General features: G+C 39.0%; 1 protein-coding gene across 3 annotated transcripts; it reads left to right on the top strand.

Moving 5' to 3' along the window:
* Positions 1-35,090: 35,090 nt before the first annotated feature.
* On the top strand, positions 35,091-67,665 carry LOC149185671 (disease resistance protein RUN1-like). Of its 3 annotated transcripts, XM_089410765.1 has the most exons (9): positions 35,091-35,659; positions 35,758-35,865; positions 35,994-36,310; positions 64,682-64,839; positions 64,925-65,922; positions 66,009-66,272; positions 66,401-66,816; positions 66,937-67,073; positions 67,136-67,665. In XM_089410765.1, exons 1-9 carry the CDS (start codon positions 35,333-35,335, stop codon positions 67,210-67,212), a joined length of 2,802 nt encoding a protein of 933 aa, XP_089266891.1. In that variant the 5' UTR covers positions 35,091-35,332; the 3' UTR covers positions 67,213-67,665. The 3 variants fall into 3 exon arrangements, with proteins under 3 accessions (XP_089266891.1, XP_089266889.1, XP_089266890.1); XM_089410763.1 differs by having other exon boundaries at positions 35,092-35,659; positions 66,401-67,073; XM_089410764.1 differs by having other exon boundaries at positions 35,093-35,659; positions 66,401-67,665.
* Positions 67,666-72,089: the final 4,424 nt, after the last annotated feature.

The raw sequence follows: 72,089 nt of genomic DNA, 5'->3' as shown, positions 1-72,089 counted from the left end.
GAGCACTGAATAAAATAACGATACAAAATCGTTATCCTCTTCCTGGCATTGATGATCTATTAGATCAGCTGAAAGAAGCAGTTTACTTTTCCAAGTTGGACTTGCGTAGTGGCTATCATCAGGTCAAAGTTGCAGAACAAGATGCATGGAAGACTGCTTTCAAAACAAAGCAAGGGATGTATGAATGGCTGGTTATGCCTTTTGGCTTAACTAATGCTCTTGCCACTTTCATGAGAGTTATGAATGATGTACTCCGGCCTTTTATTGATGATTTTGTAATTGTATACTTAGATGACATTCTTGTTTTCAGTAAAACATGGGAAGAACATTTGAAATATGTAAAGCAGACTTTAAATGTTTTGAAAAGAGAAAATCTCTATGTGAAGTTATCAAAATGTGAATTTGGCAAAACATCTTTAAATTATTTGGGTCATATTGTAGGGGGTGGTGAATTGAAGATGAATCCCTCTAAGGTTGAAGTCATTGTGAACTGGCCTAAACCCAAATCTGCTACAGAAGTTAGGATTTTCCTAGGAGCAACACAATATTGGAGAAAGTTTATTGCTAAATTTTCCTTGATTGCAGCTCCCTTATGTGCTTTAACAGGATTGAATAAGGTGTTTCAGGGGGGAGGCAAACAACAGAAAGCCTTCGACACCTTAAAAGAAAAAATTAGTACAACACCAGTACTAGCACTGCCATATCTTCAACGACCATTTGAGATTGAAACATATGCCAGTGACTATGCCATGGGAGCAGTGTTGATGAAACATGGTAAACCCATATGCTATCATTCTGAGACATTTAATTCTGCAATAGTTAATTATCCCACATATGATAAAGAATTGTATGCATTAGTGCAGAGTGTGAAAAAGTGGAAACATTACCTATTGGGCAAAGAAACAATTATACATACAGATCATCAACCACTTCAATATTTGCACTCACAAACTAAATTGCAACAATCAAGACATTATAGGTGGATGGGTTTCCTACAACAATTTCATCTTGTCATCAGATATAAGAAAGGCATACACAATAAGGTTGTAGATATGCTATCAAGACCAATCATAAATGCATCTACTATACTTAAGCATAACTCAGTAATGCATGAAAGCTACATTGAACAATATGCTCAAGATGTAGATTTTAAAGATGTATATGCAACCTTAAGTCATGGAAAACAAGTAGAAGAATTGGATTATTATGTTAAGGACCAACTCTTGTATCATTTGGGAAAGTTATGCATTCCACAAACTGAAAGAGTTAACATAATCCAAGAAGCACATACTTCTCTTATATCATGTCATTTTGGTGTAAGTAAAACAGTTGCACAGCTGCAAAGGTTCTGTTATTGGCCAAGAATGCATGAAACAGTTTCTAGATATGTTAAAGGGTGTACCATGTGTGCTAAAAGCAAGCCCAGCAATAGAAAAATAGGCTTGTACACTCCACTTCTAGTTCCTTCTCGTCCTTGGGAAAGTGTTTCCATGGACTTTGTTGGGGGATTGCCAAAATCTAGAAAAGGTCATGATTATTTATATGTTATTATGGATAGGTTCAACAAAATGTGTATTTTAATACCTTGTAACAAGCATATTACAGCTGAACAAACAACGAAGTTGTTCTTTCAACATGTATGGATTCATTTTGGTTTACCCACTTCCATTGTATCTAATCGAGATTCCTGATTTGTTGGGAATTTTTGGTCAAGTCTGTGGAAATTGATGGACACCATATTGAAGAAGAGCATAACATTTCATCCACAAACAGAGGTGGTCAACAGGACAGTGATCCAGTTGCTCAGGGGCTATTGCAGCAAGCATCCCAAGCTTTGGGATGAACATTTGTGTTATGTGCAACATGCTTACAACCGTGCCAAGCACTCTTCTACTCAGAGATCTCCTTTTGAGACTTGCTTTGGTTTTACACCAAAGTGTCCCTTGGATTTTGTCTTTGGTAAAGACATAGCAGTTGATGGGCACAATGATGTGGACAAAGCAACCAATTTCATTGAGCATATCCAAGAAATTCACCAGGCAGTGTAGGAACAGCTGGAAAGAAGCCAGGCCAAGTACAAGGCAAGGCATGACAAGCATCGAATTGAGCATAGCTTCCAAGTTGGTGATCAAGTCTGGCTATACATCAGCAAAGACAGAATGCAAGGTGAAGGTAAGAAGATGAAGCCAATAAGGTATGGGCCTTTCAAGATACTTGAGAAAATTGGTGAAAACGATTTTCACCTTGATTTTCCAATTTATATGCACATCTATTCAGTCGTTAATGTAGAGAACTTGAGATTGTTTGAACCTTCATTGATTGAAGATCCCAAAGAGCAAAGTCAATTGCCTTCTATTGATGATTTGTTTCCTGAATATCTCGATGAGTTGCAGGAAGACACAGTTCTGGACAGGAAGGTGAGAACTACGCGCAGAGGGGATGTTGAGTACCTGAGAATCGAACTCAAAGGTTCAAAACCAAGTAGTGCACGATGGATAGACATTGAACAAGTGAGGAAGTTGTATCCTCACTTGATCGATGCTTAAAAACCAACTTTTGGTGGTCCAAAAGCATTTTCAGTGGGAAGGTGTGATCCAAAATGGATCCTAAAAACCCTCTAAGTCTTCAAAAATAAAAAACTATCGCATGAGAAAAACCTTTAAAAAAGGTGAATTACACTATCGCAAAGGAAAAAGACATGAAAAATGGCCAAAAACAGAGTCTATAGGATGCTTGAACAACTTTGCACAGGAGCCACTGGATCTGGCCGATCAACGATCCAGATCTGATCGGCATATCGCAATCAGTGATGGTAGGCAGAGTCTATTAGAGGCGGATTTATGGGAAGTGCGATAGCGATCAGCGCGATTAAACGAGGACCATCGATCAAGCACGCAGATCAACAGTCCAGATTCAACCGCATTATTGCATCGCTAAAATATATATATATATATATATATATATATATATATATATATATATATATATATATATATATATATATATATATATATATATATATATATATATATATATATATATATATATATATATATATAATGATTTAACCACAACCCTAAGGATTAGCGATATGCGATTGTGATATCGCAATATCGTATCGCAGCATTATAAGGGGTGATGCCAAGGAGGCCAGCAACCATGCGATGCGCCGATAACCGATAAGGTCAATAGGTGCATCGACGATCGGAAGCCAAAGGAATTATGCGACATGCGATATAAAAGCGGACCTGATGGATTTTAGGGCAGAGTTAATGATATTTCAGGTCCGATAAATGACAGTTTGGTGGATTTTCCCATGTTTTTGTGTATTTCTCTGTGTAAATAGAGAATGGCTATTTTTGGGATTTCAAAGGCATCGATGGTCCCTTCCATTACAAGATAGGTGGACACCATCACTGAAGACGTTTAACAGTGATTGTTTAACGATCAGAGGGGATTTGAGCGGACAGAGGCTGGGAGCCAGAGAGCTCGAGGGGGAAACAAACAGACAAACGTCGATTGGCTTAAAAGCCACTAAATGACAGAGACAGAAGCAAGTAGTGCTGAGACAGAGTGAACACAGAGACATAGAGTGAGAGGGAGAGTCTGCGTACTCAGAGAGACTTGAGGGATTCAAGTAAACTCCTGTTGTTTTGTATCTGTTGTGTTGAGACTCAATTTGAGCTCACATTTTGTAAAACTCTGCTCTTGAAGACATAATAGAGAGGTCACCACTGAAGGCTGGACCAGGAGACGTAGCCCAGGAGTTTTGGGTGAACTCCTTGATTATTTGGCTGTGTTATGTGTGTATGTCTATTATGTTTCTTTAACTACTCATTGTCTATATTATTCGCAATATTTTCGATCCGTTGCACTAAGTGATATAGGAAAATCCATGCACATGAGTCTGTAATACCTTAAAGGTAATCTAAGATCTCATTTTCAGATCAGGGCCATCGATTTTGTTGGACCCATCAACCCACCTTCCCATCAGAAGGTTCACATCCTAGTCTGTACTAATTATGTGACTAAGTGGGTGGAAGCCAGAGCGGTTGCGAAAGCAACAGAACAGGTGGTGGCAGACTTTCTTTTTGAAGATATTTTTGCCCAATATGGTACCCTGAGAGAAATTGTTTCAGATGGAGGAGCACAGTTCACATCCCACATGATAGAGAGGCTTATGCAGAAATATGGGGTCAAACACAGAGTGACAACTCCTTACCATCCCCAAGCGAATGGACAGGTAGAAAGTACAAACAACATATTGGAGAATATCTTGACAAAAACTGTAGAAAGTCATTGTTGGGATTGGTCACAGAAACTCCCAAAAGCTCTTTAGGCGTATAGGATGACATGGCGAAATACAACTAGGTTTTCACCATTTGAGCTAGTCTACGGGAAATCTCCCTTGTTTCCAGTTGAATTCGAGATCAGTACGCTCATAACAGCTTTGGAAGTGGGATTAAACTTATCAGAGGCCTAGAAACACTGGCTGGAACAACTCAACGAGTTAGACGAGATTCGTTTAGTAGTTGTCCAGAGAATTACTGTTGTCCAACAACAGAGAACAAAATGGCACAATAAATTTATCAAGAATAAGGTGTTTCATATAGGGGACTGGGCATTGTTATATGAATCCCAGTTCAAAGATTTTAAAGGAAAGCTTCTCACTCGTTGGATGGGACCCTATGAAGTGGACGCTATATTCACCAATGGCATAGTCAGATGAATCGTACTTCCTTCCTAGTGAACAGACACTGTCTGAAAGTATACCACCGTCCAACTTCTAAACTTCTAAAGATGCCTTCATAAAACATCTTTTAGAATGCTCCTTCTACCTTGATCTAATATATATATATATATATATATATATATATATATATAATAACAATAATAATATGTTGTTACTACTTACTTGTTTGTCTTTTTGCATGAATAAGAACTGAATTATGACAAGGAGAAACGAAGAAATTTTTAAAGTAACAGTCATTGTTGTTACTCCACTGTTGTTGTTACTCCACTGGTTGATGTTACTCCGTCGGTGCTATTACTCCACTGTTGTTGTTACTACGCCGGTGTTGTTACTCCACTATTGCTATTACTCCACCAGTGCTATTACTCCATTGTTGTTGTTACTCTGCCAGTGTTGTTACTCCACTGTTGTTGTTACTCCACTAGTTGTTGTTACTCCGCCGGTGCTGTTACTCCACTGTTGCTATTACTCCGTCGGTGCTGTTACTCCGCCGGTGCTGTTACTCCACTGTTGTTGTTACTCCGTCGGTGTTGTTACTCTATCGTTGCTGTTACTCCGTTGTTGTTGTTAATCCATCGGTGCTGCTACTCCGTCGTTGCTGTTACTCCGCTGTTGTTGTTACTCCATCGGTGTTGTTACTCCGTGGTTGTTGTTACTCCGCCGTGCTTTTACTCCACCAATGATGTTACTCCGTCAACGCTATTACTCCGATATTGTCGTTACTTTGTCGATTATCTTTGCTGCTACTCCACCACCAGGTAGGTCACCAGGTACGCTTTCATTGACTCTTACGGATTTAATTAAAATATTCCAAAAAAGAGACTAGTATGTGCCTCAGACGGTCGCATTTAAGTTGGGGGCATCCCGTCATAAAGAAATGACGGCGTATCTAAAATTGTAATCATGTCACATCATTACCAAATCCAATGAAAATGGAAACCAAAAAAAATTGTGTGATTTTGTAATCATGATTCCCACGCATTGGAATTTGAAATCATATGCCAGGAAATTTACCAGTCATTTCCCCAGTATTTTGTATTCAATTTCCATAATCGTTCACCTATACTACCACACCTTGCCATTAATTGTTGTGTTTTTCGAGGCGTACTAGTCATTATTATCATCCTTTCACCCCGTGGCCACCATGCTAATAATATTGTCATCGTCAGTTGGGTTGCTGTTACTCTCCCCCTACTAGCCGACTGTACCCATCGTGTTGATCCAGTTCTTACAGTGATGGGTGGGCTGGTTGTGTGCCATGAGCCAGAGGGCATGATAATGGTTAGAAACAATCCAGAAGTATGGCAGGTCTTCGAAAATGCAAGGTGGAACGTCTATTTCGATAGGTTGCAAGGATTTAACGAGGCAATTGCAATTGAATTCGCACTCAATTTAGAGGAAGAGATCTCTCGGGTCTAGGGGATAGAAATCCCTGTTATAGAAGAAACCATTGCAGATGTCAACGGGCTACCCCAATAGGGGCAGAAATGGAGTTCACGAAGAACCGCCCTTCCGGAGCTCCCCGAAGCATTCTTGCAGACTGGAGAAAATGTTGTTCAGAAAGGCCGACGGTACGACCGAAATTCATTACCATACCCATGGGGTGAAGTAGCAGGTTTTGTAATGAGATACATAACCTGCGAGGGGAGGTATACCACCATGTTTAAATACCATTTCAGAATATTGGCTCACCTTGGGCTCCCACAGGTGGAAACCTTCTTATTGAATATACTTTTCTTCCTGTTAAGAAGTCTCCAGCTAATGGTGCACTCTGCTCGACATTTGCGAAAAGCGGGAGTAGTCATTACCAATCATGGCCTGGTCCGGCTGCTAGTCATGCATGCAATTGGTCATCTTCAAATCCCATGGGAAACATTCCGGGATTCTACAGAGGAAGAAATAACGACTATTAGAGCTGCTAGAGAGGAAGATCCAGAAGTGATGGAGGAAGGAACTGGAGCAGAGGATGAATACATAGATCAAGAGGAACCAAAGGAAATGGAGATGGAACTTGAAGAGTGGGAACAAAATCAAGAGCATGAACCAGGGAGGACAATCAAGGCTGCTCCACAAGAACAAGCCTCAACCTTGGAACCAATGGAAGAAGAAGTGTTGCAGCAAGGGGCCAATATAGAAAATGACATTAGCACCACGACCCAGGTTGTCCTTCAAGAATCAGCCTCAACTACAGAGCCAGTAGAGCAAATCACCAGCACTATAATAAACGAAGAGGGACCACATCAAGCTGAGGTGGAGGAATTCATTAATATTGCGACCGGGGGTGTCCCATAAGAACCACCCTCGACCGTAGAACCAATGGAGGAAGACGAACCAGAATGGGAAGGGCCTGAAGCTGAAAGAACTGTGGGGCCAACAGAAGAAGAGGATAAGGGTTTAATTGATGGAATTGATGTGATTATGCAAAAATCCATCTGGATCATTATCGTGCTGGAAGAAACAGTGTTAGCATCATCTGTTCAAGAAATTCTGGACATGGAAGGTGGTGTCTCACAAGAACCACCATCAACCTGTCCGACTCTAGAGACCACAGAGGAATTAAATGTTGGGATTGATGTTGTTCCACAAGAACCAGCATCAACCTCAAAACAAGGCACTACACAGGCAGGGGTTTTAACCCAGAGTGGAGACGCTATAGACAGAGGGAAAGAGCCCGAGACCACAATTGGGGCCAAGATAGATCAGGTAGTAGAATTCTTTCAATTTTCCTCTTACTTCTCTATTCTGAAAGGGGCAAGGGTGTCTCGCTCTGCCCAACATAAAGAAGAGGATGTGGCCGTTCCGCCGATTTTGAAGTATGATGGGTTGAAGAAGGGACCAACTTCCATTGGCTTGTTGGCCACAGATCCCCACAGAGACCTCTATCAAGAACCCAGAACAAAGGAAGAGGCAGATGTTTTTGAAACGAGGGAACCTGGAAGGGAAAGTTTGGTTGAACCAACGATGGACATTCACCGAGTGAGCCCACCACTTGTCGAGATAGCTTCACAACAGGGCGAGGTAGGAGACAGTAAGGAAATGGTTGCTCCCCAGGAAGTGAAACCAAGCAAAGTAGCCCTATTGAGAAACCCTGTGGATACTCCCTCGGGTAAATCACCACTTGTCGAACCAGCTGCAGTACCAGATGAGGTGGTGGTTAAACAAGAATGGGTGGAGTTGTGTGAACAATGAAGGCTGCCTATGAAGTAGAAATATCAACTTCAGTTTAAAGAAATGATGCGACTCAAAACAGAGGTTAAGAGGCTGAGGAAACAGATGCACCAGTTGAAGAACCAAGTGAAGAAATACAAGTGGTGGGCTGAGAAGCCCAAAACCATGATGACTGAAGCATGGACACAGGTAGATGAAGTGGCAACAACTTTTGTTTCCACTCAGACAGACCCGATATAATATTTTTTTGAAGGCGGTGAGTTTTCTTTAACGGCTGAGGTACAGACCTGGAAATCCATAGCGACGCGATATCGGAATGAAGCTAAGAAAGCCAAAGAGCGAGCATCCACGACTATCTTTGAATATGTAGAGTGCATTGATATAATGTGACTGAGGCATGCAAAGTATCAATTCAAGGTGGAGCAGTTGGAAAGGCAAGTAGCAGAGTTAAAACCCGATAAAGAGTATATGCTCCATTTAGCACAGGAAATGATGGCACGTCGCCCTCCTGCTTCCTGTTACTCTTTATTTTTGCATGAGTGCTTTCTTTTCTTTTGTTTGGAAAGCATCTAGAAAGAAATTAGTCACGAGATTGAGGATGGTGTATAGTTCCTCCAGATATGAGAGCCCATGATGTGTCAACTCAGAACCTAATGTGCGAGCTTTATATGCATAGGTATCTCTTGCGTGTTGAGAGAGAATTTGATCCGGTTCCATATGTGGGCGACATTCATTTAAGGGCCCTCACCTATTACACTTTTAATCAAATAAGTTGGCAGAAGGCTTCTGACACGTTCGAGTCAAATCAGGCCACGAAGCCTTTTATGGTAAGAAGAGAACCTAAGGGATTAGTGACTGTATAATAAGCACACTACATTTTTGGAAATTATGGGAAACAAGGAACGGATGTTGAGGACACCAAAGTGTTGCATCGATCTCTACGTCAAGCAATTGGTCATGTTTCAAGCTGAGGCCCTAGATAGTTGTTAGAAAAGGTGGATGATGTCACCCACATCTGTCCGGAACAGAGAACCGTTTGGAGCACCAAATTTTGCATGGGCACTTAGCAGGGTGCCAAGATATGTGGCATGCATCCAAACATGTGGGGTCCGATGGATGGGAATTCGATTCCAGTACCCTGTTCTATGGTTTCCAGCAGAACACTACACCCCAGCCTATAATGTACCAAATGATTGGTGGAAGGAAGTTCTCCTCTCATAAGGGTTCAAGGTTCCAGGAATAGAAATGGCCGAGGAATATGATCTCGCCCAGCTTCAGGAAGCACACAGCCTATCCAACCCAGACTTGCAGAGACAGCGAGCTACACGAGGGCATGTAGAAGGCTAGTTGGGGGGAGATGTTGGGCACCAAATTGGCCTATCTTTTCCCTACATTTCCACTCCTCTTTTCATCCTTTTTGCATTCATTCGCATATATTTACTGTGTAACATTATGAGGTAATTCCCCTTTATCATCTCTTGGGATATTTAATTAATGAAGTAGAGTCATGAAGGTTTCTACCTACACAAACCACTAAAACTTGTGATGACCACAGATTATGGAACGTAGGTGTTGGCCGTGCAGCATATCGCAGCAGTTCCACGATTCATAGTAGCTGACCAACCACGACGAAGCAGCATAACTGATTGTAGCTGCTCTCAACCCGTTTTTGACCATTCCTGTTCTTGCTCTCTTGGCACTAGTGCTGCGATAGAACTGATGTATATCTTTGGGCATATAGTTGCCAAGTTTTGGGGAGAATTATTCTCCTTTGTATTGTATAAAAGACGGGTCATTCCTGTATCAAGGGGAGACCCTGTATGGTATTGTAACAACATTATTTGGATTAATAATATATAAACCCTTTTGCTGATCTATCGCTTGTTGTGAGTAATGTAGCCCTGATTAGAGAGCTGGGCCCGCTCTTCTGATCAGGTGTTGCGTGTTTCCTTGTGTTGTGTGTATTTTCTATTGCTGTGTTTATTTCTTGTCACTGTTACAGATCTCTTAGATAACTGTGAATACCTTTTTACGTTCTGCAGTTGAGTTTTTACTTCTGTTTCAACAATGTTTTGATTGTCAATCACGAACCCTTGGTTGAGGACAGATCGTAACCTTGCCCCTGCATATACCTTGCGTGTTGCCTTGAAAAGAATACGCACCCGGATTGATACATTAATGTAGGAAAAGGAGTGGATAATTTGTTCATACCTGGACACCAACAACAATGACACCATTTATGATGTTGTAGTAATTTCTTGTATTATCTCCTAGAGGTATCCTCGACTACAAGAGCCACCCATGCATCTTATAACTTTGTTATAATTTCAACTTAGCCTTAAATCCTACTGTCTAGAGGACAATAGTTAAGTTTTTAAGTATGTGCTTGAATTTACTCTCAAGGGTAAAGTAATTCAGCTTTGGATCTCTTAAGAATAGAGGAATCTAGTAAACCATGGTCTTGATTGAAAATTTCTAAGTAAACAAGGTTAAATATCTTTTCAATACCTTTAAACACGGGGCATTAATCCATCATATATCAGATATCTTATTGTTTTCATGAAAGTATTAAGAATTTCCAGAATACAAATGAAAATAAGCAAGGCACAAATGTGTTGCCGTTTTGGTGTTTTGGTGTTCACGTTGTGATAATTTATTCAGTTTGTGCACTCAATTTTGGGGTTTCATGTATTATACTGCTTTGTATGTGATAATGGTTATTGTCACTTATTTTAATATTGACATGGATAGTGTGTAGTCTTTAATTTTATGGTTGGCATACTTTCTCATGAAGACATCAGTCAAGCCTTAGGTGGAAAAGCCAATTAGTGTAACATCTTCTATAAAATGCTCATATTGTCCTAGATCTCTAGTCTTATCTAGATCTTTCAAGGTGGTCCGTTGGAATTGTGGTCGGATCTGGTGGTGCATTCCAGTTTGTTGGTGATGTTGCTGTTGCTAATTGGCCTGGCTACGATCTTGTTGAGATTGTTTGGGCGACGTTTTTCTTTTCAGGTTGATATGGTACTAGTTTGCAGTTGATGTCATGTGGTTATGTTGGCATATTTTTTTTAGTGAGTTAGAGTTTCTATTTTTTGTGATGGAGGGTATGGAGGGTATGGAGGCTACATGTTATAAGTAGTTTGGATTATGATTGGTACTTGATTGGATTATAATTATGTTACCAGTGTAATTGACAGTATAATAATTTTTGTTAGCAGTTGTTGGAAATATAATACATTTAAACTATTAGCAGTTGTCAGCGATATAATACATTTAAATTGTTAGCAGTTGTTACCAGTAAAATGTTGTTATCTTGTTTGTTTGTTTGTTAGATTTAAATTTAAAAATTGCCTGAATACGTGCAATTTTCTTCACTGTCTTTAGTCCCTCCCTCCCTCTTTTCAATTTGGGTAATTTTGTCCCTCTCCTAATGGTTTAAATGTTTGTATTGTGAGTTGTATATTTGTGGTGCTAGAGAAAGGTTTGGAAGTCTCTCTATTTTTTCATGGCCCAAAAATTATGTGACAAGGAGATACACCACCATATGTGATTGCAACAAAGAAAATTGCTTGCAAATTCATCAGAGAAGGTGCTTAGAATTATCTTTAGGGATTTATATTTTAGTATTTTACCTTATTTTCCCATAAAGGTAAACTTATTTCATCCACACATGCTTGTATGTTGTTGTATGGAACTAGGTGATTCAAACTAGAAAATTTAGTTAGCAATAAGATGCCTAAAAATGTTGTTGTTACTGACTCCTGACAAAACCATAAACTAAAGCTTCCAAGGAAAACATTAAACTAAATTATTCATTGCTTTAGAGCTAGTGATTTTCTCTAAATAAAAGAGAAGATTTTGATGATTGAAAAAACATAAAATTCTCACATCGAAATAAAAATAATTTTCAGATTAGAATTCAAATTCAAATTCAACGGAGTTTAGATTCGTAAATTTAGTTTATCTAAATTTGATCAAATTATCCCAACATAGATCAATTATCTACATATCATATTATCCCAACAAAGTTCAAATTCTTGAATTCAGTTCATCTACCTTTGTTCCTTGATCATCACAATGACCTATTGGACATTAGATAAACCAACGCTCCCTGTGTGTTTCACGACATGAACTAACCGCCTATCATGGATCCTCATCTCTGGCAATGCGATAATTGACTAACACCTACGGGTTTTGGTCTAACAGAAATCGCGATTCCCAACAAGTGGTATCAGAGCATAGGTCACGAGTTTGATACACACCCAGCTTGCATTGGCGGCGAGATTGTTGGACATTGGATAAACCAATGCTCCTGGTGTGTTTCGCGAAATGGACTAACCGCCTCTTGTGGATCCTTATCTTTGGCGATGCGATACTTGACTAACACATATGGGTTTTGGTCTAACAACAATTGTGATTCCCAACATGACCATTAACAAACATTCTCAAATCAAGTAAAACTACATGTAATTGTGTAGAAGAGAATGGTATTTTTATCATTTGCAATCCTCAATCTAATGAACTCGATAATCCTTAAATGTGTAGAATTGTAGCTTCTATTATTAAACCAATCAACATATTGCATCCTTACAAAATTTACATTGTGATGTGGTTAAAAAAATTATGTCATGCTACCCCTATGTTTGATGGCCTCCATTTCCTGCATTGCCCAAAATTGTTGAGTTGCCTACCTGACCCAAGTATGGTGGAATACCCAAGATTGGTTGATTAGGATGTGCATGAATGTTTCCATATGCTTGACTCAAATTTACTCCTTGTAGCCATGGAGGGACTAAGTAGCCCAAGTGTCCAGTTGTGTTACTAACCCCGACACTAAGTACAGGTGTCATATAAACATAGTTAGGATTTAAACCTACACTGGTAGGGGCATAAGAGGTGGGCATAACCCTTGGCTGATAGTGAGGGACTTGGATGTTAATCATGTATTAGTATGATGGTGTGTGCTCTACAATGCGGTCCAACATGTTGGACATCATCTTATTTGCCTCAAATTGGCTTGGACCATAGTCTTCCCTGCTTGTCACCCCTCCTCCCTTTTCCAACACCTGTTGAACCTTTATTGCCTCCCTCTCTTGCCTTGCTATTTTTTTGTGTGTTCCTTATCTTCCCTTGATTTTTGTCTTTCCAACCTTTCCTTTGCTCAAGCTTATGCTATTGCAATCCTTGCAACTCTCTTTTCCTTGGCCAACTCCTTCTTTCTCTTTTTAGATTCTTGAATTTCATTTTTTTTATGTTCAGACTCAAACAATAAATTCATATAATCTTCAGATGTGAGCAACTGTGAACTCCTCCCAAAATGAAGACAATATGATGTTGAGTGCCTTGATGAGGCCTTCACTCTCTCTACTGGTAGCTTTAGGAATGCACCAAGTATTCTTTGCTTTGATGTCCCATGCTCCTCAGGACCTAACACTTGGCTTTCAACCTCTGGGATAACTTATTGGCCCCCATTTTTGTCTTCTTCAGGTACTTCATGCTGAATAGGCTCATCTTCCAGTGATCCATTATACAAAAAATAATGAACAATTTTGGTGTTCTACTCTGATGGTTGTGAAGGCATGTCCATGCTTTCGTCATTGGTGTTAGACACATTATGTGTGTTGATATTCATCATGGCCTCTGCCAACCATGATGATGGGCTCACTTGGGTTGGCATGCTTAATTTCTCATTGTTTAATCATGTTGCATTATCATTTGAGATCAAGTTTGCATTTTCATTCACTTGATCAACTGCCTCATATGGAATATCATGAAAAATTGGTCAATGGTTCAATGGGTGTGGCAACCTCCATGATATTTACAATTGGTTCATGATTAAACTATGTCTCACTCACATGTTCATCATCATCACCATAGAAGTTCCCTTCAAAAAAGGACATTATACCTTCAGCAACATCAACATATTTTTTACCATCAACATGGTCTTGTAAGTTCTCTGCTTCTTGACCTTCCACATCAAATGCTTGTCTATAACCAGTATCATGCATAAGAGCATCAACATTAATTGGCCATATACTAGTCCTCCTAAATCCAGCCTTGATATTAGAAGGTGTGAGAGCCCTTTTAAGTTCTTTACTTGTAGGCTCAGTTAGCTTAAACCTCTTTAATTTCACCCCTGGATTCTTTTCCATCCACGAAGCTCGCTCGGCCCTGAAATAGTTCTTGAAAGGCCCAAACACATTGTGAATCAATGGATTGCAATCTCTAAGTGGTATGAGCCGACAATGTTAACAGGTCAATGCCCAAATTTTTGGCCTCCTCAATTGTCTACACAACCATGTGGCTTCCATGGCCATCTAAAATCTGTAGGTGTTTGTTTTCAGGCGAGACACCACCTGGTACAAATGCAGCAAAGTGACAAAGCCAATTTAGGAATAGTTCCTCTGTGATACATGCATGGGGATGTGCAGCCATGCATGCACCTCGTTCACAGTTATGTATATAGTTTTTAGTTGTGTTTTACCTTTGAATAGATAAAATCCTAGGATTGAAGAACCAACTGCATTGACACAAAATTTAATAGTGATCCACTCCCTGCTCTTAGGAAAAATCTTAGGTACATTTCTGGTCCCTCTCTTGGCAATTACTTGCATACCACAATTCCTTCCTTCCTGTAAGCATGTTTAATCATAGTTCCATATATGGTCTGGGGCATAAGAGTGTTGCTTATATGCAACAAAAGAATGTTATCGAACTTGGACACAATTGTCAGGCATAGATTTAAAGCCCTGTCTTTGTCAAGGCCCTCAACTATTCGTAGCACAAGGTCTGGATGCCTTTTTTTAAACCCAATCCACCATGATTTACCAGGAAACCCATCTTTGAAGGGGCTTGGCCTCCCCTAACAGATTTGAGCTACGATGGATTTAAGTTGTATAAGCTCTAACCCATGTCCCAATTGGGCCATGTCCTTACACCACTCAACCACCTTGTCCTCCTCCTCTTTAGTCATAATTGTAACAGGCCCTCTACATTTTGTATTAGTCAACCCATTTATCCAATAATGTATGTTAGAGGCAGCAATACCATGTTGTTTTGCAGAGGCATGGATTGAATATCCCTTAAACCCAGTGTCATCAGTTGCAGCTAGCATGTCTTGCTTTGTCCAGCATATGATGTCACTGATTTTCTTCGTTGAACTTGATGTTGAAATTTCTAAGTCTGACACATTAGAAATCCCTACTGCATTATCTACTTTATTATCTCCTACTTGTTCTCTCCATTAACAAGTTATTTATAAATATAAATATAGAAATAAACACAAATTCAGCCTCAACACATATACAGATCAGCAACTGAAATAACTCAGAGAATCACACAAGGGATACCATTATTTTTGGACAATCGTCCCTAGAAAAACCCAATGCAGGAAAACTGGTGCAACAAATATGAGGGTTTTATTATTATACAGTTTCTAAATACAACTATGGTGCCAGAAATGGCTCACCCTTCAGAGAATTTCCTTGGCATGAGTACCTCTCCTTGGAGACAGATATTCTAGTTGATCAACAATCAGATGATTGATCCCACAACAACTTCGACAATTCCTTAGCTGAACAACGAAATATAATCCAAGCTTCTCTCTAGAACTGCATCACCCTCCAAGGACTCCATCACCCTTTTTCTGCTCTGCATCTGCCTCTCAGCTCCCAGCCTACCCCACGAAAACTCCCTCAGCGCTGCCTCTTCAACCCAGTGTCAGCTCCGCTAGCCATTGTGCAGCCTCTACTACCTCTGCGTCAGCCTCTTGGCCCTCTATGTCTTCTGTGCTGGCCCACTTAGCCTCTGCATTAGTCCTGGTTGCCTCTACGTCAGCCTTCCAAGGCTCTGCGCTGTCTCTCCGACACTTTTTCTACCTCTTTGATATGTATTTTCGGTCTTCTGCCGAACTACCCTTGCTGCAACAGATCACTAACTCAATTTCTTAGCAAACCCTATCCCAGAAAATCAAATTCTTGATCAACTTGGTGTATCTCCAACTAACCCTCAAGCCTCATCTTATACTTTTCCTGTTGACGATTCAATGGTCGAGATTAAGTCCATAATCAACAACTAATATTAGATTTGGCTTGATCCTCATTATTTATAACTTTATCACCCATATTATATTAATACACATTAATATTTTAATTTTCCTAAGTTTGGACTTAGGGTCACATTAAAAATATTAATTATTTTAATATCTCTCTATCCGGGTGGAATTTCCCCAAACGATTTCTGGGTCTTGGAGATCTCATGTGCCTTAGAATTTCCACCAATTTTAATGGCTATAGAACATCCTATGCTACCAAAAATCAACACTCCCTCTTAGCGAGGAATGCGCTCTTGCAATGCTTCACTGTAGAAACATCATCCCGATCTTCCGCATTAGTACATGTGCCGATGCTTGGCCTGTTGCCTCACATCCTTTGCACTGCTTCTCCCTGTACTGTTTCCCATGACACTGCCACTTTCACTGCTACATATGTACTACAACTCCCTCTCAATATGCTACCCATGCTTCCCCTAGCACTGCCACTGCTAACTACTGCACTACAACTTAGTTACCGAGAAATAGGTAACTAACTTCCCCCAAATACTGACATCCCAATTAGTCTGGAAGCCTCCTGATGTTGAAGCTACCTCTACTGCTAACCCGTGCTCCCTTTGCTACCACTGCGCTGTTGCAAACACGTTTGTGTCTCTCGCACTACTACAACCTCTACTGTGTTGCTACATACTTCTGCACTCTAGCCTTGCCTTGTTGCTCCACCACACTTTGTGCCACCCAACATCTATCATCATGCTAATATCATTAAGGGATCTCGTAGCCGAATGTGATCCAATATTTTGGGCACCTCAAGGATCCTATCCCTAGTATGTAGTCCTCCTTACTACAACTCAGTATCACCTCACCTCTTCTCTAGAGGTGCATGAGCACCAATGGCACAATCGTCATTAGTCTCGACCTCTTTTTCAGCCTTAGCTGGAGCTGCCTTTGAATCATAAGCCTCTCCCTTGTTTTTCTTCCTAGGACACTGAGATGCATAACGTCTAAGCTTCCCACAATGGAAGCACTTAACCTTGGAGATGTCCTTCTTCTTCCTCTTTCATTGTTGTCCTACAAATGCTATTGGCACACCCTCCTCCTCCTCTTTCTTGATTCGACCACCCTTACCACTACTCCCTGCCTTGGTCATCCTCCTTATCTCTTCCTAGTGAAGAGATGCCCACATCTCCTCCCAACCAGGAAGAGTATCCCTGCCCAAAATACTTTGGACAAATGTCTCCCACTCCTCGGAGACTACATTCAGGGCAGTCCTGACCATAAATTATGGATTCGATTTAGACCCCACAGAAGTAAGATGGTCACGAATCTCCTGCAACCTGAGAAGGAATGGATCTATCTACTCTCCCTTTTGCATCTGATATGACCGTAGTTGATTCTCTAATAGCATCTTCCGCTCCATGGAAGAGCCTTGGTATAAGGTGGTCAGGGTGTCCCACATCTCTTTTTATGTGTTCTTTTTAGTAATATGTGGTATGATATGATCTTTTACCCCGTCTAGGATCATGCACTTCGCCCTTGCCATTGCATCCTCATAATTTTCATTCTCAATTGGGTCAATTGGGATAGCCATGGTTTTCAAGGCATAGTCCTTGATGCGATGTCAATCCAGGACTGCCAAGATCCTGGCCTTCCAGATGACAAAGTTGGAGGCCCCATCCAACCTATCCTGATCCCTTAGTTCATTCATTGCCATTTCAACTCCTCTTCTAGACTCCCTCTAATTCTTGATTTCAATTTTGGAAATCCTCTAGCCAACTGTCAAATTGCTCCTCTCCAATCCTCCTTGCAACTACAACTCGAATCTGGATTCCTTGGCTAGAAATCCATCAAGGTAGTGACTCCCTCTACCTTTGGTCCCGCCTCCTTAGACATTGTTCTTCTTCGACAGAAATAGTGTCCCATTAGCTCCTCAGATCACAATCTGCCCACAGCTCCCCAAGCCCTAACAACTGAATAAATTGAGACTTTCAAGCTCTACACAATCCTAGAAAAGATTGAATCTACTCCTCCTGGCCAAAACGTTGATCCTTCCCAGCTGAGAAAGATGACTGGGCACTGCATAGGTCTAATCTTCCCCTCTTTGCCTCTACGATGGCCTTTCTCCTAGCTTGAAATGATGACGCAGGCTCTACGTCATTTCTTCTCTCGTTGCTTCTGCTTTAGAGCAGCGATGTCTCTTGGGACAACTTCTACTACTGTAAATTTCAAATTTCTGCTGGTGCCTTCAGTCCTCCTATGATTTGCAGTGCTCTAATACCATGTTGAAATTTCTAAGTCTGACACATCATAAATCCCTACTGCATTATCTGGTTTATTATCTCCTACTTGTTCTCTCCATTAACAAGTTATTTATAAATACAAATACCAAAATAAACACAAATGCAACCTCAACACATATACATGTCAGCAACCGAAATAACTGAGACAATCACACAAGGGGCACCATTATTTTTGGACAATCGTCCACAGAAAAACCCAGTGTGGGAAAACCAATGCAATAGATATGAGGGTTTTATTATTATGTAGTTTCTGAATACAACTAGGGTGCTAGAAATGGCTCACCCTTTAGAGAATTTCCTTGGCAGAATTACCTCTCCGCGGAGACAGATATTCTGGCTGATCAGCAACTGGATGACTAATTCCACAGCAACTTCGACAATTCCTTAGCTAGATAGCGAAAGCTGATTCAAGCTTCTCTCTGGAATTGTGTCACCCTCTAGGGACTGCATCACCATTTTTCTGCTCTGCATCTGCCTCTCAACTCCCAGTCTTCCACATGAAAAATCCCTCAATGCTGCCTCTTCACCCCAGCATCATCTCTGCTAGCCTCTACTGCCTTTGTGTCAGCCTCTTAGCCTTATACGTCAGCCTCTTGGCCCTCTGCGTCTTCTGCGCTGGCCCACTTAGCCTCTGTGTCAGTCCTGGTTGCCTCTGCATCAACCTTCCAAGGCTCTGTGCTATCTCTCTGGCATTTTCTTTGCCTCTCTGATATGTATTTTCAACCTTCTCCCGAACTTCCCTTCACTGCAACAGATCACTAACTCGATTTCTCAGCAAACCCTGCACCAGAAAATCGAATTCTTGATCAACTTGGTGTATCTCCAACTGACCCTCAAGCCTCCTCTTGTACTTTCCCTGTTGACGATTCAACGATCGAGATTAAGTCCCTAATCAATGACTAATATTAGATTTGGATTGATCCTCGTTATTTACAGCTTTCTCACCCATATTATATTAATACACATTAATACTTTAATTTTCCTAAGTTTAGACTTAGGGTCACATTAAAAATATTAATTATTTTACTATCTCTCCATATGGGTGGAATTTCCATAAATGATTTTTGGGTCTTCGAGATCTCATGTGCCTTAGACTCTCCACCAATTTGCATGGCTAGAGCACATACGATGCTACTAAAAATCAACACTTTCACCTTGCACTATGGTTGAAGGTGGCTCTATGGTTGATGGTGGGATAGCATGATCTACCACCATAGTGTCCTTTTCAATGACATTACTGGGCACATTGGGAGCATTCACATCACCCCCCCATCCTCATATGATGAACTGGATTGCAGTTGGCCCCTCCCACCCCTCAACTCATCTTGTCCCTTGTACGATCTGCAATAGAAACTTTTCGCATGGCTGCAACAACCTGCAGAGTTACCACAAAATTCTGATTTAAAAAAACTGTATTAGAAAACAAGGCAATTCATTGGCCTTTGCAATCAATGAGCAACAACAATCAGTGCTTTATCTATATATTGTAACTTCAATCTTACATTTCCTTAACGTGAGCCTTACGAGTGACTAAATACATCTCGGATCTGAAACTCATAATTGGAAGGGTTTTCACACATAAAATTTCATATTACAAGAGGCTTGGAATAATTAAATTCACACAAAGAAACAAGAAATCTAGAAAGAAACAGTGAGGATTCACACATAAAATTTCTTTCTAGATTTCTCTTGCATGGTTGTGGGATTTATTTGATTGATTTGTCTAGGCTGTGAGGATCTTCTAAGGTCTGTTGCATGTTATTGATGATTGGAGTGTATTTTTTCAATCACTTGTAAGCTTACTTCTCCTCAACAGTGACCTATTGTAGATTGTCAAAAAATATCAAGTATGAAGCATTACTATTATAGTAGTTTGATATTGGATTGCAAGGGTTGGATTTGAGGTTATAGTGGCATTGACCCTTTCTTGCATTTTAACTTCTTTATTGATTCTTAGATGATTTTTTTTGTTATCCAAACATTTAATCAATGTCTTAATCTGCTTGCAATCAATGTTAATATTTGACTTTCCTTTTCAGCTTTAAACCATGACTTTGGTTTTTTTTCGTCCTTTTTCTTTTTGTAACAACTTTTCCATAACATAGTTTCTTCAACCCAATTATTTTTCTGTGTCCTCAAATCATTGTTCTTGGTATTCATTTTATCTTTTTCAATATTTTTATTTTGGTATTGAAATTGGTTACTAAATTGGGTTTATTTGATTGATCTATCTAGGTTGTGAGGATCTTCTAAGGCTTGATGCATGTTATTGATGATTGGAGTGTATTTTTTCAATCATTTGTAAGCTTACTTCTCCTCAACAGTGACCTGTTGCAGATTGTCGAAAAATATTAGGTTTGAAGCATTGCTATTATAGTATTTTCATATTGAATTGCAGGGGTCGGATTTGAGGTTACATTGACATTGAAATTGGTTACTAAACTCAGTTGTTGGGAAGCTCGGGGTTTCTGACTAGTATTAACATTCCGAGTGTTCTTGGGCTGCTCCACTTATTTCAGTTCTTCTCTAATTATAATTCGCTAGTCTTTTCAATCCACACATAAAAATTCTTTCTTGATTTCTCTTGCATGGTTGTGGGCTTTATTTGATTGACCTATCTAGGCTATGAGGATCTTCTAAGGTCTGGTGCATGTTATTGATGATTAGAGTGTATTGTTTCAATCACTTGTAAACTTAGTTCTCCTCAACAGTGACCTATTGTAGACTATAGAAAAATATAAGTTCTGAAGCATTGTTATTATAGTAGTCTGATATTGAATTGCAGGGGTCGGATTTGAGGTTACAGTGGCATTGAAATTCATTACTAAATAGTGTTGTTGGGAAGCTGGGGGTTTCTAACTAATATTAGCATTCCGAGCGTTGTCGAGCTACTCCACTTATTTCAGTTCTTCTCTAATTTGTATAGCTAGTCTTTTCAATTCACAAATAAAAATTCTTTCTAGATTTCTCTTGCATGGTTGTGGTCTTTATTTGATTGACATGTCTAGGTTGTGAGGATCTTCTAAGGTCCGCTACATGTTATTGATGATTGGAGTGTATTGTTTCAATCACTTGTAAATTTACTTCTCCTCAACGGTGACCTATTGCAGACTGTCGAAAAATATAAGGTTTAAAGCATTGCTATTATAGTAGCCTTATATTGCATTGCAGGGGTCAGATTTGAGGTTACAGTGGCATTGAAATTGGTTACTAAACTGGGCTGCTCCACTTATTTTAGTTCTTCTCTAATTGGAATAGCTAGTCTTTTCAAAGCATATACCTTTAGTGCTACCTCTCCTCTATAAGTTTGTTCTACCTCCTTAGATGCATCCCTTCTTGCATTTCCAAGTCCCCTTGCTGCCTTTTCCCTTCTCAAATTTGGTGCATTCAATCTTTGTCGTAGCTCATATTTATTTCACATCCGCCATGATATTATTAGACACAATTCTGAGCTAGGTAGGTGACAGGTTAAAGGGATGGTCATCATTTAAGTACACTTCCTCCTCCTACACTTCTTCTTCCTCCCCCAACATGAGCAGACCCGTGGAATCAAGGGAAATAAATTCATCTGCTACCTCTACATTATCATCATGATTAAATAGCATTTTAATGTCTATGGGTCGGTCTGTAGGATCTTAAACACCTTGCTCTTAATATTCCTCATAACGAAATAAGTGATTATTTGTTGCATCTCATTTTTCTAATTCCTTGTAGTTTTGCTCTTGCAATTTTGTAGTTATCTCGTCATAATTTGATAATCTAATAATTAAAAGAGAATTTCTAATAAACATATACAAGTGATAAATAGACATTGGTATCATTATTCATTTTTAAAAAGCTTCTTTAATCGGATCTTGTGATATGTTTAACAAGTAATATTGGCTATAATGGCTTTAATTTACCCTTGTTTCTCAACAAAAATAAAATTATTCAACAAAAATTATAACATTATTCAACAAAAATAGAGCATTAAGTCTCTAGCAACTAATGGATAGAATGAATGTAACATTGTGCACACACTATTTGTATGTCTCCAGCAACTGATGAATAGAATGAATCTAACAGTGTGCACACACTCTGTTTGCATGTCTCAAACAACTGATGAATAGAATGAATGTAACAGTGTTTGAACGCTCTGATTGTATGTCTCCAACAACTGATGAGTAGAATGAATGTTTCAAATGAAAGTCAATAAGAGTTGATTCTTTATAGTTTTTTGATCTAGAATTTGATTGGTAGGGAGGATTGGCGTGGATTTCCATCTCCCAAATTCAAATGTATATTCTAGATTGATTTGTACATGATCAAATGGCTGATAATCTTTAATGGTTGATCCTTGTGCTTTCTTGTGTTTAATTCCTGAATTGAAAATGTTGGTGTGTTTAATGCTTGAATTGAAAGGGTTAGAGTCATTTATTGCATCCTCTGAACTAATTCCTGAATTGAATGTTGTCATTTATTGTCTTCAATAGGTTGAATGGTTAAACATACATCTAAATATTGCTAACACACATTTCACCTATTCTTGTGCAGGTATTACTGAGCAATGGGATGTGTTTCTCTAGTGGAAATCAGTGGGTGGTTGTTTGATGGGATAGGTGCACTCCTAGATAGAATTCAATGGAATGTTTTGTAGTGCATTTTGACTTAATCGGTAATTCAGAGCTGGAGGTACTTGGGACATTATGTCTTGTCAACTTGCGATGCTAAGGTTTGTTGTTTGACAGTTGTTGGAATAAATATTTTCATAAGATTGTTATTTTTTATTATTTACAATATGATTTTAATATATAAATAATTTTAACACTAAAACAATTTCATGACAACAAAATTATGCAATTTACAAAGTTAAAGCTTACTTTTCAAAAAATCCCCAAAAAATAACCTAAATATATACTAAAAGGTCAAAAAAGTGGTTTTGAAATTACATTGTCTACCAAAGGCACACCTTAGTTGAAGGTCCCGCAACAAAGCATTAAAAAAGTCATACGAGCCCACTCTACACGCCACAAAGTCATCTTGATGGTAGATTTTTTGTCAGACTCTCGGAAAAAAATTCAAAAAATCAAAATGTTGGAGGGTTTGAATCGGTTTTGATGGTGAAAATAGATTCAGCACCATTAAGAACTTGGGGCACCCAAAACCCTAAAATTTGACAACTCTAACACATATTTTCAAACTTTTCTACCGGATTTTATCGTAATCTTGCAGAAATTTCCATTATTTTCTAAGCTAATTTGTGAATTCTTTAAACTAAGTTATTCCAATTTATTTCCCACTCTAAAGAATCCGACGAACAAAAGATAAGCACATGAATAACACTTCACAACTTCTACTCCATGTGAAAAGTGGGCCTGACTTGTCACTATTAAAAGTCCAGGAACAAAGCATTGCATGCGTTGAATTCTTTTGAATATCAATGGATCCACCTTACCAATTGTTTTGAAAATCTACTCTTTTATTTTTCATCATCTTTTTTACCTGTGGTATCTAGGTGTCCAAAACCCACCACAGTTGAAAAACCAAGTATTGAATTCTTATGTCTGCACTCCCCCATTCCCACTTGAGCATTTCCCCCAAAATCCGACAATAGTGACATCACCATGAGAAAATGGAAATTAGGTTGTCTTCCACCATGAGAAAATGTCGTATAAATGTGAAAGAAAGCTGGCGATCAACAACCACTTTTTTATTAAAATATAAAATAGAGGTTATCCTTCACAATCAATCTGATATGATGTTTACGTATGACAAGGAGAGTCGACGTGACAAGACGATGCTATTCGATTCATCATATTTCTTTGGTAGTGGAAGACCAACCTGGTCCTACCATCATGACATTTCCACTTTCTTTTTTCTTTAATGAGAGAGTTGATAGCATGCAACAAAGTTTTGTAAAATTCTCACTTTCTTTCATTTCATGAATTCACCATGATTTCCCTTTTAAATGTTTTTCCGTACATCCACAAGATTCCTTTTAAATGTTTTTCCGTACATCCACAAGATTTCTTCACATGGTAGAATCCTTATCCACAACTTTTTATAATTGTAGATGTCTACCTACTTTCTTGTTCACCATCACCGAGCAGCATATCTCTTTTTCTACATCTCCTTTTTCTTGGCCTTTCAATTATTTTTTCCAATAGTTTACTTTCTTTTTCACTAAAATATTTCAATATTTATTTTAAATAAAATCTCTATATCAATTATATTAAAAGTAATCATAATTAAAAAAATTCATATTTCTTAAAAATTATATGCTTTTATTATTATTTAATATTAAAGGGTTTATAACATATATATAGATAGATAACACAAAAATCATAATATCCACATTTAAAATAAAAAATAGAACTCTTTACTTATAAAAAAAAATAAATGTAAAAATTTCTTTGTGTAACTCTTTATTAAATAGATTTATCAAGAGTAAATAGGGATCAAGTCTTACAAAGTGCAAACTTTTTTGAATTGAAAAAACTAGACATGGAGAGGCTAGCTATAGTCCCTTGAGATACTAGAAAAGGTGGGAGATGACAACTATAAACCATATCTACCACCATACATGCACATATACTTAGTGGTGAATGTAGAGAATCTGAAAATCTATGAGCCTTTCATGTTGGATCAAGAAGAGGAACAAGTCAACCTTCTGTAAAGGATGTGGCACCCAAATGCTCAAGGATAGTTGACAAAGAATAACAAAAATATAGTTTTGAAAAAAAGGTCTAGGACTACAAGATAGGGGTAGCATGACCTTTTGTGGCAATTGCATTGAAAAGTCAACTTCTAGGCAAGCCTAAAAGGTACAATTGGGATAAGGTAGAGGAAATGTTCCTCGCATCATTCAATAAAAACTTTTGGGGACCAAAATCCACCCAAACTAGGGAGGTGTGATCCGGATTTGACCATTATATTATTTGACATCAATCTTGAGGCTTTGATGAACAACAAATTCTCGAGGTGCTTCATTTCAACCCCTAATGGCTCAAATCTCCTAAGCCTGTGGGTTATGGACCCACAAAAACTCGGCTCTCCTCAATAAAATTTGCAGCACGAACTCATAAATTTCCGCTAAACCCCAAATTTGATGTTCACCTTTGCCCAAAACCACTTATAGGCCCTCTTTCGCAAACAAATAACCACAAGAGGTCGAAGTCAGGTTTTCATTTTTTAATCACAGTTGGTCTTGATTGGAGCATGGTCCGACCCCCTGAATGGGCCCCACCTGAATCGGTGATTGGGCATGTCAAACTCCTTCACTTTTACATGCTGAGGTTTGTTGGCTCAACTATCTTCTCTCCAAACTCCTGACTTTGATTCCGACCAACTGGCAAATAAATGCTTTGCCTTGAATGAATGATTGACGCCAAAATCAAGGCTTTGACTTCTCCTACATTCTTGTCCCTAGATCAAAAACATGGCAACCAATTTTACCAATACAAAAAGGAAAACACAAATAAACGAGATCTGGGGACACGAATTAACACAGACATATTTAAAATGCTAGAACTTAGATTACAAAAACCAAATTTGTACATACCACGACCCCTTTAGGCCTCCTCTTGACATCGTAGGCTTCCCATATAAAGAAAGAAAAATAAGCCTTAACAAAAACATAGAATATAGCCACGTTGGGACTTTCTAGAGGCTTGCAAATAATTTGAAATTATAATAAAATCGAGGAAAATTGTGTCTGGTATCTCTAGCTGCTACACTGCCCTTCTTCTAGAAGCATCTGGAATCGAATCTAGTTGGGGTGGGTTCGATACTCCTACATCAAATTCCCTCACTTGAAAAATTTCATGATCCGCTGATCATGAATTTCATTGTTGCATCTTGTTCATTACTATCTCCTTCGGTCTTCAGTCTCTGCATGTATCTCTGAGTGAGCTACAACCTTAGCCTCCACTAACACCTCACCGACTCTACTCCTCTGGCTCATACTTTTGGCATCAGAAGTTCACCTCCTTTGGAACCTTCTTGAGCTTCCTCGCTCCTCTTCATTTGTTGCACCTCTACTCATCTCCTAAGAATTGCTCTTGTTCTCTTGTAGAAAAATCCTCTCTTCCTTCCTACACTCTAATACCACTTGACGATTATTGATTCTAGGGGGTTATTCATTTCGTCCCATTGTGGCTCAAATCTCTTAAGCCTATGGGTTATGGGCCCACAAAATCTCAACTCTCCTCAATAAAATTTGTAGCACGAACTCATAACTTTTCGCTAAACCCCGACTTTGATTTCCACCTTTTCCTAAAACCATATATAGGCCCTCTTCCACAAAAAGTTCACCACAGGAGGTTGGTATCAGGTTTTCATTTTTTCTTCACAGTTGGTCTTGATTAGAGCAGGGCAAGACCACCCAACTAAGCCCTACCTGAGTTGGGGGTCGGGTAAGCCAAACTCCTCCTTCACTTTTGCAAGTTCGTCGTTCCAACTACATTCTCTCCAAGCTCGTGACTATGATTTCGGGAAACAAAAAAATAAACATAATGCCCTGAACAAACAACTGATGCCAAAATTGGGGCTTAGAGTGGGTAGATTCTCATCCCTAGATTAGAAAAGTGGCAACCAATCTTAGAGATACAAAAAGGGAAACACAAATAAAACCAGATATGGGGACATGAGTTAATGCACAGAGATTTAAAATGCTGGAACTTAGATTAGAGAAAAAAAAATTGTTACAGACCATGGCCACTCTGGGCTTAATGACCTCTTGGCTTGGTTTTTCGTGATATTGGTCGCCTATTGACATTGCAGGTTGTCCATATAAAGAAACAAAAATAGATCGTAACAAAGACAAAGAATATAACCACGTTGGGCCTTTCTAGAGGCTTGTAATTAATTCGAAATTACAATAAAATAAAGTAAAATTGTGTCCTCTATCTTTGGCTGCCATGGAGCCCTTCTTCTAGAAGCATCTAGAATCAAATTTGGTTGGGGTGGGGTCAATGCTCCAACATCATACTTTAGAGTGGAAAAGGTAGGTCCTAGTTTGACAAATTGGGGTATGGAACATTTCAGAAATAGTTTGAAGCATTAAATGGCACTTTTTTCGGGGGTAAACTTTTCTACTTATACATTACAACCCTAGTGCTTTACACTTAGATATCTTTCCAACGGTGCAAGAAAGGTCTCAAATGGAGCTTGTATGAAAATGTTATGTCACATGCAAGTTGACCATCCTAGTTTTTTCACAAATATTGAAGGATATGTCATGTCAACCCATTATTCATGGAAAATGGGCTAGCCACATGATCATGATGAAGAAAACTCTATAAAAATCAATATTTTAACTCTAGTTAAGAGTTGAAGGAGTTAAATTTAACCATTAGTAGCCTATTGTGCTGTGTTATAACCAAATGACAAGGAGGAAAGGGGTTTCATTGTATTTAAGTGCATTTTGTTCCATACATGAGTAAAGTAGTCAAGAGTGGATAGAGAGAGAGAAAACAAATATAGTTTGTGCATTATATAATCCCATGGGCCACGAGTCTCACTCCTTTGTACTTGCATCCATTTCTATTTGGAGAGAGAGAGAGCAATGCAGAGAGGAACACAACCTCACCTTCCAACTAGGTTATCTCATGTACGGGTTTCCCATATCATACCTTGTGCTCATTTTGGTTTGTGAGTTTTATTTTTTTGTGCTCTACTTTTCATATTTTATCTATTGCATGCATAAGCATAACACAATAATTAAGGAATCTACATAGCTAAGGAGAAATTAACCCTCATAGTGTTGATTTCATATTTTGATCAATATGTTAGTCACTCAGATATATAATATTTTCATGTTGTAAATCTAGATCGACATTAGATTTGTCTACTAGTCACTCAGATTTGCAAGATTTGCTTGTTCTATACCTAGATCTGCAATATATATGTCTATTGGAAACTCATATATGCAAGATTTGCCTACTGTAAATCTAGATATGAAGTTGCAACCTTAGATCTACTGTAGTAACCTCCATATGTGTTGTAGTAACCTTCATATATGTGAAGTTGCCAATTTTGTTATAAGGGCTTTTGTCCTAATCTAAGATCTAGTATTCCCAGGTAAGATGATTGCTACAGACTATAGGTAGATAACAAAATGGACTTTACCATAGATAAATTCTTATACATGAAATGTAAAAATGATCCAAGTGGATCCTTGAATGCCCAAAAATTTACTATCTCAAAATTCCTTGTAAATGGTTCCATTATGTAGAGCTCGAAATTTTGAATCCAACACAACTTGAATGGGCTCAAACCGAGTTCATATGTGAAATTTATTGCAAGTCAAACTTCAAGGTTGACTGGAAAAAAGTCAAAGGGAATGTTTGACTTCATGTGGCAGTCTGTACTGCTAACGTCAGCATGACATCAACATGGTGGTGTGGCATCATGAGAGGTTGCCATGTGTCAATCATTTTTGGAATTTTTGGACTACTAAATGGACCAATAAATTTGGCCATGTGGCATTCGTACGGATGACGTGGCACTATATAGACGTGACATGTGTCTGATAACGTCAACATTAACTAGACAGGGTTGATCAATCAGTGGACGAAAAGTGGAAATATGGTATTGATGTGGCAGATGGTTGAGTTGTATGTCTAGGCTAGTGGTTCGATCGCGGGAAGCCATGTGGTGCTGACATCATCAAGTGACTAGGTGTATGGTTTTCACATGGGCCAATTAAGGGTGCCACGTGGCCCTATGAGAGGTCACCAAGTCGTCCATCAGACTAGACCAAAATTTATGAGACCAACCTCGACAGGGATTGATTGCTTGGCCTCTCGTATAACAATCCATTGACATACTATTACACCATACCATGGTTCTTAACATACAAAGGGTGAAAACAAAATTTATTATTTAACGACTCGTTGTTTAGGAGTAGTGGGTGGGTCGACGAGCGCACCTAACTAGCCTAGCCCACAACTATATTACATGTAATGTGACCAGGAAGAATAGAGGTAGGGGTGTTGAGTGGGCCGTGACGCCCAGTCCCATAACTGCGCGTGGGAACCAAGGGTGAGGGACAATGACCCGATTAATTTTTTTTTAATATATATTCAAAACCAACAAAACTACTAATGGGTGGGGAGGATCAAACCCCCGACTTGCAGTATAAAATCCCACACACCCAAACAGTTGAGCTATGCCCATTTTGCTGAATGGGATGTGAGACCAGAGGCTTTTGTATCACAGTTTAAAGTGCCTTTTGGAAAATTGAGGATAACTTGGTCATCCTAAGGCCTTTTTAGGACAATAAGAGCATATACAGGGGTTTTTGGCTCTTCTGAACATGATGGTAGAGTAATTTTTGTAGTTTGAGGCTCATAGATGAATGTTTTGAGCAAGTCATCCATAGAGACATAATGGTGTCTAACAATTAACTTGTTCATCCTCCAGTGAAAAAGATGAAGGAGTTGTTGTACAAAGTCAAAAAGGGTTTCCATTTTATGTAAAGTTTGTAATCAATGGATTTGTACCTTTGCACGTAGGGTTAGAAGTTTTTCCATTGTACTTTCTACACATGCCTTTTGAGACAAGAATTCCAAAGAGACGGCCTAAAGGGCTTGAGCAAAACATAGTCGAGTATATACTCAAAAGACTCGAAATTTTGCAAGGAATTCATCTATGGATGTCTTTTTTCTCATTTGAGTGATCAATTTCCAGTTTATCTTCAAATGGTGCAAGTCGAGATAAGGCATTAGTAACATTTCATTGGAAAGTGTTCATGTATATAGTTTTTTATCTCAGATTCATGAGATGATGTTGAGTATATTTTGAATCCGAGCAGGATATTCATGGACCTGATGCTATTTTTGTGAGTGTGCTCAGTTTATGTTTATTTGTCTCATTGTAGAAATGACTCTAACTAAAAGTCCTTTGTAGGAGGACATCTTTCTGTAGGAGAGACATCACCACTCATCAAGAGAGTGCTTTATTTTTTTGACAAAGATATATATATATATATATATATATATATATATATATATATATATATATATATATATATATATATATATATATATATATATATATATTATTCACTCAATAAAGTGGCCTCATGATCATTGGAGCAGGGCTTGGAGACATAGTCCATCATGGACGAACTTCGTTATCATATGGTTGTACTAATGTGTTTTTTCTTTTCTCTTACATCTCATCAGTTTGGTTTTGAGTATCACATGCTTCATGTATATTGTTCAGTTCATTTTCATTTACCTATTCATGCTTGAACACTTTTGAATAAAGACAATTTATAGGACCCATTTTTGTATAGCTTGCAAAGTATCAAAGTTCAATCCTATTTTTAGATCACGTGGTATCAGAGCCAAGTTTGACCAAGTTTCAAGCATGGGAGATAAATTGAAGCATGAAAGACTCCAAGAGTTGGAGGAGATTAACTTATCTATTCAAATGGAGAATGTTGAGCTTAGAACATTGTTCAAAGCAACAGAGAAGGAAAAAAGGCAAATAAGTCTACAGTTGCAGAATATTGTGTAAGAACAGACTGGCCAATGTTCCATCCTGGAAGCAACAAAGAGACCTTTAAAGATGAAACCAGTTTGTGGGCATGGTTAGTAGACAAGATATGAATCTTGTAATTAGAATGATGCTTGTGATTTTTTCTAGCATCTAAAATATTCTCCCCATGTTCTAGATGGTAAAAGTGGTTAGTTGGAGATATCATCCACTTCGTCATCAATAACTGGAACAAAAAAGATGGTTTTTTGGTCAAAGGACGTAATTAGTATTTCCAATTCTATTCCTTCAGTTAATGTTAAAGACACATTTTTTGTGTCTTTTGAAAACCATACCAAGGGAATTGGTATGAAGCTCTTAAGTCAGATGGGTTATGATGGAAGGAGCCTTGGAGTCAATAACCAATATATGGTCAATCCTATCAAAGTGAAGGAACGACCATGGTATGAAGGATTGGGTTATGGCCATGAAGAAATTGGAGAGTGCTCCAAAATTGTTGAGGAAGCGAAATCCTCAAGTATGTAGCTCATGCCAAAGGGCTCCTACGAAGTGATGGTATGTCACACCATGATGGTAGTGATAGTGAAAAGTTGTCTTCACAGAGAGATGAACGTTCCAAAGGACATGCCAGGTCTGATTCTCCTCATCGGAGTCACATATTAAAACAAAAGTATAAGCATTCTAGTACTTTCTTTTCTCATGATCATTTATGGAAAATGGTTCCCTGTAAATTTTGTCATGCATCTAAGCATTGTGTGGCTGAGTGTGAACAACGGAAGGTATTGGTAAAAAAACTGACCAGATCATTGGGAAGAGACATGAGGAACCTCTCTGAAGTTTGAAATCTTTCTTGCCAAGGAATTTGTTCAAGATTTTTGCACCCACTGTGATATAAGTGGGAATTGGATTAAGAAGTGTTTGAAACTCCCCGGAATTCATCTTAAGAAGGACAAGGATGTTATACAATCCCCTGTGAGGGGAGTGACAAATGACAAAAAGGAAGTTGATGCAATTCCCTAAGCAGCCTTTGAAGCAACGAAGGTGCACAAAGAGAATCCATAGGCCTAGTTAGGCAAAGAATGGGTAGACTAAATGTACAACCATTTTGATTTAAGAACTTTAATTACTTGTTCTATATACCTGGTTGGGTAATTTGAAAAGTGATGTCATGTATAAATCACTTATATGCAACAATAATTTGGCATTTTATGCCTTTTCTGGCTTGTTGTTGGGTCAATGTGTATGAAAATTTGAGAGTTAAAGTCTATTTCATGATGTAAAAACTTTTGGAGTCCAAAAGTTCTTTTTGTTTGAAGGCGTGATCCGGGTCGATCCTTGCACACCCAAAAGTGGATTGTCTTAAAATTCCTTGTAAATGGATCCATTGTGTATAGCTTGAAATCCTAAATCCAATGCAACTTGAACATGATCAAACTGAGTCTGTATGCGAAAGTTATTGTAGGTCAAAATTTAGGGTTGACTGGAAAAAAGTTAAAGGGAAATTTTGACTTCATGTGGTAGTACATATTGTTGACGTCAACATGGTGATGTGGTAGCATAAGAGGCTGCCATGTGTCACTCGTTTATGGCATTTTTAGATTGCTAAATGGACAAATAAAATTTGGCCACATGCATTCGTACGGATGACGTGGCACTGTACAAGCGTGACATGTGTCTATTGATGTCAGCATTGACTGGACAGGGTTGACCTACCAACGGATGACATGTGGTAGTATGGTATTGACGTGGAAAATGATTGGGTTGTACGTGTAGGAAGGCAAACCAATCGCGGTAAGCCATGTGGCACTGACGTCATCAGGGGATTAGGCGTATGGTTTTGACATGGGCCAATCACAGGCCACTAGATGGGCCAATCAAACGACGCCGCATAGCCCTATGAGAGACCTCAGCAGGGATCAATTTCTTGACCTCTCGCGTAACAATCCGTCGACTTACGCTTACACCATGCCATGAATCTTAACATATAAAGGGCACAAACCATATTTATTGTTTAATGACTTGGTGGTTAAGAGTAGTGGGTGGGATGATAGGCGCACCTGACCAGTGCGACCCACAATTATATTACATGTAATGTGATCCAACGGAATGGAGAAGGGGGCGTCGGGTGGGCCATGACTCCCGGTCCCATAATTGCGGGCAGGAACCAAGGGCGAGGACCAATGACCTAATTAATTTTTTTTAATATATATTAAAAACCATCGCAACTACTAGCAGGTAGGGAATATCAAACTCTGACTTACGATATAATAGCCCACACGCCCAACCAGTCGGGCTATGCCATTTTGTTGAATGGGATGTGAGACCAGAGGTTTTTGCAGCACAATTTACAGTGCGCTTTCGAAAAATGAGGATAACTTGGTCATCCTAAGGCCTTTTTGAGCACAAGAAGAGCCTAGACAGGGGTTTTTGACTCTCTTGAACATGATGGTAGAGTAATTTTTGCAGTTTAAGGCTCATAGATGGATGTTTTGAGTAATTCATCCTGAGAGTCATAATGGTGTCTAACCATTAACATGTTCATCCTCCAGTGAAAAAGATGAAGGAGTTGTTTTAAAAGGGTATAGAGGGTTTCCATTTTATGCAAAGTTTGTAATCAGTGGATTTGTACCCTTGCACTCAGAGTTATAAGTTTTTCCATTGTACTCTTTTGCATGTGCCTTTTGAGATGAGAATTCCAGAGTGAGGGCCTGGAGGGCTTAAGCAAAAGATAGTCGAGTATATACTCAAAAGATTCAAAATTTCACAAGGAATTCACCTATGGATGTTTGTTTTCTCGTTTGAGTGACCAATTTTCAGTTGATCTTCAGATGGTGCAAGTCAAGATAAGACAATATTGACACTTCATTGGAAAGTGTTCATGTATATAGTTTTTGATCTCAGATTCATGAGATGACGACGATGATGTTAAGTATGTTTTGAATCCAAGCAGTGGATTCATGGACCTAATGTTATGTTTTAGGGTGTCCAATTTATGTTTCTTTGTCTTGTTGTAGAGATGACTCTTAGTAAGGGTTATTTGTAGGAGAGACATTGATACTCATCAAGAAAGTTATTTCTTGTTTATATATATATATATATATATATATATATATTATTCAATTGTTGCACTCAATAAAGCGACCTCATCATCATTGGAGCAGGGCCCAAAGACGTATTCCATATTGGACGAACTTCATTCTCATCTGGTTGTACTGATGTGTTTTTGCTTGCTCTTACATATCATCAGTTTGATTTTTAGTATCACGTGCTTCATGTATATCGTTTAGTTCATTTTCATTTACCTGTTCATGCTTGAACACTTTTGAACGAAGATAATTTACAGGACCCATTCTCTTATAACTTGTAAAGTGTCAAAGTTCGATCCTACATTTAGATCCAAAAGGAAGGAGAAGGAACATAGATTGTTCTCACAATTTAATGTGGATACAAGTAAGCTAATACAATCCAATTCTAATTTCAAATTGACTTTAGAGTTAGTCTTGGCTTTATCTACATATAAAAGATACAAATAAACCCTTTCTCCAACATGTACATATCAAATGAATAAAAATAAAAAGTTATTCACCTCAATTACTTTCAGGTGAAGCAATTCGTAGCCAATTCATAGATCTAAATGAAATTCATAAAAGAAATAACAATGAACTAGAGGGAGGAAAGAAGATAAATATATATTAATTTATAAATATAATTTGTACACCAACTAAGAAAAACATACCTAATCTAGTTGTTATACCTCCATTTTTTGGAATCTATGATCCTCCTACCTTAACTACTTGTATACGAGATCTTCAACAATATATGGATCTTTTTTTAACACTCTGAGAGATGGAATATTATAGATCCAAAAAGCGCTATCAAGGCAACATCACTAATAAAAAATGAAGGCAATAATCTTCATAAGTAGAAACCACATGACCCAAAACTAAATCAATGAGAAGCTAGACTAATTCCAGAAACATAAAAATGTTATCTTACCTAATCTATCTCCACCACACCAAGAACCTTTCTTTTATAGGAAAAATGCAAGCTCACAATAGTTGGCGAGCGAGATCATGCCCGTAAACCTATATGGTTCAAGATCTAATTTGAGAGTTGCACTTTCATAGTTTTTAAACCACTTTTAGGAATATTTTTGCAAATAAAGTTATTTTAAAGGTGTCTCAAGTCTAATTAAATAAGTTGATTAAATAAGTTGAAGGACTAATTTTGAGACCAACACTACAAATTTAACAATACCCATCCAGATATAAAGTATGTTAGGGTTTTAAAATCAAAGTTCCAAACCTATATTTCTCCCACGCAATCATATGCACCTACCTCACTTTTTAGGTGACCAATAGCTTGCATCAATAAGACTGATAAAATCATATCACAATATATACATAAACCTTATCTTGTTCTAGCAACAATGACCTAAGAGAAGTAGCTGCTGCGGCTCCTGTTTTTCTTGTTTTTTCTGGGAGGAACACCCCTTCTCCCTCTGCCCCGCCAGATGCTTCTGCTGCAGCTGTTGATCCAAACGCTCCTCCGACAGAAATCGCAGCGCCCCGCCAGATGCTTCTGCTGCAGCTGTTGATCCAAACGCTCCGCCGACAGAAATCGCAGCAACAGGACATCATCCCCAAACCCCTCCATCAACGTCCACCATGTGGTGCCTCCTCCTCTTCTTCCTGCCTTCCAACGGTGGTCATCGCTACAGAGGATATTGATCACTCCCAACAATCGGTTGCCTCCTCCTCTACTCAACCTGGAGAAGCCCACTCCTCTGCCCTTCAAGGGACGATGCCGTCCTCCTCTGCTGCTGGGCTTGAAGGAGACATTGTGGACGTGGATCTGGATGCCCTTATTGACCACATATCCCAACGATTGCAACTCATCAAGGTAAAGCGTTTCGCTATTGATATTGTGTGATTTTATATGGACATGACCTGCAGATTTAGAAAACAGCATGAATGAAATTCCGTTTGCTTTTGTTCCAGGAAAGGAAAAAACCGCCGCAAACAAAAGGGGCTCAACAATATTGGCCCACTACCTCCAAAAGATTCTTCAAATTAAAGGAGCTGCTATCAGAGGGAATCAATGTCGTTGTGCGTAATAAACTTGGACCTTCATCATTTGACAATGTTTTATTTACAAACCCTTTTATTCATGTGCTGAAATTCTTCTTGTTTATGTTGTCCATCCCCTAAATTCTTCTTCTTTATGTTTGTTTCAGAAAGATGTTATTCCCGGTCACACGATCAAGACAGCTGTTAAAGGTCTCCTCCACGGTATGGGAACGGCACACTTGGTTACTGCAGGTCTTCTTGTGGTAGCAAATATCTTGGAGAGGTTTGAAGAAGTTGAAGCCAATAAAGCTGAGTGCCTACGTCTTCTGAAGGAAATGATTTTTCTGGCCAAAGTTGTCAAACAATTTAAAGAACGCCCTCAGTTGAATGAAGGAATGCACGATATAATCAAAGAGGCAACCGAATTGATAGTTGAAGGCTCCACCATGTGCTGTTATCAGATTGACTCGTCAAAATATTCCAAGTGAGTAAATCAACATTCTAATCTATTTATTTGTGTGACGGTTTATTTATTGATATGCACATATAGCAGAGGCCCCCTGATGAAAGCCCCACAACTTTGTTATAAAAGCAAACAATCAAATACTCCAGAACCTGCAAATTAACTAAAACAAAGAACTCGATGTGAATATGCTATCTTCTGGGAAAGCAAATCTGTTACAGTCTTTTACAAACATACACATAAACAAGAGCCTGCAGCTGTAATAGATAGTCTAAAAGTGGAAATGGAGAAGGTACAACAGCTCTTAAAAGAGGCTTTCTTACCTAATTCATACATCACATCTAATAAATTAAAGAGACAAGGAGCAAAGAAACACTTCTAACAAGTTTTTCTCAGTAGGAGTCTAACTAAAGTATCATTCAACCCACATCATAAGAATCGTTTATTCAATTCAGATAAGGTATTAGATACAACACAAAAGGAAACGGAGCCTTTTTCTGTTCAGAAACAGAGTCTCTCTCTGTTTTTTCTCTCTTGAAATCAGTTATTCACCTTCGCTGTCATCTTCCCAACTGTTCACGAGTCAAATCTTTGATCTCAAATTTTAAATAAGCTTAATAATTTATTTTTTTAAGGGGGGTAAGCAGGGTAATATTTGTATATTTTCAAAAATTTACATAAAATACAATCATGGAGGTTTGGAATAGTTTGTACCCTTAAGTTGTTTGTAGGCAGAAAACATGTATATAATGAGGAGAAAATAAGGGAGAGGATCAGCTAGAGAGGGAAACCAGATGGTCTTCCAAAGAGGTATTAACCATAATTGTGATTGAATGATACCAAAATAAAGTAAACATAACTGAAACTAAGTAGACAAGAGTGACTAAATGACATGTAAAATTGACACTCTAAGAATGTCTATCCAAGGAATTTAGCATGCATGTTTGGGCTATTCCTTATCCTCGTCGGTCTTGGTCTTGGTCTAGGTGAGATGCATTTGCTCCCCTGGAACCCTGCCTTACCAAGCCTTTTCCTTCCTAGCATGTTCCGATTGCTCCAAGTAGAGGAAGAGGTTGTCATATCCTTTAGGGAGACAAGAGGGATTCTCCAATTCCATGAATGCTTTCCCAATGTAGGAATTTGCCTCCCTCCGTGAGGGTTCTCCGTTGGTTATGCCCTCAACGCTACACTGGTTGGCTAAGTTTGTTGCCTGCCCTACTAGTTCTAGAGAGTTGTGGCCGCTGACCACCTTTTGTTTCTTGGCTTTAGGTTTTGGGTGAGCCGAACTGGAGGTTCTTTTCTCTTGATGGGAGGATTCCACCACTTCAAACCTTGCATTCGAATTGGAGGATATCGAAGGAGGGGTAGGAGTAGGAAAGAGAATTCCCATTGCTTTGGACATATTTCTTGAGGTTGTGCTCATGTGAACCAAGAATGTGTTGAGTGTGAAATTTCCTTGACCGTAATTCCCATTGCAGCAACTAATGATGTTACTCCTATTTGTTAAATTCATTTAAACAAATTACTTGCAGTTTCCTACGACAAATTTTGTAATACATACACTGCAACCTTCACTTAATTAAATTATTATGCGGCAACAAGAGATTGAGCAAGAAAGAAAATACAACACAAATGACACTGCTATTTTTGGACAAAAGTCCCCTAGAAAAACCCAATGTGGGAAAACCGGTGCAACAACTCTGAGGGTTTTATATTATTAAGCAGTAGTTTCTAAATACAACTCTAGATGCCCTCCCAACGATCTAGTTACAGAGAAATAAACTGGCAAAAAAAACTTAGTGAGGTTCCCTCACTATACCCGACAATTCTGACTGTTTTGACAGCTGAATCAATTGTCCCTGGCTACAACTACGCTGCCCTTGCACAGTAACTGCATGGGCCTGTGTGGAGCTCTCTGAGGCTTTGAGTTAGCTCAACTGGGAAACATCTTGCCTTCTGGAGCAGTTTCCAGCCCTCCCGGCTCAGAAATGTCAGCTCCTTTGCAAAACTTAGACTTCTGCATGGGTGACTGAGTTGCTTCTGCATGAGCCCTTCTGGCTCAATGTCAAGCTCTACGTGGGCCCTTCTGGCTTAGTATCAACCCCTGTTGGGTTGTGTTATATTCTTTCCACGTAGTTAACAGGGGGTTTGAGGGGCACCCGTAACCCCACTTTATGGGGTCCGGGGCAGTGCCCCAGAAAATTTTGGTTTTGGACCTTATGTTAGGTTGGCCGGACCCACCTATGGTTTTGTGCATGATTTTCGCACATGTTTTTTTGGATGCGATGGTTTTCGGTCCGTGGTATTTGATGCTTCAGCATGTATAAATATGTATTATAACATTGAAAGGAACATAATGAAAAATTAAGCTGGTAGTCCCGGTTTTGGGATCCAGGGGAAATCTCTGTGTATATGTGTTTTATGTGTTATGCTCTCGCATTGTTTATTTATGTGTTTTAGAATTCGTATGCAGATAATTTCTGTATGGAGTTAAAACCTACATTTGGTATCAGAGCAGATTTGGCTTCAAGGGGACGCCTTTATTGCTGAGGGGTTTTGCTTGGGCCCGTGGTAGACCCTGCTCAGTGGGAGATCTGCGAGATCGATTCTGGTGGTGAAAGAAGATGGCGAGCAGTAGAAAGATAGAGATCGAGAAATTTAATGGTCAGAGTTTTGAGTTGTAGAAACTCAAGATGGAGGTTCTGTTGGTGGATAAAGATCAGTGGATCGTGGTAGATCCGGGTACTAAACCAACGGGAGTGTCCGATGAAGAATGGAAGAAGTTGGTTCGGAAGGCAAAGAGCACAATACGATTGTGTGTCTCAGATTCAGTATTGTTGAATGTATCAGGGGAAGCTACGACGAAGGCTTTGTGGGACAAGTTAGGGACTTTGTACCAATCTAAGTCTCTGGTGAATAAATTGTTTTTGCGGAAAAAACTGTATAACATGAGGATGAAAGATGGAGACTCGGTGACAGAGCATCTGAATGCATTTAATACTGTGGTAAGTCAGTTAGCATGTGTTGATATTAAAATTTCAGATGAAGATAAGTGCATCAGCTTGTTGTGTTCTCTACTAGATTCGTGGGATAGTCTGGTTATTGCAATGTGTAACAATGCAATTGCCCTGCAATTTGATGAAATAGTCTCAGCCTTGCTGACGGAGGAGATGAGACGGAAAAATATGGAGAGCCAGAATGGTGATGCCTTGTTTGTACGAGGACAGTCCCAGAACAGAAACAAAAATAAGTCATCGAGTGGGAGATCTAAATCTAGAGGGAGATCTAAATCTCCAGGAAAACCTATAAAGGTGGTGTGCTGGAAATGCGGAAAGGAAAACCACTTCAAAAGGGACTGTAAATCTAAAGATCTTAACAAAGGAAAGGGATCTGATGAGGCTCCTTCTGTAGAGGTGAAAACCACCTCAGATGAAGGTGGGGATGTGTACTTGGCTTCTTTAAGTACACATGTAGATCATGAGGCATGGTTGATTGACTCAGGTGCATCCTTCACTTCACTTCGCATAGAGAGTGGTTTTGTGAGTATGAGAAATATGATGGTGGTGATGTCTTCTTGGGGGATGACAAAAAGGCTAGAATCATTGGTCGTGGAAAAGTAAAGTTGAAGCTGCAAGGTGGAAGGGTTAGAACACTTGCAGGTGTTCTACATATTCCTGCATTAGCCAGAAATCTGATTTTTGTTAGTAAGCTGGGTGTAAAAACAATGTTCGAGAAGGATACCTACAAGATGGTTCGAGGAGCACTGGTATTGATGCGGGGAGTTCGGATTGGAACTCTGTACAAGCTGCAAGGTAGCATTGTTGTTGATGAGTGCAACAGTTCCGTGGTTACTGAAAGTGGAGTAGAAAATCTAGTGGTCTTTGGAGAAAAGACCATGATGTGGCATCAAAGGCTTGGACATATTGGAGAGAAGGGCCTTCAAATACTTCATGGTAAAGGTATGGTAGAATGTATGAGTAATAGCTCTCTGGATTTTGATTTTTGTGAAAATTGTGTATATGGGAAGCAGAATCGGGTGAGTTTCCCCTTTGGTGGTAAGAGGGCGAAACATATATTAGAGCTTGTGCACAGTGATGTGTTTGGATCTGTGAAGGTTTCATCACTGGGTAAGTCTGTGTACTATGTATCATTTATAGATGACTTCTCAAGGAATACATGGATATATTTCTTTAAGAAGAAATCTGAAGTCTTTGATAGGTTTAAAGAATTTAAGGCTCTAGTGGAAAACGAGATAGAGAAGAAGAGAAAGGTGTTGAGGACAGATAATGGTGGAGAGTTTTGCAGTAAGGAATTTGAAGAATTTTGCAAGAAGTGTGGTATAGCACAGCAGAAGACTACTCCATATACACCTCAGCAAAATGGAGTTGCAGAAAGAATGAACAAGATGTTGATGGAAAGGGCAAGAAACATGCTCAATGGTGCCGGGTTAGGACAAGAATTCTGGGCAGAGGCGGTGGATACTGCATGTTACCTGGTCAACAGGTCACCTTCATCAGCGTTGGAGGATAAGACTCCACAAGAGGTATGGACTGGTAAGAAACTCTCTCTTTCACATATGAGGGTATTTGGATGTGATGCATATGTACATGTTCCAAAGGAGAAACGAACCAAGTTAGATAGTAAATCTGAAAAGTGCATCTTTATTGGGTATAAGGATGGTTTAAAGGGTTATAAGCTTTGGAACCCAGTAACAAGGAAGGTTGTGTACAACCGAGATGTGGTGTGCAGAGAGGTGAAAGATGTTATTAAACATGAAGTCCAACCAAAGGAACCTGAGAAGATAGAGTTTGAGCTAAAGGAGGAAGAATCAGACTCTACAACAGAGGAGGAATCAGAAAAAGAAGAGCCACAAACTCCGGTTGTGAGAAGATCAGTTCGAGAAAGAAGGCAGCCATAAAGGTATAGTCCATCTGCTTTCTGTTCAAATTTTGCTTTGTCTGTTACTGATGATGATCACAGAACTGTGAAGGAAGAAGTGGATTCAGAGGATGGAAAACTCTGGAAAGAGTCCATGGTTGATGAAATGGCATCTTTGCACAAAAATGAGGCTTGGAATCTGGTGGAGTTGTCGGCTGGAAGGAAACCCATTGGCAGCAAATCGGTGTTCAAAAAGAAGACAAATGCAGAAGGAAAAGTGGAGAAATATAAAGCTCGGTTGGTAGCAAAAGGTTATTCCTAGGTGCCAGGAATTGATTTTGGTGATATTTTTTCTCCTGTTGCCAAGGTAACTTTTATTAGATTACTTTTATCTGTTGCTGCTGCTTTTGATTTTTAGATAGAACAGATGGATGTGAAGACAACATTTCTTCACGGGGATCTGGAAGAGGAGATCTACATGAAGCAACATGAAGGTTTTGCAGTGAAGGGTAAGAAAGAATTGGTATGCAAGTTAAAGAAGTCTTTGTATGGGTTAAAACAGTCACCAAGGATGTGGTATCAGAAATTTGATACATTTACACGGGGACTTGGCTTCACCAGAAGCAAAGCAGATCACTGTGTGTATTTTAAATCAGTTGGTGACCATGTTATTTATTTGGTCTTGTATGTGGATGATATGTTGTTGGTTGGAAATGACAAAGAAGTTATCCAGGATTTGAAGACCCAATTGTCCTCCAAATTCGACATGAAAGATCTTGGTGCTGCAAACTGTATTTTGGGCATGGAAATTAAAGAGATTGGGCAAAGAGGAAGCTCTGGTTAAACCAGAGGAAGTATGTCGAGACAATATTGTAGAGATTTAATATGCAGGATAGTAAACCGGTGAAAGTTCCTATTCTTGTAGGTGTGAGGTTATTTGCTGAACAGTGTCCCAAGACACAAGAAGAGGAAAAGGACATGTCCCGTGTTTCATATGCAAGTGCAGTCGGTAGCGTGATGTGTACTAGACCAGACATTGCACATGCAGTGGGAGTATTGAGCAGGTTTATGTCAAAACCAGGAAAGGAGCATTGGACAACAGTGAAGTGGGTTTTTAGGTATTTGCGTGACACTAGTGATTATGGTTTGTACTACCAAGGAAGACCAAGATTGGACAGAGTGTTGGATATTCATGGCTTTGTTGATGCAGACTGGGCTGGAGATCTGGATCAGAGAAGATCTACAAGTGGGTATGTGTTTAACCTATTTGGAGGTGCAGTCAGTTGGATGAGTAAGAAACAATTTGTAGTGGCACTATCAACTACAGAGGCAGAACAAGCAAGGAAGCAGTTTGGTTGCAGAGATTGTGTTCAAGTATGGGGTTAGTACAGGAAGCTATAAGGATAGACTGTGACAGCCAAAGTGCAATTTTCTTGGCAAAGAACCCTGCATATCATTCAAAGACAAAGCACATTGATATTCAGTATCACTTTGTGAGGGATATGATAGAAAACAAAAAGGTGTTGCTGGTAAAGGTGGACACTTTGAAGAATATTGCAGATGCATTGACAAAATCTGTGAGCTCTGAGAAATTCTCTTGGTGTAGATAGACAATGGGCATTTCAGGGCTGGAAAAATAACTAAGCTCTCTTGTGGCCCCCTGTGGAAAGAAAACAATAAGTGGGAGAATGTTGGGTTGTGTTATATTCTTTCCACGTAGTTAACAGGGGGTTTGAGGGGCACTCGTAACCCCACTTTATGGGGTCCGGGGCAGCGCCCTGGAAAATTTTGGTTTTGGACCCTGTGTTAGGTTGGGCGGACCCACCTATGGTTTTGTACATGATTTTCGCACATGTTTTTTTGGACACGATGGTTTTCGGTCCATGGTATTGGACGCGATGGTTTTCGGTCCATGGTATTGGATGCTTCAGCATGTATAAATATGTATTATAACATTGAAATGAACATAATGAAAAATCAAGCTAGTAGTCCCGGTTTTGGGATCCAGGGAAAATCTCTGTGTATATGTGTTATGTTCTCGCATTATTTATTTTATGTGTTTCAGAATTCGTATGCAGGTAATTTCTGTTGAAATTTGGTACCAGAGGATAGGTGGTTCCCTTAGGCTTTGATCTTTGGCCTAGGGAAAAGTGTCCAAAAGAATTTAATTTTTCTCCTAAAGTGACTTTATAGTTTTATAAAGTTAAATCTAATTTAAAAGTGACTTTAAGTGATAAAGTTATTAAGTCTAATTTTAAAGTGACTTTTATAAAGTCAATGAAAAATTAGAAAGGAAAAGTGACTTTGGAAATAAATGACTAAGTGGGTCTTTATTAAAGTGGGGTGAATTAAAAAATAGAAAGTGAGATTTAAATGAGCATTTAATCTCAACCATTGATCTAAATCTATTTCAGCCATTGGATTTAGAGATCACCCAAAAGTCACTTGGATCACCCAAAAGTCACTTGGAGTTATATTAAAGGAGGAAAAGGAGGAAAAGGTCATTCATTCTTTCATGAGCAGATTGGGAGAAGGAGAGCAAGAGAGCAAGAGAGATTTCTGAGCAGGAAGGAGAAGGAGACAGCAGCTTGGCACACATTCCAAGGCAGCAGTTGAGCAGATTTGTACAGCTGATTCAGCACATAGTGAAAGGCAGATTTTTGCACAAAAATCGAGGAGCAGTTTGCTGATTTTTCTGCACACAAAACGGAGGTCGTACAACATTTATTGCTGTTCTGTTTGCTGTAATTTCCAGATTGCTGTGAGGCACGGGAAAGGAGATAAGTTGTAAATTTGCTTGCTGATTTTTTGCTGAATAATTCTCACTGTAAAAAGACAATTTTCAGAAATAAGAAGAGCTCTCAAACTGGTTTTCCCCAAGAGTTGTAGGGGGTTTTTCCAGGGTCAAGTTGACCAAAAATATCAGTGTTTTAATGTGTTTTAATGGCTGTTTTTAATTGCTGATTTTTATTTATGCAATTTCCAGCATTCTGAAAAATTTCCAGAATTTGTGTTTTCAGCCATATTTATTTTTTTCAGTCTGTTAAATGTATGGTTATGGGAATGGGCATTTAACTACATGGGAGAAATAAGGTGAAACTGAAAACCGGGGTGGGAAAACAGAAATTTTTACATGGTATCAGAGCTTGAGTGCTGAAGGGCAGTTTGGGACAGCAAAAGGAAAAATTACAGTTGCTGATTTTTCACTCAGAAAATTCCAGCAAGCTGATTTTTTCATAAACAACAGTTTTATCTTTACTACAGCAGTGCTATTTTTCAGTTTTAGGACAGCAGGATGTCATTGGGATTGAGGGTGGAGGATAGGCTGGATGGGCATATAAATTACAGCGTTTGGAAGGAGAGAATGCAGAGTATCTTTGAGGAGGCAGAAGTCTGGGATATCATGGTGCATACCGCACAGAACCCTGTTGTTGTGTCCACTGATGTTACTCAGTTGGCTGAGTATAAAAAGAAGAACAATAAGGGTAAGAGGCTGATTCTAGACGGAATCAAAGACCATTGCATTCCTCATGTGAGAGGAAAGAGCAATGCCCATGAGATGTGGACAGCATTGTCCAATCTCTACCAGAGTACCAATGAGAACCGGAAGATGGTCCTGAAGGAGAAGCTGAAGAACATTAAGATGGGGAATGATAGTGCAGCTGGATATCTCACAAAGATTACCAATGTGAGAGATGAGTTGACAGCGATTGGAGAGGCCATTCCATCCATTGAGTTGGTGCGGATTGAAGTGAATGGCCTCCCCCGTTCATGGTTGAACTTTGCTGATGGGGTTTGTGCACGTGAGACCCTTCTCACATGGGAGAGGTTTTGGGATGATTGTATTCAGACAGAGATCAGGAAAGGACAGCTTGGGGCAGCCAAGCCAGTTGAGCAGGATGAGGACGTAGCACTGGTGGCAGGAGGCAAGAAAGGCAAAGGGAAGAAGCAGGCTTCCACAAGCAGTGGTGGGGGCAAAGGCAAAGGTAAAGGTAAACAAGGTAACTCACAAAAGGACTATTCCAAGGTGAAGTGTTGGAATTGTCAAAAGATGGGACACTATGTAGTTGTGTGTCCGGAGAAGAAGAAGAAGAAGGGGAAGAACCAGGACGTGGCAGCTTCAGCAGAGATTGAGGACTTTGCTGGTCGTTTTGACCGAGAGTTTGCGTTCACTACGTGTGAGTCCTCTAGTGCAGGATCACCTGCCACACAGGTTCAGAGGGAGCATGCTTTTCCCTCGATTAGCGGAGCATCTTCAGGTATCTGGTATGTGGACAGTGGGGCTTCACGTCATATGACAGGGGTCCGTGAGTACTTCTCAGAGCTTTCAGAGAGTGGCACTGATATTGAGGTAGTACTTGGTGATGACAGAGTTGTTAGAGCAGTCGGGGTGGGGACAGTGACATTTCAGAGGGAGTTCAAACCTCCCTTGAAGGTGTCAGAGGTTCTTTATGTGCCAGGGATGAGGAAGAACCTCATATCCGTCTCAGCTTTGGAGGACAGAGGATATGAGGTACTGTTCAGGGGAGGATAGGTGTTGATGTATCCCAGGGACGCTCCAGCTGATTCAGCTAGAGTGATAGGTGTACGCCATGCAAAGGTGTACAAGTTTGCATTCCAGCCCCTTTTGGCATTGAGCAGTAGTACCGACAGCAGAGCTAGCAGTTCTGAGCTGTGTGAGATTTGGCACCGCAGGATGGGACACATGTATCACGGAGCCTTGAGGACATTGCGGGAGATCACTACAGGTGTGCCAGATTTCAGTACTGATCACTTTGATACTTGCAGAGGTTGTGCGATGGGCAAATTTGCCAAATCCCCTTTTCCCAGCAGTGACAACAGAGCGACGGGGATACTTGATTTGATTCATTCCGATGTGAGCGGTCGGATGTCTCATGTTTCCTTGAGTGGATATGAGTACTATGTTTTATTCATTGATGATCACTCCAGGAGGACCTGGATTTATTTCTTGAAGACCAAGAGTGAGGTCTTCAAGCGGTTCAGGAGTTCAGAGCTCTTGTGGAGACACAGACAGGTCGAAAGATCAAGTCCTTGAGGTCGGACAATGGAGGAGAGTACACCCTTGGAGAGGAAAATGGAGGACAATGGAGGAGAGGCAGATCCGAACCTTTACTTTATTGTGATTGGTGAGGAGCCTCTCATTCTGGTGCTGTATGTGGAATCCCTAATTGTATTCCTCCTGTAGCCTTGTGAGGGATTTGAGACATTCCTCTACACTAGACAACTTGGCCGCTGACCCGACGCATACCCCTATGAGCTCCTAAATTTTTATGTTTTCTTGTAAGATAATGTCTCGAGCTATCCAAACTCTCTGCTTCAACATCATAAGATGTGTCTTGAAATGTTTGATCTTTCCATGAAATTTCTCTACTTGTGATTCTAATGCCCTGATGAATGTCCATGTTCCTGTCTGCATCGAATGCCTAACGACCACAGCTTCAACTTGAACCTTTGAATGACTCTCTGGGAATGGTTCATTTTGCACATTATGTTGTCATGCTGCTCCTAATGATCATGCTCATCATGTTGGTTCACTACTACTGGTTCCTTACTCAAATTTCCCTTGCCTCCTCCATCTGTGAAGACAATATGTTGTTCATCCTCTCCAATTGTCAAACATAGATGCACTGGTGGACTTCTATTTATACTTGATTGTTCATATTCTTTATGGACATCCCCCTGGAGACCTATGGGCTCAGTTGTATAGGAGTCTACCTCATCAATACCATTAGGTAGAATTTCGTCATGCACTTCCAAATGCTCGTCATCCTGCAAGTCTCCCTGAATAATGTCACGTTGCTGCTCACCATCTTGAAAATCAATAGGCCCAAATACAAAAGACTCCCCATGATCTAAAAGAATATCCTCTTGTTCTATCTATGTTGCCTCCTTCCTATCACTTAGACATGAATGGTTAAGGGCCCAAGGTCCCTTGCAGATAAAGCATAGTCCTCTCCTCAGTTCATTCTTTGTGCAGATTTTGTTCTTGCCTCCTCCATCAATCCTTCTCAACTCCTTCCTAGTCAGCACCATTTTGAGAAATTTTATGTTTTTCCTGACCAACTTCTCAACTAGATCATAGGTAGCTGGTGATACCTTTGGTTCCTTCCTCCAAATGGTCAACAATTTGGATCTTAGTATCTTGCAGATGTTAGCATCTCCTTCTAAGAATAGAGACACAATCTTTTGCATGCTTGTTTTGACACAATCTGGATGAGTTGATGTAATGTTGGTGTAAAATTCATGGAACACTTGGAAGATTAAGTCCTCACAGTCTAGATTCAGCATGAATGTGCCAAAGCTAAATTCTTCCATGAGTTCTAAGATTTTGCACCGCTTCTGAAAGGTAGGAAGCATGATGTTGTTCAACCCTTGAAGGGATTCTACTATCAACTACAATATCTCTCTCATGATATCATTATTGTAAGGCAGTAATGGTGATGTTAAAGCTATGATCCTGCTGAGACAAGAAGCAACTGTGAGCCAGGCTTCTTTAGAAGGATGCTCCTAGAGTTTGGGTTGTATTAATGCAAGCAGTGATGGCTTCAGAGCCCAACTGAGTTTCTTCCATTCTGGATGCCCCACCCTGGACAAACGCAAGTCTAATTCCTCCAACTTACAAAGGTCTATCACTGAATTTGTTTGTTGCAATTCAGATCCAAGTCCAGAGAGCTTATCTCCTCTTCCCTGTCCTTCCTTCACTTTCCATGGGTGCTTGGGTTGCTGAATGACATGAACTCTTTTCGAGAAAGTTCTGATTCTTTGACCATCATTTTGGTCTAAGGAGGTATTAATGTGTAAAGGACCATATATTCTCACTAGTTCATCAAGAAGTTTTTGAGTGTTTTCCAAGGCCTCTTCAAGACAACTCATCTTCTCACATACCAAAGCAGTTAAATATAGGGAGATTATATCAACATTCTGTCAATCATTTTACTTCCAATTTAGCCCATAGACTTGGAAGATAATAGCTAGGAATAAAATGATTTTTCCACCGTTTCTTCTTCTTTTTAATAATATCCTATCAAATTTCAATCTCTAAGATAAAATTCCCAGCAAATTTCACAAACCTATTTTCCTACTAGTACTATATTCCTTATGGCCCTTGATACAGTTCGGCTTCCTGATTCATTTGGGATTTTCCACCATTACTTGAGTTCCTCCTTCCAATACTAATGGATCTCCTCCTTTCCTTCCATTCTCAAAGAATTTGTTACCTGATATTTGAACCCGAGCCACAAAGACATATCAATGTGGTTGTCTGCTTAATCCCCTGTGCTGATGACTAAACACCCAACTTAAAGCCATCCAGCAAAGTAATTAAATATTGGTATTGGTTCCCAACAAAACACATGTACAAGAGGTGGCGCTGAGTTTCATGTGCAGGAGAGATGCTACTGTCCTCATATATCATCTTTCTTTGTTCATAAAGTGGATGTATAGTGTTGTCCCAATTTGATTTTTCGCTAGATTGAGGATGTTTGCAATTCGATCCCCTATTTGACTGGTGCCAAAACTTCCATGAATATACTACAAGGAATCGACCCTTTTTGTGATTATTCTCATCGCCTTGGGTAGTGTGATCTCTTAGTGTTCTAGATCAGGTGCATTAACTATGCGCTTTTTGTCCACGACACACTCTTATGTTGCAAATAAAATGTCGTCATCCCAAGTGTGTCCACTCTGATCAATTACTTAGAGCTCGTTAAACACCATTGGAGACCTTTAATCCAAGCAAGCATATATTGAGCAATATGGATGGAATCACTTTTAATTAAATGATAAATGGTTTGTAATAATTCTGAATATGCAAAAATCATAAACTACATCAGTTAGTTAACCATGTCACTACACCAACCAACAATGGTCAACCATGAATGGTCTAGATGTATTCAAATTATCTACACGTTGAGAAGGGATCAAGCCTGGTTATTCCACAACATGATTGAATGTCTAACACTTCGCTCACAACTGAGTGGTTTATGAATTCTCCCTCCATTCTCTGCAAACCAATGCAAGTGCTAACCCCTGATGGCTTCGACCTCTCTGCATGGTGCTCTTGTGAACCCTGATTTACTACAAATGGCTCACGGCCTTGTGATCTGCTCTCGACTGAATGATGCACCCATGGCTCTTGGTCAGTAGACTTGCTGCTCAGACGATCACTGCCCACAGGGTAGTGACCCACAACCTTTGCAATCCAATAAGATGTGGTTATATATCACAATATCTTTGCCCTGTATTAATCTGTCCTACCACAATCTCAATAGTTGGTGTCCTACTGCTGAGTGATGGTCACGATTTTGCAAACATGTATAGTCTTACGACCCTCCTATATGGCTCCCTCGTACCTGCAAATTTGTGGATCAACCTAGCGATAGAATACTAGCATATAGTGTATGGAATTGGTGTCTCAGTAATCTTGTGTGTCCCTCAACAGCTGTGGTGAGGCTCGATGGATCGCGTGACCTCTTACAACTGATTGGATGGCACACGGTCTTTGATATGATCCCAAACGTCTTTCAGGCACCCATTGACTCTACCAGAACTACCATGGCAGCCCAATCTCTGAATAAACTCTTCAGGTGTGAGTCAACGACGACTTGCTCTCCCACGGATCTTCAACGAGGCATGAAGAACACACCCGAACTTCTGCTCCCTGGCTTGGCTCTAGCTGGCTCATGTTGGCGTAGAAATAACAACAGGGTCGAGACCCCGGTTCAGGCACAGGGGCCAACAAGGCTCCGTTGTAGTTTAGCACAACACCGACATTTTCACCTTACCTGGAAAGGGTAAGGAGTATCACCAAAGGCGTGTCACAACCTTAGTTAGATGAGGGCTAGAATCCAACATCAAGGAAAACCATATCAAAGAATAGAGACCAGATAACATAGAGTCATTCTACAAGGAAGTCAAATCACAACAGGTCATATATGTTGTAACAGAAAGACTACTTAAGCATGTGCATACAATTTTTTTTAAAGAGCCCAAATAACACACAGGTAACACACTATGATCCCAATAACAATCTTCCTCTTTAATATGCTAGGTAAATACATTACATCAGGCTCAAGGCCTATTCCTCAACATCTAGAACTCTAACAAGGTAGAATACAAGGTTACAGAAAGATAGACACAACGCTGCTCTCATCGCTTCGCTACACAGGAAGAGAAATATCCACCATAGCAGTCACGAGACAACAACCAACCCTTCTCAGTTCTCCTTTCTACCTTTTATCTTCTTCTTTCTTCTCTTTGCGCGCCAACCTAATCTTCTAGTTCCTTCTCCCTTGCTCGATTGTCTTCATTCCTCGGCTTCCCTTGATCTTTTCTGGCTCGGCTGTATCTGCTTCTTCCCACCACCCCTGCACAAATGGCGATCTTCTGCAAGTTCCTTCCCCTTTCCTTGATTGTTGTTTCAGCAATAGGCCCCGACCACAATTCATTGACTCGCACTCGAGTCAATCTTTCTTCGGCGTCATTAGTGTTATTGATGCTACTATTGGTGGTGTTGTTGATGATGCTTCTGCTGGTGGTGTTGTTGCTGATGCTTCTGCCGGCGCTGGTGGTGTTGCTTATGTTGCTGGTGTTGGTGCTTATTTTGCTACTGCTTCCTCTTGGTTGGTCTCTTTAAACGAAGGCCCCAATTCAGGGACAACCATGATGGTGACCTGGTGGAATCGAGTGTAGCCATTAAACGCTGTCTGCTAGGCCTTTGTGATTGTAACATCCTGTCCGAGGAATTCAGATGTTGCGTCGGACATCGGGTGAGCTGGATGGGGCATCAACAAGGAAGTCCAATGTGTTTCCATATCCTCGGTTAGTTGCTGTAGTGTCTCTAGGTGTGTTTGAACTGGGGGCCAAAGATCCCAGAGTATTTTCTTTGTCCTAGCTGACTCATCTTCGATATGTTGAACGCATGCCTCCAAAACGTCTATCTCTGCCCTGAGCATTTTCCTCTGTTCTTTGTATTTAGTGTTCCTTGCATCGGTGATGAGCTCATTGACTCAGTCATGGAGTGGGTAGACCGGTTGGTTTTTCTTCATAAGGCTTCCTAACTAGTCGTGAACTTGTTGTAGGAGGGTGTAGGTGTCATTTGCGACATTTACAATGGAATCCTTGAGGGCGACTGCGACGTTTATCTTCTGTTCTATCTCATTGGCATATGTTGTCGCAGGGTCCGACAATGCACTTCTTGTGGCTGTGAGAGTTTTCTCGAGTTCCCGATTGGTAGAGATTAAGTCATGGCATACAGTCTGAATATGGTCACAACATTCGACCAATGTGCAAGCTGAAAAATATTATGGGGCATTAGTCACAACATTAGAAATGGAAGGCCACAGTACCTGGAATTTTGTGGTGTTTTGTTCCAGCTGCCCCTGGAGTTGTTTTTTATCTTGGTGGAGTTGATCACGTTCGACTATGAGGGCAACAATTTGTTGTTGTTGTTGCTCATGGTTGACAGTTAGATCATTGGGCAGTGTTGTGGCGTTTTGTGCGGCTTGCTGAATAAAAGTGAAGAATTGGGCTAAGGACTAGCCCTGAAGATCATCATGGTGCATAGTTGATGGATATGGGAACCGACTCTGCAAGGGCTCCCCACTGGCGACTATCTTGTTCGAGTGTCCGTGGAGAGAGGTGGCCTATTGTGACAGTTCAACCAATGGGGGAGTGGTTTTGATGGAGACAGGGAGTGGTGTAACTGGAGGAAACATATGAAGTGGTAGTGACACTGGGTTGATAGTGGTGGTGAGCGACTGGGTAATGATGGGTCTTGTGCTTAGTAGTGCACCTGACTCTAGCAATAAAGACACCATGGAAGCGGTGACGAGTTCTCCGTTGGGGATTGTTGTGATGGATTGGATAACAGAATCAACTTCCATGTTCGTCTTCGTGCCCAATAGTGTCCCAGAGTGTATAGTGTCTGAGAGGGTAGTGGATGTGGATGGAGTATGTGACGACGGGTTGCGTGAGCTAGATGTTGCAACTAAATTGGAGCGAGGAATTTCTTCAATGATGGGCGAGGTGATATTGGATTGGGGCTCTTCAATGGTGAGGTCGACAATGTGACTGGCAGGGGTCGATTTCTTCTTTTGGTCCCGACTGGAGGTTTTTTAGCTTTTGACTTACGGGGTTTTGGAATGGTGGGGTTGGACTGTGAATTGAGGTCCTACTACCGACATTGCAACAACTAAAGGGGAAGTACTCAAAGGACCTTGTTTTATTAAACTTGAAACTTAGGAAATTTGGAAACCAAACCTGTTGAGATCCCAATGTTGGCGATGGTTTCCTTCAAGGAGCTCATTTGATTCTTCAGTTGTTTGATGACTGGTTGTATCTCCTCCTTAGCTAGGCGTTTCTTGGAATCCACAACTATCTCTCCTGCTATTTCTTGAGGTACCATCCTGTCAAAGAAATATATGTGTTTACCTTCCCAAATCTCCCCTACAATTCCTGGCAAAGAACCGACCTTTATGTGGAAACTTCGACTGACAACATAAACTTTTGGGGTCGCATCTGGAAAGTATGGGTGTGAACGTAGTGTTGCCTCACACAAGTGCTCCCACGACTAACACTGAATTAAATCTCTGCCCAATATTCATCAAGTAGGGACTTGGGAATCTATTCTGCAGCTTTGATTACTGCCAACATTTTTATGTACCATCTACTAAACGAAGCCTCATTTATCTCCTTGCTGCTTGGGTCCCTCCAAGTTCTCCAAGGTGCATAACTTAGGACCAAAGGTTGGTCTTCTGTGATGGAAGCTACCTCCCGACCCTCTAGTGGGCACAATTTGCACATTGCCATAGCAACAAAAAGATAACCATAATAAAATGGGTGGACCACTTGTAGACATCTTCACATGCTTCGAACATCTCCTGGAGGAGAAAAGCACACCAATTTCGCTGGGAGCCTACTGTGCAATGCTCCGCGACTGAAATCATATTCAGCGTGAACTCATTCTTAGAGAAGTGACGCATCATCTTCCTCACAATAATGTAGCAAGCGAACTTGATTTTTGGGGAGTTGATCAAATCTACGCGTGCTTCCTTTCCTCCTCTCTTAGTATCATACTTGGTGTAGTAGTCGTCATCCCCTATCTTCTTCGCTCTCTTGGAAGTCATTTGGAATGCAGTTGAAACTGCGTCTCCTCCTGCTAACAACCCAGTGAGCCTTTGAATCTCTATTGCATGAATTGGGTATCTTTGTCGAGCCAGAGCAATCCTCCATGCATTTCGTCGATCAATAACTTTGTACATTGCATCGCTGCTAGAGTCATCCCAAACACTAGCAAACTTCTCAAGGTCAGTAAGGTGGACTGTTGGATTCCTTTGAAATAAATTTTGACTTTGATTGTTTCACTCTCGTCTTCCTTTGTGACTAACTCTGTGTAGCCATCGTGTTTCATGGCCGGAAATTGGAATGAGTTCGAAAGATCATTGTTGACTAGCCCGACCTTGTCATACTTGCCGTAAAGCCGCTGCATTACTCCAATTATTTCATCCAACCCCAACTCTGGAACATATACAATTTTCTTCGTCATCTCGAAGCGGCGCTGATAAACACAAATTACAGGGGGATGGTACCTAATCCTAGAACAATAGAAATTAGAACCAAACTGCAAATGAAACAACTCTACCACCTTGGCTTCAGACTTTGAGGAATTCGACATTGCCATGAAAAGTAAGTAGACCAACTCAACATGACATTTCTGATGAACCTCCTAACCAATTACTACAACAACTTTCCCTATGCATACTCAATCGTGTCAATCCTACTGTCGGCTGAGCTGGACCTGACTCGAACGAAACAATTTTGAAAAAGGAAAGGTGGAGTTGATGGGTAATTATGTTATAGTGATGGAAGACATTTAGGATTTAATTATTGCTATAATGGGAAAGATTTAACGGGAATCTGGGCTGAAACCAACATTATTGTCTAATTATTACAGAAAAGACTCTTAACATGTGTGACCCCCACTCTTATTACAGTAAGGGTTGGCCGTTGGCCTGGTCGTCAACCCCGTGGGTGTTAATAATACCATGACCCTGAAGTTTAAGGGGATAGACCAGCAGGAGTGGGTGGTTATCCCCGACCCACTGCCGCATGGCCCAATTGGCCATAGTTTTCACACTTAAGGGTTATTGAGCAATTTAATTATCCAACAAATTGCACCTTTGGCGGGCGAAATTGTCGCCTCCATAGAGGAAAACAGGGAAAAATTGTAGCGTTGTTAGATTGTTTATCCATTTTGTAGGATTGATAACAGGGAAAGATTTTTCAGAGCTTGTTGAATGGGCTATAAGGGTCTCCAAGAGATAGAGGAGATGGATTTGTCTCTTCAAATGGAGAACATTGAATTGAGAAGAATGCTTGAAATTGCTGAAGAGGAGAAGAGGCATTTGCACCTCCAATTGCAGCAAGTGCTTGAGGAACAAGTTGCTGAAAGTTCCACTCTTGTGACAGTAAAGGAAACCTCCAAAGTGAAGCCAATATGTGAGCATGGTTCAAACAGAGGTTATGAACTGTATGAGGAAAATGATGCATATGAATTTTGTAAGCATCTCATAGATTCTCATCATATGTCATTTGGTAAGAGTGGGTGGCTAGAGTCATCTACAAAGTCATCATCAACATATGAAGCAGAAAAGGTAGATGGAAATTTCAAGGAGGTAATAAGAATCTCAAGTTCAAATCCTTCTATTTATGCTCATAGAAACTTTTTTGTAGCATTTGAACAACATACTAGAGGCATTGTTATGAAGATGCTATCTAAAATGGGTTATGAAGGAGGAGGCCTCGACATCAATGGCCAAAGGATTACCAATCGAATAATGATGCAAGAGATACCAAAATATAAAGGATTGGGATATGGTCAAAGAGAGTTTGGAGAATGCTCTAAACGGTTAGAGGGAAATCAATCACCAGAGGATGATATGTCACACCAAGATCGTGGTGATAATGTTCATTTGTATCCTAAGAGAGATGGATGCTTTAAATGACCTTTCATGCCATTGTTCGATCCACATCGTCAAAGTTGTAGCCCAATGGAAAGGTATAAATTTCATGGGTGTTTTCCAAATGTTGGTAATTTTGACTATTTGTGGAACATGTATCCCTGCACTTTGTGTGATGCATTTGACCATTGTGTGGTTGTTTGTGAGAAACACATGGTAATGTTCAAAAGCATGGATCATATATTGGCATCAAACTTGATGAATCTCCTTCACTTTTTAGGACTTCCTTGTTGGAAAGCAAGATAAAGTACTTTTGTACCCATTGTAAGATGCATGGGCATGGGAATGATTGATGTTGGAAACTACATCTAGAGCTTTGTTCCAACAAGGATAAAGAGATTGTGCAAACCAATGCAAGGGAAGAAAGAAGTGGAAAAGAGGACTCGCAGCGTTCCTAAGGAAACCTTCAAAGAAAAGTATATGCAAAAAGAGAACCCATAAGCCTAGAAGAGGCAAAGTTTGGGTAGATTGTTTGTATAGTTTGTTGCTTTGTAAATTGTAAAAGCTTGTTGTTGTCATTACCTGTTTTGGGTACTTTATAAAGTGAACAAGAATAATCACTATGAACAACAAGTATGTGCTTTTCATTGACATGTTATGTAGTTGGCTTGTTTATAAGTCCAAATGTTTGAGGACTTTTGGAATGTACAATGTTTGTTGTCCAAGTTTGTCATGTACTAACCAATGCAAGCGTTCAAGATGAAACTTGTTGTGAATAGAATCTTTGTTTAAGATTATACAAGATGACTATGTTTTTGCAGGCAAATCGAATTATGTCATTGAATTTTTACAGCGGTGTACTTTTTTGTACAAGCTCATTTTCAGGACATTAAATAAAATTTGAATCAAAGCATGATAGGCATTGTATTTCTTATGATTTCCAAGATGGAAAGTCAAGTTTGTCTTCAACAAAGGAACTTCGGGATGAAGTTGTTTGAGCCATGAAATATGGGTTTAAAGAGAATGCTCATATTCCACTCATCAGTGTTTTTGTTCCTGCATCAACAATAAGAATTTTGGCTCGATTCTTGACAAGACGGTAGGTCTTCACGAAGAAGATAGGTGAAGTACCTTCATTGGAGCTTAAAGGGCACCAATTGAAAACAAATAATTATAGATTGAGTTTTGGGTAATTTTTTATTTTCAACCTCATTTTATTTACTAGGAGAAGTAAACTTTTGGAGTCCAAAAGTTTCCAGTGGGGAGGTATGATCCGGTGATCAAATTTTAGTTCAAAAATTAAAGTGCCAAAAATGTTTCGAAACTAACATCAAGTCTAAGTATTCGTTGTTCTGAATCCAACAACACTCGTTTCAACTCAATCCGATAATGTATGCTTAAGTTATCACGTCCTGATCGTTTGTCCCAATAGCTAAAAAATTAGCAGGTTTGCTGACTAGGTAGCTGATTGGGCTATCGTACTTCTGACATCATCAGTTGACTTGGCATGTATGGACTAATGAGATCATGCCAAGTGGCAGCGTCGTATTGGTCGAATTTGATTGGGTTGATTTGTGTGTGGTGGACTAATTAGGGTGTGCCATGTGGCCCAACTAGAGGCTGCCACGTGACACCCCATGGTTGGCCTAAAATTTTGGTATGGGTCAGACAGGATGGGTAGGATTCGAACATGCAACCTTAGATCTAGTAGACTAGCACCTTGTCACTTCGTCACAAGGGTGATTCTTACCCCCACAAGGGCCTCAGACCTATGTAAGATTTATGAAGCACATATATGGGAGGAGGGGATAGGCGGTCAGCCCTGACCCCTGGTCGTCTGCTCTCCATATGACCATGGCAAAAAGGGTTGGGGATCGGGGACTAGCCCTGATCCCTAGTCACCAACCAGCTACATGACCACAGGTGCATCGAAGTAGATCTCAACAGAAAAGGGCTTAAGATTAGCTCTAGCCCTGGTCACGGGGACTTACATATGACCTTGTCAGTGTATTGGAGTGAGCTCAACAGAGATGGGGTTTGGGATATCCCTCGACTCCAGTCATATGGGTGCCATAGAACCTTGACAGAGCGCTCACCAGTGGGGAGTTTGAATAGGGGCTAGCCCTAGGCCATATGGCCACCAACTTGACCGCAACACCATGGAAGAGGGGGCTCAACGGTAAGGGCGGGATGTTGGCTCAGTCCTTGGCCCTGTGGGCACTAATAAGACCGCAACCCCGAAGTTTAAGGGGCTAGACTAGCGGGGGCGGGCAGTTAGCCCCATTCCCTACCCACATGGCCCATGTGGCCATAGTTTCCGCACTTAAGGGTTATTGGGCAATTTAATTATCCAACAAATTTCACCTTCGATGGGTGAAATGTCGCCTCCACAGCGGAAAACATGGAAAAATTGTAGCGTTGTTATATTGTTTATCCATTTTGTAGGATGGATAATAGAGAAGGAGTTTTCAGAGCTTGTTGGAGCCATAACTTGGTGAGTTTTTGGCCTTTTGGAGCTCAAGAAGAGTCTAGATAGGGGTTTTTGGACATTCTGGATCCAATGGTGACCTCTATTTTTTGATTGGAGCATATCTAAAGAGAATTTTTGTAGGTTCAAGTCCATGGATGTATGGATCAATCAATGTTTTGGAGTAGTTCTTGAAGGTGTTAGACCATGGGGAAGGCCTTGTAGGTTTTTCTTACCTTCAGATGTTTACTGCAACAGCTGTTACTTACAGGGTTCAACTCATCTATTATTTTCTCACTATGTCTTGTTGAGGAAATCTTTATTTTGTATTTCAATGTGGAATTGAAGTGCTTGTATGCTCATGTATGCTCATTTTCAGATGGAGTAGAAGATCTTTGTAGGAGACACTTTTTTATCGCTGATGGTTTCATCACTGACTGTAGGTTGTCATGCTGTTTATAGTGAGAGTTCTTTGTAGTAGAACATTTCCTTGAAGGGGAAACTAGCCACTTGTTTTATTAACAAACTTTCTGTACTCTTTTTCACTAAGTATATGGAGCAGTCTAGCTATGTTGGCAGACCCAAAGATGTAGCCCAGGAGGGGTGAACTCCGTCACCAAATTCTTTGTTGTTGCTCTTCATGAATGCCTATATGAGTTATATGATAATATTTTGCTTATTTTTTATGTTTACATGAAAAGCTAACTCGTAGTCCTTGAAGAGACCTTTGAAAACCTGTTTTGTCATAAGACCCATTTTTCCTTGCAAAGCGTCAAGAAGAACGATCACTTTTAGGAAGGAGAAGATCCCCTCCAATTTCAGATCATATGTGGTTTGATTCCTATACATTCTATTGGTGGACATCTCTATTACATCACCTTCATTGATGACTTCTCAAGAAAGACATGCATATATTATTTGAAGCACAAGGATGAAGCCTTCAAAATGTTCAAGGAGTTCAAAGCTTTGGTCGAAAATCAAACAAGGGAAGAAAATCAAGATATTCAGGTTTGACAATGGTGGAGAGTACATTTCGAATGAGTTCATCAATTATTGCAAGAAGGAAGATATCAAGAAAGATACAATTGTTCCTTATACTCCTGAACAAAATGGAGTAGTTTAAAGAAATAACAAGTCTATTGTAGAAGCTACTTATGCCATGCTTCACGATCAAAAGTTGCCAAAGTTCCTTTGGGGAGAAGAAACAAATGTTTCTGTCTAGGTTCAAAATAGGGTGCCTCATCAAGCATTGGACAACAAGACCCCTGAAGAAGTGTTCACAGGTGTCAAGCCTGATGTTGGCCATCTCCATATCTTTGGATGCCATATATATTTCCATGTGACAAAGGAAAAAAGAAACAAGCTGGAAGCCATGGGAAGAAAAAGGTGCGTTTGTTGGATATTGTGAAAATTCTGAAGCTTTTAGAATATATATTCTAGGTCAAAGGTGTTGAAGAATCTAGGGCAGTTAGCATTAGATAGATTCTTCTATACTTGATAACAATTTGTGAAATGCTTTTACTATTTATCTTATCTTAATCTTCTTCTTATTCTGAGTGTGTGTGCTTCATCAAAATGCTACCAAAACAAAGAGACAAGAACACAAGAAGTTGGCATTCTACCAAGGCCAAAACCTCTCTCTCTTGGAGAGAAAAACCCACACATAATTCTTCTTATAGAGATTCTAATTGACAAACACCAAGAGCCTCTATGCCACTCCAAGACCAAGACACCAATCCTCTTCCTTTGTTACTATTGAGATCATCTTCATCTCTGCTATTTCACTGAGGTCATCCTTATTGCATTACAGTAGTACCATTGTTGCAGCTTCATCTAGATGATTGCTGCACCTTCACTGAGATCATCACCATGTCAACTAGGTCTCTATACTGACCTTGTCTTCATCGAGATCATGGTTGTATTTACATGATTACTTCTATGAGAGTATAGTTGTACTTAGAATGTATGCCAAGACATAGAACATTACTGTAGGATCACTGAGGTTCTTGTCATTACAATGAGACTGTGACTGTGAGTATGTCAAGAGTGTATCATCCTCTCATAACATATATGCCAAGATTGTGTGTTCTACTGTGGGATCATCGTGATCCTTAACCATGACAGTGGTACTGAGATCCTTCTCATCACATATATGAAAAGACTGTTCATATCCACTGCGATTGTGATAGTATTCTTCCTACACCAACACTGTTTCAGAGACATCCGAAAATGTGTCCCTATAATGCGGATCGCAGACCCCTATACTTGTCCGATATTTCAGAGATCTGAGTTGTAGAGAGATGTCTGAAATTTCTTGACTTTAATTCTAAACTTACAGGGCTATTTATAGTGGTTTTACCCACATATTAAGCCAACCTGTCAGTGTGAACAGATGTGTCGCTATTTGCAAGCTAACATGACTTTTATTTAGTTCATTTGCTGGCCGACTTCATCCTGAGGATTGTGCTTGTCTTGGAGGGTTTTTCTAGACATTCAGTTTGACCCATATACATTACACATAGGCTCAAGAAGAGCTATTCAATTTTCTTTTGAATCTTTGACTTGCCTAGACCTATGGAATGAGCAAGAAACTCAGTGATATAGTTTATAAAAATAATAATTCTTTTTCTTGACAAGTACAAAGATCAAAATTACATTGACGAATACCAAACCTAGTTACCCTTTTCTTCAACAAAAGGAAGGTTGAAATTAGCAAGGATGTAACGTTCGATGAAGATGTTTCCCTTAGAAAAGTAAGGGACCTTCCTCTGACTCCTCCTCTTGAGAAGAAGAATGATGATATGATATTCTAGATGGTCCTTCCGTGCCTAAATATGAGACAAATATTTTTGATGATCTCATGGAGCCCATGGACCCCTTAGATCCTCCATGTGATCTTCCTTCAAGGAAAAGGCCACTTTGGTTACATCACAGATTACAGGATGATGACAGATGAGTTCCTGTTCAAAGATCATTTAGAGAAAGGAAGTAACCATTCAGATACCTGGGATATGTTGCATCCATGAGTACTATATTCAAGTCGAACCTACCACCTTTGAAGAGGCCATGAAACAACAAGTTTGAAAGGATGCTATGGCCAAAGAATATGAATCAATTATGAAGAATGACATATGGGATGTTGTGCTGAGATCGAACGAGAAATCCGTGGTGACTTCAAAGTGGTTGTTCAAGATTAAACATGGAGTTGATGGTAGCATTGAGAAATATAAAGCAAGGTTCATAGCTTGAGGATTCTCCCAGAAAGAGGGAGAAGACTATGATGATATAATTTTACCTGTGGCTCGATATACAACCATTTGTTTGATAGTTTCTCTTGTTGCTAGTCAAGGATGGAGCCTTCATCAAATGGACGTGAAGACAACATTCCTCCATGGCATGTTATAGGAAGAAGTGTACATTGATCAGCCACAAGGATTTGAAGTAGAGGATTGAAAGACACATGTTTGCAAGTTGAAGAAGACATTGTATGGTTTGAAACAAGCCCCCAAAGCATGGTACACCCACATAGAAAATTATTTGGTGAAGCTAGGATTCACAAGAAGCAATGTTGATCCCAATCTATACTTCAAAGTAGTCCAAAGTATGTCATTGATTTTGGTTTTATATGTTGACGATCTATTCTTGATAGGTAGTGAGCCCATAATGATAGAGTGTAAGAGGGAGCAAGCCTTTGGATTCGAGATGAAGGACTTTGGACTCATGCACTACTTTCTGGGCCTTGAGGTGTGGCAAAAACCTAGTGAGATTTTCCTTTCACAAGGAAAATATGTCGTGAAGCTGTTGGAGAGATTTGGAATGACAAAATGCGAGTCCTTTCCCACACCGATGGAAATGGATTTCAAGAAATTATGTGGAGAAGTTGTAAGACCCGATTTGGCGAATCCATTCAAGTATAGACAATTGATTAGGGCTTTGATGTTCTTAGTGAACATCTATCCAGATATATGCTATGCAGTAAACAAATTGTGTCAATTCATGATCGAGCCTCTCCATGCACATTGGATCACTGTCAAACACATTTTGAGATATTTGCATGGGATGATCGCCCTTGGTCTGAGATATTCTGCCAAAGATGTTCGACTTCATGGATATCCCAATGTTGACTAGGAAGGAAACATTGTCGACATGAAGAGTACATCTGGATGTTGTTTTAGTCTTGGATCTGCCATGGTATCTAGGATGAGTAGGAAGCAAAAGTCTGTAGCATTAAGTACTCGTTGAGGCAGAGTACATTGCCGCTAGCCTGGCTAGCTGCAAAGCAGTTTGGTTGAGGAAGCTCTTTGGAGATCTATTTGAGCAGATCCTAGACACGACAATGATATATTGCGACAACAAGGGTGGGATATTTCTGGAAGATAATCTTGTATTTCATAATAAGTCCAAGCACATAGAGATTCAATATCATTACATTCGAGACTTGGTGCATAGAGGAGCCGTTAGACTCCATCATATATCGACAGATGAGAAGATTGCAGATATTCTCACCAAGGCTTTTATGAAGGGGAAGCTATTGGTCTTCAGAGAGCAGCTTGGACTGATGGATATGACCCCTCCTGATAAGGGGCATCACTGACAAGAACACTGAGCCGACTCTCCCCCCTGTCTGAGCTCCTCGGGTGAGGAATTGAGATAGAGGGCTCTTGGGGTTGAGGGCTCTTTGAACAAAAGGTTCGTTTATGTTGCTCCCCTATCTTTTACCCATAGGTTCGGAGTTGTTGCTCCCCTATCTTGGTCTTTAGATAGTATACCCTAGTTGGCATCATACCCACACGCTAGGCTTTTGGGAATACTACTCCCTATTTGGCCAACGGGTTGAGAGTGTACTTGGGGGTGTACAACCCAGGTTGATTATGATGCAAGTGTTCTACTACATGACTCTTGAGGGTCATTGCTGGGAATATCAGTTGGCAATAGGATGGGTTGAGATGTGCTCCGCTATATCACCTATTGCTAGATATGGGGTTGAAGGTATTTTTCTCCCCTGTGAGATTCAGGATTGAGATATGTTCCTCGTTGTAGTTTCAGGTTGAGATGTGCTCCTCGATATTGTTCTCAGATTGCAATATGCTCTCTAACATTATAGAGAGTGGTAGCTAATGCTCCCAGATTCTTCTTCTTCAGATTTGAGAATGTTTCAGCAAATAGAGTTGAGCAAAGATGGGACATGATATGATGACGTGATACACATGACATGATGCAGTTAGAATTTCTCCCTAGCTGAGAGGGAGTGTTAATTTTGCAACTTAGTGACAAATTCCAACCATGGGACTAGATTCCTCTTTTCAAGAGAACCATTTTTTACTATTGAAGCAGTCAATTTGGACCAGGGAAAGTGTTCTTATGAAGAAAATCCCACATCTGCACATTTGGATAGGTCGGCCCTAACAGGAAATTGGTCACCCTTGGAAGCCTATAAATACAAGAAACCTCAAGCTCATTTGGACATCACCAAGCATCATCTTCTTCTCTTTTTCATTGATTTGTTCGCACAGGTCTGAGGTTGGGTTGAGGAAAGAGGTTCACATAGGTCCAAAAATACAGGGTCTGAAGCTCGCACAAGTTCTAGGGTTTTGTGTCACCATTGCAAGCTCGTCAAAAGCAATTTTCGGCTATAACTGCAGGCTAGTAGGGTCAAGGGTGCAGTTGGAAGGTCCTAGCCGCATGCACACCTCTTTCTCCATGCGGTTGGGCTCTAGGGCTAAATTTGACTGCAAACTAGAAAAATTGTGTTTGATATATATTGATGCTGAAAACATATTTTTGAATGTTATTGGGTTATTTTGTTAGATGATTTTGTATAGGGCTCATTGTACTCTTCGCTGAACATTTTATGACAATCTAATAGAAGAATAATTTTCAAAGGATTTTTCCCCTTGTGGGGTTTTCCCCTGGTCTTTGACCAAACCCGGTGTCTCTCGTTGATGTGTTGATTGTCTCCATTATCATTGTATTTATTGTTCTATCTTCAATCAATGTTAATGATTGGAAAGATTAATTGTTATTGAAAAGATTGCTAATTGAAGAATTGAATTGGGCCAAAAGTAATTGAAACGACATAGAGCAACGTGAAAATTAACACTTTCGTTGACCCTCATTTGAATTTTATCTCTTCAAAATTAATTTTTCATCCATGGTTATATTTCTGCATATTCTATGGTGGAGTGTCCATTAGAAACTTTGACAACCTAAATCCTTTCACAATTTTAGGCCCAAAAATCTCTGACAATATGAACTATGAAAATCCACATTAGTTTATTGAGAAAAGTTATTAAAAATAAAGTAATGATTGATAAAAGATATTTAAATTGAAAATAAGGAAAAAATATTACTCAAAATTAAAATAACATAAAAGTAAAAAACTAAAATAATGTGGATTAGAAATTTAAAAAATAATAAAAATAAAAAACTATAATTAACGTGAAAAGAAAAACAGTATATTAAATAAATAAAGTAGCCTAAAAATGAAGTAAATTGGCTTTAAAAACAATGAATTTTTAAGCGAGATTTTGGTAAAATCGGATAAAATATCTCTATCACTAAACAACTTTACTTCATTTATTATTTGTTAATATAAAATATTAAAATAATATTTTTTTTAATTATTATTTGTTAATATAAAATATTAAAAGAATAAACTTTTAATTTTAACTTTGTGAATTAAAATATTTTTTATTATTTAATTAAATTTGGAAAAAAAAATAGATTTCAAGCTTTCGTTATCCATCAGGTTCTTGAGTGGTTTTCCAGACTAATCACGTAATCCATTTCTTAATACTCCACGTTTTGGAAAATGATAAAAAAATAATAATTTATTAATATAAAACTTAAAAATATAAAATGTTATACGAAAATATTTGATAGAGACAAACCTGCTCAAAGAATTATAATACAATAACCTGCACGTTACAACTCAAACCTTTACTCATCATTAAAATTTATATCGCGTCATCTTAAAAAAAAAAAGTCCACGTGTTCCATAACTAATGGATGACCATGTCCAATAGGCAGAAGCCAGTGTTTTAATGGACTTTCATTGACTTATTACAGGTTTTTCAAAGCCCCGGTAAACAAGGAGGATCTGGATAATTTCAGGCAAGACATAGATGGTATGTACAGGCAAATAAATACCCACATGGGTATTTGTATTTTAGATGGCCATAGCCGCAAGAAAGCTCTTCTCTCCAGAAGATATCCGGATCATGCAGGTGAATATATGATTGAAATAATTTGTTTATTTTAAATTCGTTCTTCCCACGAACATGGATCTGATGATTAATGCCGTTGAAACAGTTGGAATAGAGGAGTCGGTAAAAGAAATTATCGATCTTTTGGAATGGGCAAGTGACAAAAATGGCATTGCAATTATGGTGCATGGATTCGGCGGGATAGGTAAGACCACCCTTGCAGATGCCGTCTTTTCGTTCGCTGACATTCAAGGATGTAAATATTCTAAAGTTCAACTCTTCGAAAATATCGATTCAACTCCAAAGATACGACAGTTACAGAGATTGATGTTAAAAGATTTGATGGAACATGGAGAGACGGTTCCAGATATTAGAAGTGGGCATGGACAACGAGAAGTAGGCAGGATGTTAGAGGAGGTGCCCGCGTTTATCTACATAGATAATGTTTTGGGGCAAGAGGAGGTTGGGCAGCTTTTGCCCAAGGATATGAAAAGGGCCAAGAAGGTGAGGCTGCTTCTCACTGCACGTGATATAGATGTGCGCAGAGCGTTAAAAGTGAAAACAATACCCTATGCTATGAAAGGCCTTCATGACACAGAAGCTATGCAGCTTTTGGGGAGAGAAATCTATGATGATGAGACAGACTACGACAGGGAGGAGCAAATAAATTCTACCCAATTGAATAAGATTGTACAGTCATATGGCGGAATTCCAAAACTTTTGGAACTGGCAGGAGGATTCATACGAGAAGAAGAGGATAAGCAAAAAGCTTATAGAATATTGATGAAAGAGAAAGAAAAATGGGACACTGAAATTGGGAAAATAGAGTCCTACCTCTTTGCATACGACTATCTCCCTGAGATATCCAGAGATCCATTTCTGGATATTTGCTCCTTTTTTAAAGGATGGGACTGGGATACAGTGGCAGATATTGTGGGAGAGATTGAACTGCATATGCTGGAAAGTAGATCACTTGTCACCAGAGGCACAAATGGGGTTGTTGTTGTACACGTAGTCATTTTGTCAATCGGTTTGAAAAAGACAGAGGGAGTGAGATTCACATTCACCAGTGGAAAGCAAATTAAGGAGCTGCTAAATGAGAAGGTATCAAATCATGAAATTAATTTTGTTCCATAATATGTCTCTATCATTATGATAACTACTCAATTCTGTTTAATAATATCATGCAGGAAATTCCAGAGATCAAAGGTATATGGCTGAGTGAAAATAATAAAGATCTATTAGATATATCAGCATCAAAATTGGACTCAATGTGCAGTTCGTTAAGAGTTCTTGCATTGGGAAACTTTATAAAGGTGCAGGACAAATGTAATCAAACATTTAAAAAGTTGGTTTTTCTACAAGCTGCAGTTCCCCATCTTCCCTTTGATGTGTCCCAGTCAAAGGGATTGAAATATTTGAAATACGAACCAATGGATTTGAATTTCCACGAGGCAAGTCTCTTTCAAATAGTTAGTCCAATATCTCTTTCTTCAATTCTCAAAAAATGAATTCGTGTGTGAGATAGTTTTATTATTTTTAACGGTTCAATTTGATTATGGTTGTCACAAATAATTTGCAGATTCCCTCGAGTGTTAGGTTCATGGAGTTTGATGGAAGCTCACATTCTCATGCCTTGGAAATCTCTTCCGGCGATCTTCAGCATCTCGGGAATTTGCGGATACTTAGATTGACCCACTTTGTAGCGTTGAAGAAATTGCCTGAACAGCTGGGTGATCTAGTTAGTGGTTTGCAAGAACTCACACTTTCATATTGCAGATCTATACAGGAATTACCAGGGTCAATTGCAAAGCTCCAATCTCTAAGAGTAATCAGAATGGAGTACTGTTCGAGTATAATGCAATTGCCTGAAGATTTTGGATCACTGATTTCTCTGGAAAAACTCAATTTGCAGCGTTGCAACAATCTAAAAGTGCTTCCTAGTAATTTTGAGAAACTCACAGCATTGAAATTATTAGATCTATCCTATTGCGAGAGGCTACTAGATCTCCCTCATGGTTTAGGAAACTTAACATCACTTGCTGAATTAGATTTGAAGGGATGCAGCCAATTAAGAAGTATTCCAGAAAGCATTGGAGAGCTGAAGTATTGCGAGAGGCTACTAGATCTCCCTCATGGTTTAGGAAACTTAACATCACTTGCTGAATTAGATTTGAAGGGATGCAGCCAATTAAGAAGTATTCCAGAAAGCATTGGAGAGCTGAAGTCGTTGGCCTCCTCAGTGGATATGTCAGGCCGTTCAAGCGAAGTATTCCAGAAGAGCTGAAGTCGTTGGCCTCCTCAGTGGATATGTCAGGCCGTTCAAGCTTAAAAGAATTACCTAATGGGTTCTGCAACCTCTCCTTTTGTTATAATTTATATCAATGGATTTGACTTCAAAGAGACAAAAACATCAAAGCTCACACATGCCACTTATGTTCATTATTGTCCACTACCAAATCCTGATACGTCAAAAGTTGAGATGGAGGAGATGCCTTATTGGAACATGAGGTTATAAGATTTTGGACACACTTATGTTCTTTAGAAGAAATGTTGTCTAAAAGAGATGACAATGCCAAACTGGCAAGAATCCTTAACTCTATTAGTTATCACATTCCATGGATGATATTAATAGATAAAGATGGGGAAGTAATTACAGAAAATGGGCAAGATATGGTTTCCCTATACACACAGAGTATGGAAGAGAAAGCCAAGACATTGATGCAAAGCTTGATCAAGGGCTCCAAGGAGGACAAACAACAAGCTTTGTTTGAGTTAGAACAAAGATGATGTATTTAATGCTATGTATTAATATAAAGGAATTACATTTATTTATTATTTTCAATATGTTTTCTCATTTTTGTTTCACTATAATAATGTTATTTCTCATTATTAGTTTTTATTGTTGATTCAAAGATGCGTTGTCTTGAATTGTAGTGAGTTTAAAAGTATAATACAATCATAATCAAACACATAATTTCTTTGAAACAAGACATAAATCCAGTCAAGCAAAACCAAATACCATTAATCCCAACTAATGCGTTTTCTTAATATTGTTATTAAAAATAATTGTTTTAAGATTAATTTTTTTCCTTATTTTGAAAGGTAAAAGAGGTATTGCTTGAACAAAAAATGATATGTTTATTTGGTGGAGATGGCTCTGAAAAAGAATATATATGAAGGAGTTTACATTTTTCTTAAGGAACATATTAATAGAGTTTATTGATAATATTCATATAATTTATATCACTGGATTTGACTTCAAAGAGATAGAAAGATCAAAGCTCACAGATACCACTTATGTTCGTTATTGTCCACTGCAAAATATTCATATGCCAACAGCTGAGATGGAGGAGATGCCTTTGCTAAATTTATTGGAACATGAGGCTATAAGATTTTCGACACACTTTTATTCCTTAAAATAAGAAGTGTCTAAAAGAGATGACAATGCCAAACTGAAAAGAATCCTCGACTCTATTGGTTATCACATTCCATGGATGATATTAATATATAAAGATGGGGAAATAATTATACAAAATGGGCAAGATATAGTTTCCCTATATGTTAAGAGTATCGAAGAGAAAGAAAAGAGATTGATGCAAATCTTCATCAAGGGTTCCAATGAGGACAGAGAACAAGCATTGTTTGAGTTAGAACAAAGAAGATGTATTTAATGTTATGTATTATAAAGGAATTACATATTATTTATTATTTTCAATATGTTTTTTCTCATTTTTTTCACTATAATAATGTTTTTATTATTATTAATGTTTATTGTTAATTAAAGGATGTGCTGTCTTGAGTTGTGGTGAGTTTAAAAGTATAAGAGAATCATAATCAAACACATTATTTCTTTGAAATAAGACATAAATCTATTCAAGGAAAACCAACTACCCATTAATCCCAAACTAGTTTTAAAGTATGGAAAAAAGAATAAAAAAATTTAAATTATGTATCGATTTTCATATTTTTAACTAGTTGTATTAGAATGACAATTAACCTTTTCTCAACATGGACCACCTAAAGAGTTACATGTTCTAAGATCTTATATATTCCGATGTATTATCCAAGAAAAATAACTATTGGTTTATCATGAAAGATGTACAAAATGACCTTAACTACTCCTTAGGGGGCCTTTGCTTATATCACATCCTATGCCAACATATGTTTTATGTATCTATACTTTTTTTATACACACACTGTCATAAGTTAAAATGAGGTTATGGCCACATCCCCCAATGAGTAGTTCTCTTTTTACTAAAAGGGGTAAATATTCAATGGACTAAACCATATTATACCACCATTGAAACCTCCAAGAGAAGAAACTATGAAAGGGCATATTTTAGTTTATTCTGCATGAAGCATGATATTTCATATCTAGATAAATAAATACTGCTATTGGAATATATTAAGAAAATTTCATCCTAACAATATTGATAATCTTGTGTTAATAGGAAGATAAATGCAATTTAAAGGAATTATAAAACAATTCAGAAGGAAGTATGTGTCATATAGAAAATTTTCCATTTCCTCTTGGAACCCAAAATTTAAATGCTGTGTTGATCACTAAGAATTGAACTATATTTCCAACAAGTCCTTATTAGGGCACTTAAGCAATTGATTTTATTTTAATAAGAACGTGAGTTCACTATTATTATCAAACTAAGATAAAGGCATGTCTTTATGAATCACATCTCTACCATCAACCTAGGCTAGACAAAAGAGTTTCAAGATGTTTTTGTTGATGCATTATTGTTCAAAATTCACCCACAAAATGGCCTAAATTGTCTCAAAGACGTTTATTAGTTCTTAACTAATCAAATTTGATTAGAAGAGTATTCTATAAAGGGGACATTATCCGAATTTTTTTATTTTTATTTATTATCATCATTACAAAAGTGATACATAAGTTTGATTATTGAATATGAATAAGATTTATTTTTCCCTATGAATATTAAAACCTCTATGAATAACATTACACCCTATGAATATGAATCCTTAGATTAATAAACCCAAGGGATTTATACTAAAAACCCAAGGAAATAATATTAAACCCAAGGGATAAATAATATAAACTCAAGGTATATAAACCCTAAGATAAATATTATAAACCCCAAAACAATCATGGTTGATGATGATTGATTTTCATATCGAGACAATATTTGTCACAATGCAACGTTGGACCATGGTTGTCCATGGTTGACCATGATTGATTTTCATATGGAGACAATGTTTGTAACAATATGACATTGGACCATGGCTGATTTTCATATTGAAAAATATTTGTCACATTGTGACGTTGGACCATGGTTGGCCATTCTTATAAACCTAATGGCTTTATATTAAACCCAAAGATTAATATTATAAATCCTATGAAAAATGTTATACCTTAGGAAAATGAACCCTTAGATTAATAAACCCAAGGGAATAATAAACGACTGATTTTCATATTGACACAATCTTTGTCATAGTTCGATGTTGGAATATGGTTGACCATGATTGATTTTCATATTGAGACAACCTTTGACACAATGCGACGTTGGAAAATGATTGGCCATGGTTGATTTTCATATTGAGACAATATTTGTCACAATGCGACGTTGGGCCATGGTTGACCATGGATGACCATGGTTGTCATAATGTAATGTTGGACCAAGGGATTGATAAACCCAAGAGATTGATATTATAAACCCAAGGGATTAATTCTAAAACCCAAAGGTATTATAAGCCCAAGGGAATATTATTAACCCTAGGAAAATGGACTCGTAGATTAATAAACCCAACAGATTAATATTATAAACCCAAGGAAATAATGAACCAAAGGGATTAATACTAAAAATTCAAAGGATTATAAACCCAAGGGAGTAATATTAAACCCAAGGGAATAATATTATAGCCCTAGGTATATAAACCCTAAAATAAACATCGTTGACCATATTTTACCATGGTTGATTTTCATATATGCTATATTATAAACGATAATGCCAAACCCATTATTAAAAGTCGTAATTATAAAACCTATAGTATAAACCCTAATATTAAATATTCATTATTTATTAAGAAAATATTGTATTAATAAATATTAATATATTATTATATATTAATAAATATTAAACCCAAAGGATTTATACTATAAACGTTAAAGAGTAATATTATAAATGGAAGGGAATAATATTAAACCCAAAGGATAATTATTATAGTTCCTTCATATTAATATTATAAAACCAAGGGATTATTGATAGTATTGATACTAAAAACCCAAGGGAATATTATTAAACCCTATGAACATGAACCCTAAAATAAACATGGTTGGCCCTGGCTGACCATGTTTAATTTTCATATTGAGACAATCCTTGTCCCAATGTGACATTCGACTATGGTTGACCATGATTTATTTTCAAATCGAGGGAATCTTTGTGACAATGCGACATTGGACCATGGTTGACCATGGTTGATTCTAATATTGAGACAATATTTGTCACAATGTGACATTTGACCATGGTTGACTATGAGTGGTTGGGATTATAAACCTAAGTGAATAATATTATACCCTAGGAATATGAATCAGTAGATTAATAAACCAAAGGGATTGATATTATTAACCCAAAGGAACTGTGAGGACCCAACCATAGGTCCTTTAACCATTGATATAATCATTCAATTAAATTTCCCAAATTTTGAGAACAATTACATAAATTTCACAAAATTTTAGAACAAAGAAAATTTCAGGTTTATAAAACATCATAAGCATGAACATATATTAATTTATTTCTACAACATGCATAACTTTTAACAATTTACATAAATAAAATAATTGACTGAAGAATACTTGATTCAATGACTTTGTTGGGATGCTCTTGACTCTGTTAGGGTGCTCATGTTGGGCTACTTAATCGAATTTACCTCACAACCAACTAGGAATGATTTCCTAGCCCAGGGAATGTCCATAGGTTCCCTAGCCCTCTAAGTCCAATTCCAACCAGTTGTAGTGTGTCCAAGTTAAAACCACCACTCTCCAATAGATCCAAGTTTGAGTTTTCTCATTTTTCCTCTTTACTCTCTTCCTTCTCTTTCTCTACCTTCCTCCTCCAAATAAAATCCTCCAATGCCAAAATAAAGAACATGGATCCCCCTTCTCTTCTCATCCTCCTTCTCTTTGTGTCTCTTTCTCTCATCCACTTGAACCAAATACCATTAATGCCATGAATACCTGCCATCCTTTTAATTTAATGACCTTGACTTTCCTTTTCATATATTATCCCAAAATAATT

The sequence above is a fragment of the Pinus tabuliformis genome, chromosome 3_1 (genome assembly GCF_031772625.1).
Source record: "Pinus tabuliformis cultivar Carrire ecotype Pingquan chromosome 3_1, CPIR1, whole genome shotgun sequence".
In the NCBI taxonomy this organism is placed as follows: domain Eukaryota; kingdom Viridiplantae; phylum Streptophyta; class Pinopsida; order Pinales; family Pinaceae; genus Pinus; species Pinus tabuliformis.
This window is presented reverse-complemented; position numbering and strand designations above follow the sequence as displayed.

Excerpts from the sequence above, each read along its gene's own strand:
- LOC149185671 (XM_089410763.1), top strand. The coding sequence starts at position 35,333 with ATGCTTCTGCTGCAGCTGTTGATCCAAACGCTCCGCCGACAGAAATCG. Across the intron at positions 35,660-35,757 it reads AACGATTGCAACTCATCAAG|GAAAGGAAAAAACCGCCGCA; the intron begins GTAAAGCGTTTC and ends CTTTTGTTCCAG. Across the intron at positions 35,866-35,993 it reads CAGAGGGAATCAATGTCGTT|AAAGATGTTATTCCCGGTCA; the intron begins GTGCGTAATAAA and ends TGTTTGTTTCAG.